The sequence below is a fragment of the Triticum aestivum genome, chromosome 7B, assembly GCF_018294505.1.
Source record: "Triticum aestivum cultivar Chinese Spring chromosome 7B, IWGSC CS RefSeq v2.1, whole genome shotgun sequence".
NCBI classification, from domain to species: Eukaryota; Viridiplantae; Streptophyta; class Magnoliopsida; order Poales; family Poaceae; genus Triticum; species Triticum aestivum.
Window position 1 is genome coordinate 41,562,369 of NC_057813.1, and position 72,089 is coordinate 41,634,457.

Below are 72,089 nucleotides of genomic sequence, written 5' to 3' on the forward strand. Positions count from 1 at the left end.
TTTTGTTGAGCTTTCATTAATTTATAGCTCTAGTGCATCCATTGCATGGCAATCCCTACTCCTCATGTTGACATCAATTGATGGGCATCTCCATAGCCCGTTGGTTATACTCGTCAATGTGAGACTTTCTCCTTTTTTTGTCTTCCCCACACAATCCCCATCATCATATTCTATTCCACCCATAGTGTTATATCCATGGCTCACGCTCATGTATTGCGTGAAAGTTGAACAAGTTTGAGATTATTTAAGTATGAAACAATTGCTTGGCTTGTCATCGGGGGTGTAGAATTTGGGACCATTTTTGTGTGACGAAAATGAAGCATAGCCTAACTATATGATTTTGTAGGGATGAACTTTCTTTAGCCATGTTATTTTGAGAAGACATGATTGCTTTGATTAGTATGCTTGAAGTATTACTATTTCTTATGTCAATATGAACTTTTATTTTGAATCATTTGGATCTGAACATTCATGCCACAGTAAAGAAAATTACATTGAGAAATATGCTAGGTAGCATTCCACATCAAAAATTCTATTTTTATCATTTACCTACTCGAGGACGAGCAGCAATTAAGCTTGGGGATGCTTGATACGTCTCCAACGTATCTATAATTTTTGATTGTTCCATGCTATTATATTACCCTTTTTGGATGTTTATGGGCTTTATTTTACACATTTATATCATTTTTGGGACTAACCTACTAACCGGAGGCCCAGCCCGTATTGCTGTTTTTTTGCCTATTTCAGTATTTCGAAGAAAAGGAATATCAAATGGATTCCAAATGGAATGAAACCTTCGGGAGCATGATTTTTGGAACGAACATGATCCATAGGACTTGAAGTGCAAGTCAAGAAGCGATCGAGGCGGCCACGAGGGTGGAGGGCGCGCCCACCCCTACAGGACGCACCCCCTACCTCGTGGGCCCCTCGGGTGGCCACCGACCTACTTCTTCCTCCTATATATACCCACGTACCCCAAAAACATCCAGGGAGCCAATTCCACCTCCGTAACCTTCTGTATCCGGGAGATCCCATCTTGGAGCCTTCGTCGGTGTTCTACCGGAGGGGGAATTGACCATGGAGGGCTTCTACATCAACACCATAGCCCTTCCGATGAGTTGTGAGTAGTTTACCACAGACCTTTGGGTCCATAGTTATTAGCTAGATGGATTCTTCTCTCTTTTTGGATCTCAATACCATGTTCTCCCCCTCTCTTGTGGAGATCTATTCGATGTAACTCTTTTTGCGGTGTGTTTGTCGAGATCCGATGAATTGTGGGTTTATGATCAAGTTTATCTATGAGAAATATTTGAATCTCCTCTGAATTCTTTTATGTATGATTGAGTTATCTTTGCAAGTCTCTTCGAATTATCAGTTTGGTTTGGCCTACTAGATTGATCTTTCTTGCAATGGGAGAAATGCTTAGCTTTGTGTTCAATCTTGCGGTGTCCTTACCAAGTGACAATAAGGGTTGCAAGGCACGTATTGTATTGTTGCCATCGAGGATAAAATGATGGGGTTTATATCATATTGCATGAGTTTATCCCTCTACATCATGTCATCTTTCTTAATGCGTTACTCTGTTCTTATGAACTTAATACTCTAGATGCATGCTGGATAGCGGTCGATGTGTGGAGTAATAGTAGTAGATGCAGGCAGGAGTCGGTATACTTGTCACGGCCGTGATGCCTATATACATGATCATGCCTAGATAATCTCATAATTATTCGCTTTTCTATCAATTGCTCGACAGTAATTTGTTCACCCACCGTAATAATTATGCTAGCTTGAGAGAAGCCACTAGTGAAACCTATGGCCCCCGGTGTCGGTGTCAAAACCGGCGGATCTCGGGTAAGGGGTCCCGAACTGTGCGTCTAAGACTAATGATAACAGGAGGCTGGGGACACGATGTTTACCCAGGTTCGGGCCCTCTCGATGGAGGTAATACCCTACTTCCTGCTTGATTGATCTTGATGATATGAGTATTACAAGAGTTGATCTACCACGAGATTAGAGAGGCTAAACCCTAGAAGCTAGCCTATGGTATGATTGTTGTTGTGTCCTATGGACTAAACCCTCCAGTTTATATAGACACCGGAGGGGGCTAGGGTTACACAGAGTCGGTTTACAGAGGAGGAGATATACATCCGAATCGCCAAGCTTGCCTCCCACGCCAAGGAGAGTCCCATCCGGACACGGGACGAAGTCTTTTGTCTTGTATCTTCATAGTCCAACAGTCCGGCCAAAGCATATAGTCCAGCTGTCCGGATACCCCCTTATCCAGGACTCCCTCGGTAGCCCCTGAACCAGGCTTCAATGACGATGAGTCCGGCGTGTAGATTGTCTTCGGCATTGCGAGGCGGGTTCCACCTCCGAATACTCCAAAATTAATTTCGAATACAAGGACCATGCCCGGTTCTGTAAGATAAATCCCATATACCACCGTAGAGAGAATAATAATCCATGAATCTAATCTGCTAACAATTCTTCGAAAAGTGACATCATGCCACGGTCCGGTTTTTATCCGAACCATTTTTTACAACCTGCTTCAATACGTATCGCGAGGCGGTTTCTTTGGCACGTCTTGTCAAAGCAGAGATCGTGTCCCCTTAATGCGGGATCCTCTTCAATACGGGCGTGGGTAACCCAACCGTACCATCAATTACGGTAAGTGGGGAGCGAGCAGGCTCCGTTAGGCAAGTGGGGACGCGTAAAGTTTCATCGCCTCAATAAAAAGGGGGAAGAGCCTCCTCCCTTCTACCCAGGCCTCCTTCTACTTCCGCTCACCCCTTTCCTTCCGCCCAAGCCCTAGCGCCCAAGCATTCATCCTTCCCACCAAAAAAGGTCTTCCGAAAATCTCCGGATCCGGCGTAGGAGGCAAGTGGATGGCCTCCTCCGTCCAGGAGAAGGATATCAAAAAGCTGCGGGCAGCCTGATATTTGGCCAAGAAAATCGGCCACCGTCTTTCAACGGCGGGACAGATCATCCCTACTTCGGAGCCCCATGAGAGAGTCGTTTTCCTCCCCCATTTCGTCCGCGGGCTCGGGTTTCCCCTCCACACTTTTGTTCGCGGCATCATGTATTACTACGGGATTGATTTTCATGATCTATCCCCCAATCCTTCCTCAACATCTCGACGTTTATCGTCGTGTGCGAGGCCTTTCTCCATGTCTCGGCGCACTTCGGGCTATGGCTCAAGATCTTCAACATGAAGCCCAAAGTGGTGAATGGCGAACATGCCGAGTGTGGAGGTGCCATGGTGAGCAGGATGCCCAAGGTTGTATGGCTGACGGGTACTTTCAATGACTCCGTCAAGGAGTGGCAGCAACAGTGGTTCTATATCACTGAGCCGCGCGGCAAAAAGTGGGCCGTTGCTCCCGAGTTTCGATCTGGAGCCCCTTTGTGACTCACATCCTGGCCCAAGAAGGGCGTGAACTGGTCGTCGTTCGATGAACTGTCAGTGATCCAGGCGCGCATCAAAGGTATGGAGGAGGCCGTCAGGCTTGTTGACGTGGTCCAGGTGATGCTGGTCCGCCTGATCCTTCCTTGTTAGCACAGAAGCTGTGACTTGTGGGAGTACGACCCGACCGAGCACCGGACCCTGCGGGAGGTTTTTGGCTCCTTGCACAAGGACGTCTGGAAGGTGCTCTTCAAGTCCGGCAAACCATGGTCGGACTCGGCCGCAGACCGCGGGCACCAATTGTCCCACCCCGCCAGCCCGGTAAGTCGCCATCATATCTTGGCTATTCGCATGTTTCATTGATATGTCCCGGATGAGATGTTTTTTTAACGTGTCTTTCCACGGTTGTCTTTAGGAATGGACGAAGGTGGCGGAGCGGATTCATTGTCCGCCCCCGCTGCCGAAAGAACCGGCGGGACCTCTTCTAACGAAGATGCTGGTCCCAGCACCTTACAAGGCGCCGAAGAAGGAGGCCACAAAAAAGGCCAAGGAGACCAGGAGCGGTCTCCGTCGTCATGGCACTTCGGACACGAAGTCCGAAGACTCCAGTGACCCTCCCTCCTCCAGAGAGAACGATGAGGAAGAGGACGAAGAGGAAGAGGATGAGGAGGAAGAAGAGCCCGAGTCTCCTACGAGGGGGGGGGGAAGGGCAGCCTCCTCATCCTTAGAGGCAGATTCACCTAAGAGGGGAAGAACATCCGTCCCCGAGGCGTCCGCCACGGCTACCGACAGCAGCCCAGAGGAGGATCCCAGGGCCCAGCCCCTGATACAATCGTGAGTGCACGAAATCCGAACATATTCATGCATCCATAATATACTAGAATGTAGTATTTTGATTCGCACCTTGCTTTTTACAGTCCGGCGAGGTCTTCAGCCCAACAGGCCTCATCAGAGGACTCATTGGGTTCCGATGCCCTGGGGAGTGAAACACCTCCCAGGGCCCCTTCCCAAGAGCCTGGCTGTGACACCGAGGTGTCGTCCAAAAGGGACCTAAGCCAGGGGGCGTACCTCGAAGGCCGGACGTGCGGGAGCGGCGGTTCCCAAGAATGTCGATGGTGGGGGCAATCGTGAATCCAGCCCATAGCCGGACAGAGTCTCGGAGGCCCTTAAGGCTCCGAGATCAGGCAGGCAGCCCCTCTTAACTCGAGGGTGTGATCCTTCTTTGCCCGCGGCCTTCGTCCAACCGAAGGCATCAGGTGGCCTATCGACAGCACTGGAGAGTGCGTCTATTATTGATGAACACCGCGCCCTTATGGGCGTGGTGATAGAAAAGATTCAGGCCGCCGAGAGCGGACTGAATGAATCCCGCGTCAGCCTTATAAAAGGCTTGGAGGTATGTATAGAAGACTGCCATAGTATAGATAGTAGCCCTTGATATACTATCCAGAGAGGACACGAACCGGACAGGGGATCAACTTCCCGTCCGTAGGAGACCTAGCTAATGACGTATATATTTTGTGAATCAGATGTCTGTGGCGACTACCTCCTCTCATGTTGCAGAAGTGTCCGGACTCAAGCAGAGTCTGGTGCGGGCCGAAGAGGAACTCGGCCGAGTGAAGAAGCGGCTGGAGGACCAACAAGGTATGTTCTGAAACTGTTAGTAAGTTTTAGCACAAGTAAGTAGTTGTGACTATCTTAGAGTATATATATTGCGCACTCCAGGGGCAAATGCCGAAATTGAGGCGCTCAAAAAGGCTGTTGCCTTGGCCAAAAAGAAAGCGGCCGCTGAGCAGGCTCTCCATGAGAAACACGAGGCGAGGGTCATGGAAGCTGAATGAGAGCTTCAGGAGGCCGTAGGGAGAAGCGAAAGTTTGGAGCAGAGTCTATCATTGAAAGAATCCGAACTCGCCCAAGCTGTCCAGACCGCGAATGAGGTTCGGGAGGAATCCCAGACGGCGCTGAAGGATATTCAGGAGACACGAAAGATTGCGGCCGGTAGGGGTTTTATGTTTTTGTTCAAAGCGCCTTACGCTTTCGCAGGGAAGATTCATGGTGACCCATTGAATCCTAATTTTTTCAGGGGCATTTGCGGATTTACCGCGCAGCATATCTGATGCTGCCCAATTCTTCCGAGCCGAGAAGAAGGAAACTGCGGAAAGGCTCTTCTGGTCGTAGTATTTGGCGCCAAATTATCCGGTGCCATTTGTCGACCAGCTCAAACAACTGATCGAACTGCATCAGGCGGTCGAACTAGCCATGAAGGATTTGGTTATCCGGCTGTGGCCCGCTGAGCCCATACCGAGCAGTTTCTTTGGGCTCATGAAGCGGATTGTGAGGGCTTGCCCTCGGCTAGACGTCATCAAGCGGTCGGTTTGCATAGAAGGGGCACGAATGGCCTTTGCTCGTGCGAAAGTGCACTAGGGGAAGCTTGATGTTGAGAAGCTAATGGCTGAGGGTCCGCCGGAAGGGAAGGAGCACCGCAAGCCCAAACTATATTATGATGGTGTCCTGAAAGGCGCCCGCCTCGTGTCCGAGGAATGTACGAAAGACAATATTTTTCCCTGAAAGCAGATGTGCTATCCTTTGTAAGGCAAAACAGAGTCACTTATATGTAGGTGTTTGCTATGTGTAAATTATATTCCTGTGCGGCCGTTTTGATATGTTAGTATTAAGAGTTGGCTAGTCGTCGGCTTCTGCCCCCACATAGGAACTACGGGGGTGTTCGGGATAAACCTAAACACTCTTTATCCCATTCTTGGGTCCATGAAGGAGGTGTTCAGCACAGCGAACTAGGAAATTGGACTATAGGGCTTTATTACTCTCACTTAGCCATAGGAATTCGAGTATGGGAGGCGCAGCCGCTGGTGTTCGGAAGACTGCACGGGGGCTCTAATAGCGCCTGATCGGTGGACCGATCCTTCGCACGCTGCATTTTATTATGGCATTTATGCGGAATAAATCCTTAAAGATTTGGCAACCTCTCGAACAGCTAACCAGCTCTCGCCTTATCATGACAGTCGGTTTTCGGCTTTCTCTACTGAGGTGTTCGTCCGGCAGAACCGGGACACAATTGCAATAGTTCTTCCAGCGCTACCTTAGCCGATATTGCGGAACATAAGGTACCAAAACATGGGAGCCGGGCAAACCCAACCAATGACCCAAGACATGATTCGGAGCTGATGCATATAATGCTATAAGTTCGGGGTGCCAAAAGACCGAGAAGGTGTTCGGACTTTAGTCGTCGTAGTACGGGTGCAAGGAAGCCCCTGACGTTCAAAGGCATAACTCGATGTTCGGATGCCGTTATGACAAAATGTCGTTGAGAAATAGCAGATAAGCGTCAAATTACTCTACATGATGTATTTAAGTAACACGTCTATGCGTATGAGTATGGTGCATGTTATAAAAGAGAGGCATGACGGCAGAACCTGTTAGGGTCGGGCGGTAGTTGGCTGTGCGCGAGTCCGGAGGAATATCCGGATTGTATTCAGGTGGGGTGGATATCCCCCCTGTGTGTGTCCGAGCTGCTTCCAAGTCGCCGGTCTAGTTGTGCGCGAGGGCGAACCTGCGAATAATGCTTAAAAGGCGCGTGTGAGTAGTGGCTGAGCCGTGGATGTGATCCGTCCGGCTTACGCTGAAGGGTCTGTATGAGCTATGGTTAGGTTGGGGTATCATGAAGTAGTTCAGACTCCTTTGTCGGTGCCCAGGAGTTCGGCTGTCGAATCTAAGTTCGATTGAAAAAAACCGTGACTCGCTGCTTCGGTGAATAAGGTAGCCGAATATTCTTCGGCGCCGAGGTGAAGCTCGGTCTTGACCGCATTTGTGATGGGTCTTGGGTGGTAACGCGTCGAGTCACAGTGTATCCTGGCGGTGCTGAGTAGCTACTGCCTAGAGGCGTTAGGCCGAAAGTTGGTATGACATTTTCGGCTATCCGGAGACCAGCTCCGGGGTGGCGGGGCCTAGATGGCCGTCACGCCTATTTATGATACTCTAGATTGAGTTATTTGGTGAGTCTGATCCTCGAGTCGTCGGTCCCTAGACTTGATAATATGGGCTTCTTCATGCTCCTTTCGGCGCCGACCTACCGATTTGTTTAAAGACCCAGCATTCTCTATGGGTATGACTGGCAGCCGCTCCTGGGGTGCCATGAATTTGACATGGGCTGTCAAGTATGCGGTTCAAGCTGGAGGGGCCCGAATTAAGATGTTGAAGTCTCTTCTCCCGCTCAACGGGTTGAGGATTACGGGCTCCTGTGTTCATCGTTGTTCCCAGGGCGCCATTTTTTGCCTTGGGACGCTTATATTTGTTGCACCAAGGTTTGTAGGCTCTGTTTTTGTCCGCTGATGCGTCTGGGGTGCTTGTCGTGTTGCTGTTTGGTATGTAATGTCGGTCTTGTGCGCTGCCCCTTGTCGCGCTGTGCTATCGGTGGGGTGTAGGCATGCGTTTGATTTTTAGTGTTGCCTCCTCAAATTGAGGTAGCAGCCTGCGTTTTGGGTAGTATTTTGTTCGGCGCTCGAGTCCGTATTCTTCGGCTGCCCGGGCCTTAGTCCATCTGTCTGTAAGCCGATCTTTGGTCAGCTTGGAGCTGCTGCTGCTTCTTTTTCAGGCTTCTTGCAGTGGCTATAAGCCTGCTCTTGAAGCGCTCCTGCTCTATGGGATCCTCTGGTATGCCGAATTCATCATCACCGAGGCTCACCTCGTCTTCGGAGGGAGGCATATAGTTATCGTCCTCCAAGTATCCGTCTGTCGCATGTTCGTCTGGGCTAGCCTGCCCGTGTTCCTGTTCGGCTTGCTTGAAGGTGGCTTGATCAGGTTCATATTCCTCTTCGGCACCATCTGGATTTTCTTCTCCAGTGCCGGTATTGTTGTGGCGAAGCTTGGAGCGGCGCCGATGACGCCCATGTTTTGCTTTCTTCCCCGAGGGGTTATCTCCCACTTCCTCATCGCCATTGGTTTCTTTGGGAGTATCCACCATATATATATATATATATATATATATATATATCATATGAAGAGGTGGCAGTCCAGCGCCCTGTGGGCGGTGGTTCCTGTTCGTCTCCCGCGTCATCGTCTATACCATCGATGTCTTCGGAGTCAAAGTTAAGCACGTCGGTTAAGTCACCGACCGTGGCTATTAAGTGGGTGGTGGGTGGGTAACGAATTTCTTCGTTGCCAGCTTCCCACTCGAGCCGGACATAGTTCGGCCAGGAGTCTCCTGACAAAGAGAGAGACCTTAATGAATTCAGCACGTCTCCAAAGGGTGAGTGCTGAAAGATATCCGCGGCGGCGAACTCCATGACTGGAGCCCAATTAGATTCGATGGGCACGGATGCGCGCGGTCCGGAACACACTACCGGAGATGAGTCCGGGGGTCCAGAGGTACAGATTTCTTGAGGAGAGGAGTCTGTGTTCGGCTTCAACACCGATGAGAATGCGGCCTTCGGGGCGGGGTCCATCCACCCGTCCTTGGGAGGCACGGCCTGCTCTGGAATGAAGTCCGGAGCCGAAGCAGGTGCAATGCTCCGAATACTGTCCGACTGCAGATCTAGGTCATGCTCGTCATGATTGTTCGGCGCTCCTGACACGGGCCCGAATCCATCGAAGATCAAGTCTCCGCAGATGTCGGCGGTGTAGTTTAGGTTCCAAACCTGACCTGATGGCCAGGGGCGTAGCTATCGATCTGCTTCAGATGGCCAAGCGAGTTGGCCCGCAGTGCGAAGCCGCCGAACACGAAGATCTGTCCGGGGAGAAAAGTCTCACCCAGGGCAGCGAGGTTGAAGGTTGGAGAAGCCATCTAGCCTTGCAGCGATGACACAGAGGAACTCTCAATGAAAGCACCAATGTCGGTGTCAAAACCGGCGGATCTCGGGTAGGGGGTCCCGAACTGTGCGTCTAAAACTAATGGTAATAGGAGGCTGGGGACACGATGTTTACCCAGGTTCGGGCCCTCTCGATGGAGGTAATACCCTACTTCCTGCTTGATTGATCTTGATGATATGAGTATTACAAGAGTTGATCTACCACGACAGCAGAGAGGCTAAACCCTAGAAGCTAGCCTATGGTATGATTGTTGTTGTGTCCTACGGACTAAACCCTCCGGTTTATATAGACACCGGAGGGGGCTAGGGTTACACAGAGTCGGTTTACAGAGGAGGAGATCTACATCCGAATCACCAAGCTTGCCTTCCACGCCAAGGAGATTCCCATCCGGACACGGGACGAAGTCTTTTTTCTTGTATCTTCATAGTCCAACAGTCCGGCCAAAGCATATAGTCCGGCTGTCCGGATACCCCATTATCCAGGACTCCCTCACCCGGGTCTATCTTTTATCATCTAAGCTTTCAATCTACTTTTATTTGCATCTTTACTTTTCCAATCTATATTATAAAATACCAAAAATATATTTATCTTATCATACTATCTCTATCAGATCTCACTTTCGCAAGTGGCCGTGAAGGGATTGACAACCCCTTTATTCCGTTTGTTGCAAGTTCTTTGTTTGTTTGTATAGGTGCATGGGACTTTTGAGGAGCCTCCTACTAGATTCATACCTTGGTTCTCAAAAACTGAGGGAAATACTTACGCTACTATTATTGGATCACCCTTTCCTCTTCAAGGAAAACCAACGCAAGCTCAAGACGTAGCAAGCCTCGTATTTCTTCTTCGAATCTTTGGTTTAGTTAGGCCGACTAGATCAATTTTTCTTGCCATGGGAAGACATGCTTTGTGATGGGTTTGATCGTACAATGTTCTTTCCAGTGACAGAAGGGGCAGTAGGACACGTATGAATCATTGCTATTAAAGATAACAAGATGGGGGTTATTCCTACATGAATAGATCTCGTCTACATCATGTCATCGTTCTTATTGTATTACTCCGTTTTTCCATGAACTTAATAACTAGATGCATGCTGGATAGCGGTCGATGTGTGGAGTACTAGTAGTAGATGCAGGCAGGAGTTGGTCTACTAATCTTGGATGTGATGCCTATATAATGATCATTGCCTGGATATTGTCATAATTATTTGAGGTTCTATCAATTGCCCAACAGTAATTTGTTTACCCATTGTATGTTATTTTCTCGAGAGAAGCCACTAGAGAAATCTACGGCCCCGGGGTCTATATTGCTATTTGCCTTTTCTTTATTTGCATCTTTTATTTTTCAGATCTATATTACCAAAAAAACGAAAATACATCACTGAATTTTATTTGTCTTGTTTTATTTGCATCTACCAAACTATATCTTTACCAATCTTTTACCCGAGAGGGATTGACAACCCCTCTTACACGTCAGGTTGCAAGTATTTGTTCTTTGTGTGCAGGTACCGTTTACATAGTGTTGCTTGGTTCACCTACTAGTTCAATAACCTTGGTTTCATAACTGAGGGAAATACCTACCGTAGCTGTGCTGCATCATGCCTTCCTCTCCGGGGAAAAACTGAAGCAGACACGAGCCATCAGAGTACAGGATCTAAAATCTCTAGCTTAGACAATTGGCAGACAAAATTAAGATGTGTGAGACCAAAACTGAAAGGGTGGAATAGAAACATGAATGCATGGTACAGAGAACTAAAGAGGGATATCTTGGAAAAACTTGACAATATAGATAAAAAGTGTGAGGTTTATGGCTTGACTGTTGCTGACAAAAAAGAACAAATGGAGCTCGGAGCACAACTAGATAGGTTACTAAGTCAATAGGAAGCTAAGTAGAACCAAAGGGCTAAAATTGATGAATTAGAAGATGAGGATTGCAACACAAAGTATTTTCATGCAAAAGCTAATGGTAGGCGTAGGAGAAACAAAATTATAGGATTAGATCAAGATGAAGGGAGGATTGAGGGGGATAAGAAATTGATTGATTATATTACTAATTTCTATAAAGGGATATTTGGTCATCCTGAAGTATGTCATATCTCTCTCTGTGTTTATAATCCTACAACCGTGTTACCTGCTCATAAAGAAGCTTTGTTCAGGGAATTCTCAATGGAGGAAATTAAGAAAGAGGTTTTCCAAATGGCACATAACAATTCTCCTGGCCCATATGGCTTTACTGCTGAATTTTATCAACACTTTTGGGAACTGATAAAAGATGATCTCAAACAAATGTTTGATGATTTTAATAATGGGGTTCTGGATATTAAAAGATTGAACTATGGGATTATTACCCTATTACCTAAAAGTAAAGATGTCAATCAGATTCAGAAGTATAGGCCCATTTGTTTGCTGAATGTGAGTTTCAAAATCTTTACTAAAGTTCTAATGAATAGATTGAATTTGGTGGCTGATAAAAAATAGTTTCTCCATTCCAAACTGCCTTTATTAAAGGTAGATACATTATGGAAGGGGTCTTGGTGTTGCATGAAGCCTGAAACAGTGTGCATACAAAGAAAAACATGATGATTTGCTGTTTAAGGTGGATTTAGAAAAAGCCTATGATAAAATAAAATGGCCTTTTGTATTTCAAATGCTAAAAATGAAAGGATTCCATGATAAATGGATAGACTGGGTCATGGGGAAAATTAAAGGGGGAAAGTTTGTATAAGAGTTAGTGAGAATTATGGTCTATATTTTCCTACTCGCAAAGGGATGAGACAGGGAGATTCCCTATCCCCCTTAATGTTCAATTTAGCAGTTGATGCTTTGGCTATTTTAATGGATAATGCTTCGAAAGCTGGCCCAATCAAAGGCTTGTTGTCTGAATCCTTGGAGGGTGGTGTTAATATGCTACAATATGCAGATGACACTATTTTTCTTTTGCAAGATGATTATGAAAGTGCCCACAATTTGAAATATGTATTGTGCTTGTTTGAACAAATGTACAGTTTGAAAATTAACTTTCATAAAAGTAAATTTTTTTTGCTTGGGAATGCTACTGAAAAAAGATAGGAATATTCTAGGATATTTACCTGTCCAGTGGGAGACATCCCACTGAAATATTTAGGGCTCCCTATTGAAAAAAAAGAATTAGAAATAAACATTGGAAACCCTTTGAGGAAAAAATGTTAAAGAAATGTGGGACCCGGTGAGGGAGTCCTGGATTAGGGGGTCCTCGGACAGACGGACTATGTACTTGTGCGGGACTGTTGGACTATGAAGATACAAGATTGAAGACTTTGTCCCGTGTCCGGGCGGGACTCTCCTTTGCGTGGAAGGAAAGCTTGGCAATTCGGATATGTAGATCTCCTTCTCTGTAACCGACTCTGTGTAACCCTAGCTCCCTCCGGTGTCTATATAAACCGGAGGGTTTAGTCCGTAGGACAAGAACAATCATAATCATGGGCTAGCTTCTAGGGTTTAGCCTCTACGATCTCGTGGTAGATCCACTCTTCTAATACTCATATCATCAAGATCAAACAAGCAGGAAGTAGGGTATTACCTCCATCGAGAGGGCCCGAACCTGGGTAAACATTGTGTCCCCCGCCTCCTGTTACCATTAGCCTTAGACGCACAGTTCGGGACCCCCTACCCGAGATCCGCCGATTTTGACACCGACATTGGTGCTTTCATTGAGAGTTCCACTGTGTCGTCACGGTAAGTCCTGGTGGCCCCTTCAATCATCTACAACGATGCAATCCAGGGCGAGGTTTTCCTCCCAGGACAGATCTTCGTATTCGGCGGCTTCGCACTGCGGGCCAACTCGCTTGGCCATCTGGAGCAGATCGATAGCTGCGCCCCTGGTCGTCAGGTCAGGTTTGGAAGCCTGAACTACACCGCCGACATCCGTGGAGACTTGATCTTCGGCGGATTCAAGCCCATGTCAGGTGCGCCGAACCATCACGACGAGCATGCCTTAGATATGCAATCAGACGGTGTTCGGGAAATCACACCTGCAGCTGCCCCGGCCCTTAATCTGGAGCAGATCGTGCCATCCGAGGACGGGTGGATGGACCCCGCCACGGAGGCCGCACACTTAGCGGTGATAGAGCCGAACACAGACTTCGCCTCCGATGAGGCCTATGTCATTGGACCCTCGGACTCGTCTCCGGCCATAGGCTCCGAACCGCGTGTGTCTATGCCTATAGAATCTGATTGGGCACCGATCATGGAGTTTACCTCCATGGATATCTTTCAGCACTCGCCCTTGGGCGATGTACTAAATTCATTGAAGTGTCTCTCCCTGTCAGGAGACTCTTGGCCAAACTATGTTCGACTTGAGTGGGAAGCGGACGACGAAGAAATTCGTTCCCCACCCACCACCCACTTAATAGCCACTGTCGATGACTTAACCGACATGCTTGATTTCGACTCCGAAGAAATAGACGGTATGGACGACGATGCAGGAGAAGAACAGGAACCACCACCTAAAGGGCGCTGGACAGCCACCTCATCATATGATATATACATGGTGGACACACCCAAAGAAAACAACGGCGGGGAACTGAAGGATGCAACAAAGGGTAATCCTCTTGAGAAGCAACCAAAGCGATAACGTCGGCGCCGCTCCAAATCCCGCCTCAGCAAAAATAGCGATAACGGCGCAAGAAAGAATAATACCCCGGTCGACTCCAAAGGAAACGACGACCCCATGGACCCAGCGATGGAGCAGGATGAGCCAGGGGACGACGAACATAGACTGGAGCCGCTATCCGATCACGGAGATGCCTAGGGTAAAACTCATCAACCTGTCTCCGGAGAGGAGAATAGTCCGGACGATGATGCATTCATCATCCCAAAAAAACATTTGGAACAAGAAAACCTCTGTAATAGGCTTATCGCCACCACGAGGAGCTTAAAGAAGCAGAAGCAAAGGCTTAAGGCCGCGCAGGATACACTCAACCGCAGATGGAACAAACTGCTCGACACTGACGAAAAATACGATGGCGATCGCCACACAAAGCGCTACCCAAAGCGCAAGCTTCTGCCCGAATTCGACGACGAGGCTATAGAGCCCATTCCGCCAAAAAATAATACGGTCGATCTGCCGGACCGACCACCCCGTGGCCGCGATAGGGCGGCTAATGACGCTGCACACAAGTCAGCACACGATTTACGTGAGCACCTGGACAAAAAAGCCGGTATGGTCAGGTCCATTTATGGATCTAGAAAGTGTGCTCTGGCGCAGGACCACGGCCACCAAAACAATTATACCGACCGAATACCAGCCCAGAATCAACACCGAACACTACAATTGTCGTACGCATGCCATGACACATCCAAATACAGGGGTGCCGCGCACCCCCTGTGCTTCACCGATGAGGTGTTGGATCATGAATTTCCAGAGGGATTTAAACCCGTAAACATAGAGGCATATGACAAAACTACAGACCCTGCGGTCTGGATTGAGGACTTTATCCTTCACATCCACATGGCTCGTGGAGATGATCTCCACGCCATCAAATACCTGCCCCTCAAGTTGAAAGGACCAGCTCGGCACTGGTTGAAGAGCCTCCCGGAAAACTCAATTGGAAGTTGGGAGGAACTTGAGGATGCTTTCAGGGCTAATTTTTAAGGGACCTATGTCCGACCTCCGGATGCAGACGATTTAAGTCACATAATTCAACAACCCGGAGAGTCAGCCCGTCAGCTTTGGAACCAATTTCTCACCAAGAAGAATCAAATCGTTGACTGCCCGGACGCCGAAGCCTGAGCGGCTTTCAAACACAGTGTCTAGGATGAATGGCTCACCAGATACCTCGGCCAGGAAAAACCGAGGACAATGGCAGTCCTAACAAGCCTTATGACCCGCTTTTGCGTGGGCGAGGACAGTTGGTTGGCCGGTAGCGGTACCAGCAACCCAGGCACATCCGAAGTCAGGGATGGCAACGGGAAGCCACGACGCAATAAAAACAAGCGTCGAAATAATGAAGACAACCTAGAGAACACGGCGGTAAACACCGGATTCAGGGGCTCTCGACCCGATCAACGGAAAAAGCCATTTAAAGGCGGCAGAGATGGACCGTCCAGCCTAAAAAGATCTAGACAGATTATGTCAGATCCATGGCACCCCCAAGAAACCTGCAAATCACACCAACAGAGAACGTTGGGTCTTCAAGCAGGCCGGCAAGCTACATGCCGAACACAAAGGGAGGGGGATGCCAAGTGAAGACGAGGACGAGCCTCGCCAGCCGAACACTGGGGGCAGAAAAATTTTACAGCAGAGGTCAAAACAGTGAACATGATTTATGCAACCCATATACCAAAGAGGATGTGCAAACGCGCATTCCAAAACGTATACGCTGTAGAACCAGTTGCCCCCAAAATCAACCCGTGGTCGGCCTGCCCGATCATTTTCGATCACAGGGATCATCCGACTAGTATCCGGCATGGAGGTTCGGCTGCCTTGGTGCTTGACCCAATAATTGGCGTATACCATCTCACCCGAGTCCTCATGGATGGCGGCGGTAGTCTTAATCTGATATATCAGGACACTATTCGCAAGATGGGGATAGACCCGTCAAGAATCAGCCAAAGCAACACTACCTTGAAAGGAGTAATACCAGGCGTAGAGGCCCGCTGCACGGGATCTCTAGTACTAGAGGTTGTATTCGGTTCGCCCGACAACTTCCGAAGCGAAGAACTAATCTTCGACATCGCTCCATTCCGAAGCGTCTACCATGCACTACTCGGAAGAACGGCCTTCGCTCATTTCGATGTCGTTCCGCATTACGCTTATCTTAAACTCAAGATGCCCGGTCCACATGGCGTTATCACAATTGGCGGAAATATAGAGTGTTCCTTACGTGTAGAAGAATATGTGGCGGCTCTAGCAGCCGAACACTGAACGGCTTCTCCAACCAGAATAAATGATCAATCGTCAAGACCGCGGACACGGTTAGATGAGTCCAGCGCACCACTAGTTGTAGCAGCCCAAATAAACCTGAGCTTGGGTCGATGGATATACCCCCATAGGTGGTGCTAGGGGCTGCCTGCATGTAAACAGGCCCATAGTTCGGCTTGGCCCTATTAATATAATAATAGATTACATTTTCATGGTTCATTAATAATAACCAACTTTTTGCACGAGTCTTTCACCTGGGTTTTTATTTTTTACAGATGATCATCGTGCTACACCCTTCCAGGACACGGCACAACAGAGACAAAGGCACAGACGTGCAGCCGGGCCCCGATGAAAGGTTTCTTTTTAGATTAAGACCCTGTGTAAACCTTTTTTATTGTCTCTTGTTGCTTCACACCCTCCGGGCACTTAAAACAACCGAGAGGGATATTGGCGTTATTGGCATTTTGTCATGCCAGATTAATACACGTACCTGGAAATTCAGGCCTCATTATCGAGGGCAGTACTCAGCCCAATATATGTTGTAAAGTTGAATACCTTTGGGAGTGTTCGGCGTCGCGAGTTTGGCCTTATATGCATCAGCTCCGAATCATGTCTTTGGTCAATAGTTAGGTTTGCCCGGCTCCCATGTTTTGCTACCTTACGTTCCGCTCCATCGGCTAAGGTGGCACCGGGAGAACTACTTGGATTGTGCCCTGGTTCACCTGGATGAGCACCTCAGTAGAGAAAGCCGAAAACTGACTGTCATGATAAAGCGAGAGACTGGTCAACCACTCGAGGACTCAGCGGAATCTTCACGATTCCTCCGCATTAACGAAGGACCGGTTTCCTAGTCACGTATGTACGCGCACCGTATTTGGATGAACGCGGACGTACCAGGGGCTATATAGTAGCCCCACCGTCAAACTCCTACGGTTAAGTGACAGTGTTAAAGCTATATAGTCCGATTGCCTCGTTCACCTTGCTATCACCTCCTTAATGGACCAAGACGTTGGATCAAGTGTGATTACGCACTTTACCGAATACCCCCGCATTATGTGCGTGGGGGCTGAAGCCGACGACTGCAAACTTTCAAGTTATATACAAACATACATAAACGGCCGCACAGGAGGCACCACAATACTTTACGGGCAAAAGTATAAATATAGCCTCTATTATCAAAAAGCATTGTTTTTACAATCAAGATATATGTCACTGAAACATGGTACTCTTTGAGCACTGACCTCTATTAAACGGTCACCTTCTAGGACTTCTTCAAAATAGTGCTCGGGCGAGTCATGGCCTCCCGGCGGACCCCTGGTTGCAACAGCGGTGGCCCCCATCTCCGCCCAATATGTCTTAACACGGGCAAGAGCCATCCGCACACCCTCTATGCACGCCGACCTCTTGACAACGTTGATATGCGGCACAACACGAAGAAATCGTTGCACCAAACTAAAATAACTACCCGGACTTGGTTCCTTCGGCCACAGAAGATCCACGACAGACTTCATGGCAAGCCCGGACAACCTATGGAGCTCGGCCCACTCGGCCATTTGCACATTCAACAGCAGCGGACACCTTGGATTACTGAACTGCAACCAGAACATTCTTTCCACCTCATGATCTTTCTGATCTTTGAAATACTCCGTCGCATCAGTAGCACTCTTTGCTAAATCCAAGTACGCGTCTGCCGAACTCCACAATTGATCAAGAGGGGCATACTTCGGATCGCCGAACTTCGTCCGCAATAAGAAGGGCTTCCCAGCCACGATATCTCCGGCTTGGTGAAGCTCCTCCCGCGCCGCTGTGATTTCAGAGCGCGTTTCCTTGGCTGCTTCCAAGGCCTTCTTCAGGTCAGCCGTTTTCACTTGGTTTTCCCTTTCGAGGAGCTCATATCGGCCGGTGGCATTTTGTAGCTCAAGAGCCATGTTGGCTATTTTATCTTCGCTCTGGTGATGAGCAGCCTGTTCGGCTTTTAACTCCCCGGCTGCCTTCAGGGTGGCCACATCGCTTCTCCTGGCTTGTTCCTTGGCTCGGGCAAGTTCTGCCCGAAGGATCTCCACAGCGGCAGCTCCATCTGTAGTCAAAGCATATTATAGATACTAGCATCATGCTCCTCTTAATATTTGCCGACTACCCAAATATACATACCCTGTGCCTCGTCAAGCCGCTTGTTCACAAGCGTGATGTCCGCATCCGCCACGTCAAGCTGCCGCCTTAATTCGGCAAAATCAACAGTCCGGTTAGTCGCCGGACTCTCAGCAGCCTGCGCATGAAAGAAGTGCTATCATTACCTGAGACTATGATCCTCCGTTTGCCGCCTTCGAGCAGCAACCAGTGTCTCAGGGGCTACTATCTATACAGAGCACACCTAGTGTGTGCGGTACAGTAAAAAATACATATATTACTTTGCGTACCTCAAAGCCACTTAGTAGGCTCGTAAAAGCTTCATTCAACCCGCTTTTCACGGATGAGATCCTCTCAACCACCGTACCCATTAAGGTATGATGTGCCTCTGAGATAGCCGCTTGCTCCAGAAGATCCATCAATGTGTTCGGTTGTACACCAGACAGTCCCGGGCTTCTTCTCCGGTCTCCTTAGGAGCCGAGAACTCCGAACTTTGGGCGGCCGAAGAGTTACCCTCTGGCCTTTGTGGATCAGGAGAAATCCTCCACGACGACACCTCAGAGTCGTCCGTCTCACGAGATGGGGAAGCAGGAGGAGGCGTTTCGCTCTCCATCATCTCCGGAAGAAGATCCCCGGAAGATGAACTTTGTGGAGAAGGGCTATGAGCCGGACTGCAAAACATGTGTCTCGGTTGTTAGTCTCAGAGAAAGAGTAGGATATATTTACCAAAGTGCCTTTGTTCACTTACGGCTCGGATGATGGCTGGCCCCCTTGTGGGCGTTGTGCGGTAAGGACGCCCTCCGGGGCAGGGCCCCCTGGCGAAGGTTTCTTCCCTCGTTTAGAAACCTCCGTTTCAAAGTCTTCAGAGGCGGTCCTTTTCTTCCCGTGGGGAGAGGGGATTCTAGATTCATCTCCCCGATCATCCTCCGTCACGGAGGCACTAATTCCCCCGGTTTGGATGTGCAATGTATGAAGGCCGCCTACTGCTTCTCTATTCCTCCCCTCACCTTCTCCCGATGGCACTTTATAGGGTGTGCGAGCCAACATCCTGGTCAGTACAGGATCTGGCGAGCCTTCGGGAAGAGGGGCCGAACACTTGATCCTCTCCGCCTTTCTTATCCAGTCCTGGCCGAGGGAAGTTTTTCAGAATGATGTTGTGACAGATATAAAGAAAGCATGTTCGGTCGTGGAATTACTTATTTGGGTATCTGGACGGTTGTAGTTGAGACCCGCATACTCGGTGGTATCCGGACACTTTGTTCGTGATCCGAAGAATAATCCGTACATCCCTTCAAGCGTCACGCCGATGAAGTGTTGAATAGTTCGCGGTCCTTCCGGGTTGAACTCCCACATACAGAGAGATCGACGTTGGCATGGTAGGACCCAACGAACTAGCATTACTTGTATTACTTTGACGAGACTGACATCCCTCTTGAGGAGATCTCGGATGCGGCTTTGCAATGTCAGCACGTCATTAACTGCCCCCCAGTCTAGCCCTTTGTTGACCCATGACGCCAGTTAGGGTGGAGGGCCTGGGCGAAAGGCTGGGGGGCGCCCGCTTTGTACCTCGGGGTGATGTGATGTAAAACCACTCTCGTTGCCATAAGTCGGACACCTCCGGGAAGGAACCCTTTGGCCATAGGGCATCGGCACCTTTGCTTATTATAGAGCCTCCGCACTCCGCATATCGCCCGTTGATCATCTTCGGCTTCACATTGAAGGTCTTGAGCCATAAGCTGAAGTGTGGGGTAATGCGGAGGAAGGCCTCACACACGACGATAACCGATGAGATGTGAAGGATGGAATCTGGAGCTAGATCGTGGAAATCTAGCCCGTAATAGAACATGAGCCCTCTTACGAAGGGATCAAGACTAAAGCCTAGCCCTCGGAGGAAGTGGGAAACAAATACAACACTCTCGTTGGGTTTGGGAGTGGGGATAACCTGCCCTTGAGCAGGTAGCCTGTGGGGGATTTCGGCGGTCAGATACCTAGCCTCCCTTAGCTTTTTGATGTCCTCCTCTGTGACAGAAGAGGCCATCCACCGGCCTTGAAGGTTGGATCCAGACATGGTTGAAGGTCCGAAGCGCATAGACTGAACCTTGGGTGTTGGAACTCGAGGTAAGGGAAGGGAAGGATCGAGCGTGGAAAGAAAAGGACAGGTCTTGGCCCCTTTGTAAAGAGGGTGAATATCAAGCGTCCTCCGCGTGGCCGTTTGGAACTTGCCTAAAATCAAGGAGTCATACTAACGAGCACGGTTGGGTTACCCACGCCCGTATTGATGAGAATCCCATGATAAGGGGAACACAATCTCTGCTTCGACAAGACGTGCCAATAAAACTGCCTCGCAATACGTGCGATAGCAGGCTGGGAAAATGGTTCGTGTAATGACCGGGCCCTAGTATGATGTCACGCTATGAAAAGTTGTCAGCAGATTAGATTTGTGGAATATTGTACTCTCTACGGTGGTACATGGAATTTGTTTTTGTAGAGCCGAACACGATTCATGTGTTCAAAATCTACCTTGGAGTATTCGGAGAAGGAACCCGCCTTGCAATGCCGAAGACAATCTGCGCGCCGGACTCATCGTCATTGAAGCCTGGTTCAGGGGCTACTGAGGGAGTCCTGGATTAGAGGGTCCTTGGACAACCGGACTATGTACTTGTGTCGGATTGTTGGACTATGAAGATACAAGATTGAAGACTTCGTCCCGTGTCCGGGTGGGACTCTCCTTAATTTGCGTGGAAGGCAAGCTTGGCAATTCGGATATGTAGATTTCCTTCTTTGTAACCAACTCTGTGTAACCCTAGCCCCCTCCATGTCTATATAAACCGGAGGGTTTAGTCCGTAGGACAAGAACAATCATAATCATAGGCTAGCTTCTAGGGTTTAGCCTCTACGATCTCGTGGTAGATCCACTCTTGTAATACTCATATCATCAAGATCAATCAAGCAGGAAGTAGGGTATTACCTCCATCGAGAGGGTCCGAATCTAGGTAAACATTGTGTCCCTCGCCTCCTGTTACCATTAGCCTTAGACGCACAGTACGGGACCCCCTACCCGAGATCCGCCGGTTTTGACACCGACACCCGGCAGGGCAGGTTGCTGGCCAGTGCTGGGAGACTGACATTGTACAATCTTCCCTGACAGCAATACTTCATGATGTCCTTTTATGGGTTGCCAGTTGGAGTGAATAAAAGAATGGACTTCTTTAGGGCTAGATTGTTGTGGCAGGATAATATTGATAAGAAAGAATGCCACTTAGTAAATGATCAGAGGTCTGTAAACCTAAGGATATGGGTGGTCTGGGTGTTCAAAATCTAGCTCTTATGAACAAAGCTTTGCTATGTAAATGGTGGTGGAAGATATAAAATACAGAAGGGATGTGGCAAAGTGTGCTAAAACACAAGTACATTAAGAAAACGTCTCACCAGTGTTAAAAGTAGAGGGGGGATTCGTGATTTTGGGGGGAATTGTTAAAACATAAAGAGTTCTTTTTCTCTTTGTGTAAATTCAATGTGGGAATGGTGAGAACACCGGATTATGGGAAGACTGGTGGATTGACCCAAAAATATTAGAAGACAGCTACCCCCATTTATATGACATATGCTTTGACAAGAATAAGTCAACGGCAATAATTTAGGGAAATGGGCGTAATAATGTGAGATTTAGAAGAACTTTATTGGGGAAATCATTCGAACAATGGGGGCACATCAAAGAGTCTTGTGATAGTATAGCTTTAGATGAACAAAATGATAAAATAAGATGGACTTTGGTGGATAATGGCAACTGTACGGTCAAGTCTTGTTATAGACACTTAGTCTAGACTGGACTCAAATATCCTTATAAATTCTTATGGAAAATGAAAATGCCACCTAGGGTCAAAGTTTTCTTATGGCTAATGCTGAGAGATAGCATTGTCACTAAAAACAATCTGAAGAAAAGGGGGTGGCAGGGTGATAGTAAATGTTCTTTTTGTGGTCGGGAAGAAGACATAGATCATCTCTTCATACATTGCTTTGTTGAAAAAATGTTATGGATGGTTATGAAATGCTCTTTTGGAATGCATGATATTCCCGATAGTGTCAATGATATTTTTGGTGTGTGGGTTGGCAAATTTGATAAAAATGACAAAAGTCTTCTGATAGTAGGCATTTCTGCAATGTTGTGGACTATGTGGAAGCTTAGAAACATATTGGTTTTTGATAATACCAGGGTAACTGGCCCTGTGTGCCTATGAATCTGATCATTAAGAACTTACATGATTGGTGTATGTTGCAGAAAAACCAAGAAAAATAAAGCGCATGACGGAGGGCGTAAGGCAAGTCGAGCGGGTGGCTCGGGAGATCTTCAAAGCTGCACATGGATGGAAGACGGTAGTGTCAAGACTGACTCCTCCTGCAAACCGAACATGATGAAGATCCTCCCCCCTGGAGTCATTAGTTGTTTCTCCTCTCCTTATGCTCTTCTTGTTGTTTGTCTTCTTGGACATGTAATGAAGTATGTTCCCAAAGATTGAGAGTCATGTTGGTTCCGCCCTGGTGCATATGCCGGGGGGTTAGCTTATTTTGATATGAGCTGTTGGGAGGCAGGGAGGGATCTCTCCTTTTCCATGTAACAGCGTTGTCAAATTGAGTGAGGCGTTTTGGCTCCCAGGAGCATCTGCACTTGTGATGAATAAAAAAATCAAAACAAATACTAGAAAAATTCAAGAAATTACATTTTTTTTGGCATGGTAGATAATTTGGTGCGTGATGTCCGATTCAAATTTCAAATCATTTGGACATCTGAGTAGCTCTCGGCAAAAAAGACAAATTTGAGGTATGTTAAATAGTGTACTGTTCACATGCTGTTCTGACCCAATTTGTCTTTTTTGCTGAGCGCTAACCAAACGCCCAAATGCTCTGAAATTTGAAGTGCACCTCGCGCACCAAATTATCTACCACGCACAAAGTTTTTGGATTTTTTTTAATTTTTTTATGAATTATCTATTGACTGGTGCAGATGAGCCCACGCTCAGAATTGGATATTCGTGTCAAATTACCCTATGCTTTCGAGTAGTTGGTAGGGTCTTGTAGTTCTGAAGACAATACGGTTTCTATTATATGAAATCGAAGAGGTAGCTCTCTTTATAAAAAAGAAGCGATGATGTAGTGCGATCTATGGTGATATCCGTGCTTTGTGCCACTACGTGTGGTACTAATCAGGGTCAAAAGAAAAAGACTCAGACAGGTTTCTTAGGAAACGAACCAAGCTGCCTCCATGTTCGCTGGGGTTTACTCTGATCGAACGTTCTGGGGGTATCCAGGTCCTAATTCAAACTTCAACATGGTGCTCATTTGAGAAAGAGTCTAATTCTGCTAAACTTTGCAGAATAAATTATTTTGTGCTAAAGTTTGATTCCAGGGCCAAATGTGTAATTTCGCCTCCGCCACTGATATCTGTGAAGTACTGAAGTCCAATCACGGGTGCGTTTGGTTGCAAGGGCGGTCATGAATGGGTTGGGATCGTTCAGAAAATAGACATGTTTGGTTATAAAGCACATGAATGGTTCGAGCCAAAAAAGAGAATATGCCATGAAGATGCTGAACCGTTCCACCCAACCAAATCGGTCGAATCAAATGGCCACCCTTTGCATGCATGACTATGTGAGCATGACTGGTGGTCCCGTCCTAAATAATTAGCTCACCACTTATATTCAGCCAAACACATGAATTGAATGGTTCAATTCCAAAAAAATTAAACGGTCCCAACCCATTCATACGACACCTTCAACCAAACGCATCCTAACTGCGCGAACTGAAAAAAGAATCATGCAGCGGTAGCAGACTGTGGTGTCGAGTCCAATCACACGACAAAAGATTTCTCCTCGACGCCTCGGGAACCCGGCCACCATTACTTGACTCTACCTCTCCAAACCGGCTCCCAATCCTGTGTTCTTTCCCATTCTCCTACCTCTGCCCGGTTCAGCGAGGCAACGAGCACGAGCGAATAGCGCAACAGGCGCCGACGCGATGCCTTCCACCAATCCCTCCTCCTCCTCATCCGCCGGCGACATCAGCGACGCCGCCGCCGCCGCCGCCCTCTCGAGGCCCGCCGCATATCGGGTCACCTCGTCCCTCCTTACCCAGGACGCGGTCGATGCCCTGTGCAGGAAGCACGGCGTGCCGACCGCCTACACCGCGCGCCCCGCTGGCGACCGGCGCGCCTTCACTCCGCCTCCAGAGCGGGCCGTGTGCCTGTACGCGCACGCTCTCGAGGCCGGGGTGCGCCTCCCGCTGCACAGCTTCTTCTCCAAGGTGCTCACCCACTTCAACCTCGCGCCAGGCCAGCTCGTGCATAGCGGGTGGCGCGTCCTTGTGGGGTTCGTGGTGTTCTGCCGCGATGCCGGCGTGAAGCCATCGACGACCGTATTCCGCTACTTTTTCTCGCTGGTCACATACAAGTCCGGGTGCTGGTACGGCTTCCGAGCTGACCACGACGACCGCAAGCTCTTCACTGGGTATTGTCTGGAATCCGAGGAGACGTGGAAGGGCAGGTTCTTCTTCCTGACATCGCCGGAGCCATGGCCCTGCCCCGTGCTTTGGGCCGAGCGGCCGTCGAAGTACAAGTACTCCAGCAGCGTCCCTGAGCGAGTGCTCACAAGCCGGCAAAAGAGAATGGCGGCAAAGCTACTGGGCGCACGCAGCACCGCGGTTGATCTCCGGACTTACCTCTCTGATACCAAACTTGCAGAGGTTTTCTCTTCCAGCATCGCCTCACCACCGCCCGGACCTGCCCTTCATTCCACTGGCGGCAAAGGTAAACTCGCTTCTGAAGCTCCCGATAACTGGTTTCTGTATCGACTATCGAGTGACCACATAATTTACCGACGTGTTTTGAGCTAGGCACGGATTCGTCCGCGGCGACTGTGAAACCTGAGCCGGACGGCGACGCGCCGACGGTGTCCCTGAAAAAGAGGAAACACGAGGAGGCAGCTATGGCAAAAGACGACCTTTGCCGTTCTGAGCAGAGCACGCCGCATGCTGCCCATGGCTGCTCGGCCTCCGCATCCGGCTTGGGTGCCCCGCCAGGTTTCGACCCGAAGGCACGGCACCTGCCCGTGCCCGACACACACGACGGCGACAGCGCCGACTGGGAGGCCGCGAAGAAGGTGCTAGAGTGCATCACCACGCCGTCGCGGGAGCGTGGGTTCGCCGCTGCAACGCCCTCCGACGTCGTCGCGTCGAGCTACTCCGCAATGCTCCAGGTATGCTGCGACCAAATCGTCCATCGGTAGATGCATGTGATTTATCCGGTGACATTGTGTTTTACATGTACCTCGTGCACGTGCAGGCCGCGAACTACGCGTCATTCTCCTTCGGCTATGCACTGGAGCTGGAGAAGAAGCTGGCTGCGCGGGACAAAGAGAATGCCGCTCTACGATTGCAGCTGGAGAGCGCCAAGGCCGAGTTGACCGCGGCGAAGCGCGCAGCGGAGGGGAGATGAAGGCCAAGACGACGGGGATGTAGAAGTGCGCCGCTCTCAGGATATGGCCGCGCCTCGACGCCGCCCGGCTCGTCGTCCACCTTGTTGATTTAGTTGTTCTTTTGTGCGTGCATGTCCTTAGAAGTACGACTCTCTCAACAAGTACTGCGCTATTTTGGTTATGTAATGGGAAGGACAAGGTAACCCAAGTTAAATTCACCGAAGAATTTGCAGCCATTATAGGCACCTCCAATGTCGGCTCGTAGAACAAACATTGGTGATGAATTGTTAGAAACAGGGCTGAGCTAGGACTTCCTATACAATGGAGCTTGATCGGTAGCTTTGGCCTCCCTGATCCAAATTAAGTTACCAAGATTAAATGACATTTTTAAACCCAAATTAAATTACCAACACGAAATGACATTTGAAACCTAACTTATGTTACCAACATGAAATGACATTTTAAGCCTCACTTCCTAAAATAAAAACGAAGAACACTCGTCGATATGAAGCTGGTCCATTTTACAAGTGATCCCCTACTTTGCATCTTGAAGATTACAAGGTCCAGAGCCAGAGCGGTCATTTCAGATATATAATCTCTGCCTGCAATACAAACAAAAGTTAAACTAGACGGACAAGTATCATGCAAACACCACGAAATCCATGCTAATGGACATAAATTCAATATAAGTTACATAAACCGAACGATATCCCGTCCACCGTGGGCCTCCACAAGCACCCGGGCTAGCGTGACGTCAGACTTTGCAAACTCCGACCGGCCGTGTTGCGTAGCTCCTTCCGTGCGGCCCTCCTAGCCGCACTCTCCTTCGCCGTCATAGTGCTCGGCGATAATGAGTCGCCACCGCTGTGACCAAGGTAATAGAGGAGGCGCACGGCGCGCCGAGTTACCTAATGCCTTCCACGCGGCCTTCTCACCAGAGGAGAGGATGATCTCCTTCCTCGAGGAGCCGACCGTTATGGAGGACGATATCTCTCGAGAGCGACGGCGGTGCCACAACGATCTGGATTCAGAAGGAGATCCAGAGCCACCCACCGACACGGAGAACCAGGATAGGAGATGTGACGTGGACGGAGCCGGAGCCGTGCTTAGGCTGGTTATAGTGGGGAGTAACTTAGACTAGTAACATGCATATGTTACTACTACCTCTATATAGTGCATAGTATCATAGATTAGTATCATAGATGGTCTCATTTATTGACATGCATGACATATAGTAGTATCATATTTATTATGTTAAGAAGAGAGAGAGGGTCACATCACTCTGACCGACATCAGTGCCGCCGAGTCATGTCCGCTCTGGAGCGGCTTCACCGGCATGAATGTGCGTCAATTGTTTCGCGCAAAAAGTGTTTTGGGTTGGACCGACCAACCAGTGTCTGGACTCCCGCAATCCCCTCCCTTGGTTTGCATCCAGTTTATGGGAATTCGGGCACCTGGGCGCGCCTGTCGACTCATGTGCACTGTGTTCGATGACATACATCGTCCAGACACCTCGGACCAAACATTTGCGTACTTCTCAGGGTCCATATTGTAGATGCCCTGACCTCATTTTATTTCCTCAAATTTTGGATTTGTTTGGCTCTGAATTCTTGGAACAATGAAATGAAAAAAAACAAGATCAATTGGATGTTTTATGGCATAGTGTTTCCTCGGAAAGTGCAATTCATCTGTACGAGGTCTTGCATCTATGGTTTTAGAAGAAATGGAAATTTTATCCCGGTGCATCTTTTTTGGGGAATAAGGAAGTTTTATTTCACAGTTGTAGGCGTACAATCTGGTCGTACAAGGTGATGAATGAAGCTGAGTTCCCCCGAAAGTGCTTTTGTGATCTCAAGCAGACATGCACCTCCATAGACGGTAAAAACTTAAAAAAAAACGAATCTTTTTTACAGCAAAAATTGTTGAATGTTCTGCATGCGTACACTTTTTCATGAATAAAAAAATTCCTACTTCTTTGGACCAAAAAATTCAGTGTTTCAAAATTCTTTTAACAAGTATTTTCGGAGCATTGATTTCTTTTAGATTATTTTTTATGCACAAAAATGTACATTGTACGTAGAACATTCAACAATATTTGTTTACAAAACAAACAGATAAATTTTCATTTTTTACCTTTTCTAAATTTTATTGTTCACAAGGGTGCCTGTGAGTTTGAGATTACAGACACCATGTTCAAGTTTTCTTTAGTGTGATGATGAGAATGGATAGCAGAAACACAAGTGGCTCTTTGTAGTACGAGATCATGCTTACATATCAGTCACATTAAGACCCTCTTTGATTTGCAGGATTTTCAAAACGGAGGAATAGGGAAAAAATAGAGGATTTGAGTTGCATGTCCACTTGAATATTCCCATAGAGTGTTTGGGGCCAGAAGAAATTTAAGGATTCGTAAAAATATGTTGAAGTGGATGTTAGATTTTCAATGAAATGTAAAACACTTCATTTCATAGAGAAAATTCCTATAGAATTTAATCTTGTGAATCAAATGACCAACGTAGAAAAAAATACTAAGGATTCTACGCGTCCAAAAATCCTATGAAATCCCTTTGAATCAAAGGAGCCCTAAGCATGTAAACTTCTCCTTCAAAGTGAAATGTCTAAATGCTCTCCTTTTTAGAGCATCTACAGTCGGGCATCTTAAACCCGCCTCATACGCCCGAGCGGGCCACCCGGTCACTGTCCAGTCACGATTTTTTGACCCGGACGAACCCCTCACATGGCCGGGCTAACCGACACCCCCATATCCAGCCCAAATATGGGGCGGATATGGGCCCCCACGTCGAACTCGGCCCACGCTAGCCCACCCGACTACACATAAATTTCTCCTCATCCGCTCGCCGGACCAAACCCTAGCATGGCCCAATCCCCTCCGCCACACAAGCTCATCTCTGGCTCCTTCCGACCGTCTCCGGCATGGCGGCCAATGGATCCGAGTCCTTCAGCTCCAGATCTGTCGACCCCGAGCTTATCCCACGCGGCCCTGAGGAGGAGGTGGGCGTCCGGCGTGCGCTCCGCCGCGCCCGGGAGGAGCCCTTTGCACGACTGTTCTCGGACTCCATCCATCGGGAATCCATTGTGTCCGCCCAAATGGCGCATGGATCCGGCACTAGGCCAACCGTCGCTGCCTCGCCGGAGGCCATACGGTCCGTCTAACGTCCGAACACGCTGGCCGACGTGCAACCCCTCCATTGGCGCCCCGATATTCGCAACGCACCATCATCCCACAAGGACATGGCACGGCATGCCCGTCGTGCAAGGCACCGGGCGCAGGAGGCGGCGGCAGCCCTCGCGGCGGCGGACGTCGGCGAGGCGGAGTCGCATTCTTCGGCACCCCATATGAGGCATCAGTCCGGGCGACGCAAACGCATCGTGGTGGACGTCGGCGGCTTGTCCCCGGACGGATCCGTCATAGATTTGACGTCTACAGGCACCGCTCGGGTTCCGGACTCCGACGAGGAAGAGTAGGGCATGGGAGATGGCGGCGCCTCGAGTCCCGTGAGCCGGCTCATGTCCCATGCCCTCCTCTACCTTGCCGGCGACCGGACCAACACTCTGAGGAGCGCAGCCGGCTGCCGGACATGGCCAGAGCGGAGCCGGGCGAGCGGGGAGCGTAGCCGGACGAGCTCCGCTTAGAGTAGGTTTCACGTTGCATGAAATAATATGGATTTGAGGTTTCTAATTTGAGATATCCAGATGTGGAATGGATTTTTTAAGGCGTGATCGGTTATTGCCCGCAGACGCGAGGGATCAGATTTGTCAACTCCGACTGTAGATGCTTGGCTTTGTCCCGTTATATCTCTTGTCATCACCCGATGAAACCAGTACTCTAACAAAAGTTTCTCGTGCTACTCCTTATCTTACTCACTTGAAGTTTTGTTGCACATTAATCTTATAAATCCGTGTTGTAACCAATAAGCCGTGCTATGCGTTGTATGTGCTTAATTTAAAAACGAGCTCCCTTAATCAGAACAAACTCCATAGTTTCCATGAGGGTCTTGATTTTCTGATGGGTATGGCCGTATGGGGATGACTAGTCCTCGCCATGGGCAGCCCGGCCCGAACGGCCTGGCCCGACCCAAACGGCCCGGGTCAAAAAGGCCCGACCCGGCCCGAAAAAGCATGACCCGGCTCGGCCCTACGCTGCTCCTGGGCCGGGGCCGGGCCCATCGTTTTCGCGTTTCCCTAAAGGGGCCCGGCCCGTGGCCCGAGGCCCGACGAGCTTTTAGGCGTGCGGGCTGGGCTTGGGCCCAAAAAATAGGCCTGATGGCCGGGCCGGACCTGGGCCTGGGTTTTTTGCGTCGGGCTTGGCTAGGACCGGCCCAAAGCCCGGCCCGGCCCGATATATGGCCAGGTATAGGGATGACAAAGAAGCATCAGACCAGAAGGGTACACCCTTTAACCTTTTCCAAGCTTTCCAAATAAAACATGCGTTTATTCATCTTCGCATGTAACAATTATGGAGGTGTTTGTTTCGGCGATATTTGCCCGTCACCTGTTTACACCGTAAAGGAAAAACGTTACTCCTGTTTGTTTAGTCCAGTACGTAAACGAATCCCTCTGTAAACAGGTCCGGCCCAATTATGGATCGATACCGCCCACCCCACACCGGTAAGGTTGCGGTATCCTGCCCCACGAGCCCCCTCCCCCCGCACGACCCCTTCCTCCTCTTCCGCCGCCTCCCCAATCTCCTTCGAGTTCGGCGCCGGCGCCTCCCCGATCCCCTTCGAGCCCCCCTTTGCCTCCCTCGCAGCAACTGACTTGCCCTACGTGACAGGTGAAACCGGCCATAGTCAACTCCTTCGCCATCAGCCATGGTTTCCTGACGAACAGGAAGAGTTCCAGATCGGAGCAGCCGGCGGTGCTTGAGATCAGATGCGGCCGGCGAGCGCTTGAAATCGGATGCGTACGGCATCGCATATGCTCGGGGACGGCCGGTGGCGCGACACACAAGATCCGAGCGGCTTGCAGGCTTGATTTTAGAGACGGTCGACGGCGTTTGAGATCTTGGAGGCTGGGGCCGAGCAAGGGCAGGCCATCTACGGGGACGATGGTGGCCCGCGGCGTTTGAGATCTTGGGCGGCTGGGGCCGAGCAAGAGCAGGCCATCCACAGGGACGATGGTGGCCGGCGAGGTTCCGCCGGCGAGCAGCAGGGCCGAGCAAGAACAGAGCGATGGTAAGCAATACCTTTACGCCAACGTGAACCAAACAAACTTCGAAAAATCTCATTACACCTATGTAAACAGTGTGATCTGATTATGTTAACGTTGCCGTTAACGTTTCTGTTGCCAAACACCTCCTATGTTCATTGTTGCTATCCGTGCGTCATGCGGAGGAACAACATGAGAAAAAAAGTAGTAATTCCAAAAAAGGTTAATTTTCACATGATCCCTCTCATTTTCTTTCTTTATATGAGATAAGAAGATAAAAATTACTCAGACCTACTTTTTTTTAAAAAAATCGATGCCTTAGATCTATTACATAGTCTTACCAATCATGTGAAAACAGAAAATGAGACGAACCATGTTAAAATTTGCTCTCAAAAAAATAGAAAGAGAGGAAGGAGTAGTAGAGGAGTAGCTTGCGCCGTGCTCTGTTGAGAGTCTTGCCATGTCGCTCGTAGACTTTGACACTCCAGTCAAAGAGAACTACATGATCGGGTCTCCACTCTCCAGTAATGTCGGGGGAAAGGAAAATCTCGTATCGTTTGACTACTGTGCTCAACTGGTCTTCCGTTTTTTTTTCCTCACATGACCCGCCACTAGATCAGCAGCAAATCTTTTGCTTATAGCTTATTCTCGCTCGTCCCTAGCGCGGCAGTATCGCCTCGGATGCGGGCATGCGGCCTTGCAAACACATGACTCATGAGTCATGACACAGACGGACAGAGATCCAGTGCCTTGCCCACAGCAAGGCACGATGGCGGGCGGGCAGCCGTTGGATGCGGGGCGGCTCAGATTGAGTGATGTAGTGCGAAATACTGTAGCTGACACTATAGAGGTTTGCAGCAAATCCTTTTGCTTCTATAGCTTGTTCTCCCTAGACGGCTAGACCCTAGTCCCGAGCTGGTCTGCACGAATCTTACGTGCATACATACACACATCACATCGGCACAGCCGGGCTACGGGTCTCGACCAGTCACCGGTTTACCACGATAATTTACTTACGGTTGCTCTGTACTACTGTATCTAGTAACGCGCCAACGCCTCCGCATGCCGCTGCAGCGTGGCTTGACAGACGTGACAAGACAGAGGTGCCTTCGAGACGAAGCTGGCTAGCATAGCATTGCCGTCGTCTAGCCCGCCACTTGCAACGCTGCCAGAGGATCATGTGCCGTGGCCAGTCTTTCGGCCACAGCTCTGTCCCACGAACTACTCCAGCATAGTCAAACCGGCAAACATGCACGAGCGAGAGTGGACTTTTGGAGTAGGGATGCATTGGAAGACCTCATTTTAAATTCGAAAACATGGATGCATGTTTTTAACCGGCAAAATCACATTTAACATTAAAAAAATCAAAAAGAATTCTTCATGATCATATGGATGTATGTTTTGTTTGCGGGCTAGTATGGGAGTAAGGCCAACTCCAACGTATGACCCTTAATGGTCCGTCCGTGTCCGTTTTGGAGGTAAATATACACAAAACACGGCACAACGCGTGCGAGCAAACCGACAAATGTTCGTTTCCTATCTGCTTTTGACTCATTCTCAACCCAAATTTGGGTCGTGTTTGTGTTGAAATGGGCAGCAAGCGGATAGGCAGGTAGCGGGACCTTGTCCTTCCCTGGCCTGCCCGTCACAACAACGCCTAGTTTCCCTCCATTCCAAAAAAACCCTTGTGTGCTCCCCTTTTCCTCCCTCCGCCATGGCCGGCGACCTGGCCGCCACCTCGCGCCCCACGGTGAAGAAGAAGGGCCCGAAGAAGACCGGTGGCAGCTCAGGCCGGCGGAGCTCGCGTGGCTCGACGTGGAATCGGCAAAGAGAAGAGACCGCCGGACAAGGGAGGCGGAGAAGAAAACCGCGGCCAAATACGTTGTCGAGACTGCGGCCTTGCAGCAGGCCACACCGCACAAGGCCATCCTCAACTTGGGAGCTAGACCATTTTGTTGACCGACATATGTTTGCCGGCCGTTGTCTTTTGTTGCCGGCATGAGCTATGTCTTTGTTGCTTTGTTTATGTGCAAAAGTTTGCATGCAGCAGGACAAGATGCGCACGCATGTTAAGAGCACGGCCGCCCCAACCAGAAAAATGGCCAGATGCCGTCCCATTGCCCTACTCAAACGGACAAAATCCGAATAAACGTCTATTTGGGGTTGTGCGTTGGAGTTGGTCTAAGTTACACATGGGCATTGTTTGGTTGTGAAATAAGTACACACATGAACTATATAAAGATGCAAAATGATGATTTTCAAAATGATGAATAATATGTGCACTGTTTATTTTTCAAAATCATGAATGTTCTTTTTCATTTCTGTGTAACTCAGATGGTTATTTATTTCAGCATCAAAATTTACACATGTGTAATATACATCCATATAACATTTTGCAACTATTTAAAAGCTCGTCCTTTAAAATGACCTTTTGCGCACGAACTAGCTATCAGACTGCCACAATGCATAGTAACATAGATTAGTAACATGCCTATGTTACTAGTCTATGTTACTACCTCTATAGTGGGGAGTAAAATATGTGTGGTAACCAGCAATACTTCATTTATTAGGTTATATAGACACATCTTGCCTTCATATGTGTGATATTACTCATATTAATAGTAACTAGCTATATTATCACTTTCCTCTCTTTCTTCATTTATTACTTGCCACACCAACTAGTTTATCTAGATACTAGATTGGAAACGCGCCTTGACGCAAGGGTGCCGGTCCCGACGTTATAATACATCTACAGTACACTAACTTGCGCTGCAGGTATAATTTCATATAAAAAAACTTGAAAATTGAGACAAATCAGTCACTAAACATGTTTTGCAGGTTCACTTGTACACAAATCGGGTCCGCAATTGCCACGTTGGACGCCACATTGGTCATAGTCCCATCCACACCCCACCAATATTTGCAGAAAAGTCCCCTTTTATATATTGAACTAACTGAAACTAAAAGCACTCTATCTGACAGTAGCCTAATTGAACTAAAAGCACGTAACTGAAGCCAAAAAGAGAGCTCAACACTTCACGAGCACGAACAAAGCAGAGCATAGCACGTCGACGTCCCATGCCTCCGTGTCATGCGCCCTCGATGGCCTTGTGTCCTCTGCTGCCGCAACCTATGCAGCGTATGGCCGGCGGTAACATGCACTCCTCTGCTGCCGCAGCCAGTCGCCGATGCAGCATAGGGCCGGCGGTGAAGACGCCGCAAAAAAAATTAACAACAAGACATCCTATGTTTTAGCATTATCTATTTTTTACATCACAGAATACAACAAAACTTTCCAAAAAACAACATTCCCACGAGCACAGAATTCAGGCATAAGTCATAGGAAAATTATGACATAATTCATAGCTAAATTCAGGAGCTGCAGGAAGTGGTTCAGGCAAGATTCAGACCAAACAAAGAATTAAGGTTCGGGCTAAATCTAGAGCAAGCCAAAAGACATGTTTAGATTAGAAACAAACCAACACGGTGCAGGATTTAGAGGATTACAAAACATAAAGTTTATTCAGCATGTGTTGGCATCACAATAGTATTACTCCTCTTGAGTGCTTCAACAAAATGTCCTTCTATCATCCAGCCCACGGAATATGCCATTTTTTTCAAACACCGCTGTAAAGAAATTAGAATTTTCCCCTGCAAGTAGAAGTGCACAATTGTTACTTGTCACTAAAAACGCTAACTACTGTTAATGAAAATGCATATTATTTACTGTACAATATTTTACAACAGAACTTCTAAATCTGCACCTAACCATATATCAAGTATTGTTCCTAAACAACTACATTACAGTAAATTCCGTCACTCCATTCTGAACCTATATCAAACTACAGTACACTAATTTCTAAACCTATATCAAACTACAGTACAATATTTTCTGAACCTATATCAAACTAAAATACAGTATTTTCTGAACGACTGAACGTATATCAAACTACAGGACACATTGATCATAACAGCATAATGCACAGGAGAGCGCACAACGACATCACACATTGATCATAGGCCCAAGCAGGCATATTTACATGGATGAGGTTCATGAGAACATCATACGATAGACTACAGAGCATGAACGACCTCGGCCGTACTTAATGGGAATCGTGTAACTAAGAAACCTATGTCCAGCTCAAGTACTACTTTCAACTACCTTTATGGCCAATAGTTGTTAAATCTGACGACCTAATCTACAACAAAAATGTGTACAATCTGGAAGTTCAACCACTTTCAATACAATTTTTTTAGGTTTTCTTGTTTTTCTTAGGAGACAACAAGTAACACAAGTGAACAAATCAAATCAAAGGGGATTAAGGGCTGCTGTAGTACAAGGAAAGACCGAAAGAGAAGAGAGGAGGAGAGGGGGGGGGGGAGGGGGGGCAGACCTCCATGGACATGCACATCGCCCCATCTCCCTTTCCCTTCTTCTTCTGGTCCTTCTGGTCCTTGCTCATCCATCCCCTTCCTCTCCTTTTCTCTGCACATGGAATTGACATACTAATTCAGGAATTTTTCAAAGAGGAGAGCAATGAACTTTTTTTGGAACCAAGTTGATCTTTACAGAAAAGAGTAAACGTATATTACTTTTTTGTTAGTGAGAGAACCCATAGAAAGTGCTAATGGTAGGGTAATGCATATTCAGTTCTAAATAAAATGTATTTGCCTTGTCAAAACTACATACATAAGTTAGAATCACAAGGCTGGAGCATTATTCATGAAATTAAAGAAATCACATGATTTGTCCATGGGCACATGTCCTTTTAACTCCATATATATACACATAGCCAGGGGTGGTAAAAAATTAGCAGACCTGGATGAACGGTGATCAGGCGGAGTATAGGCAAAGTGGCAGAACGAATCTCCCAGCATCACCTTGGAAGTCCAGGAGCAGTCAGAGCGTTCCAGTATTTTACTCTGCTAGCACAGTACAATCACACTCCTTCCCGAGCTGCCGCGATAAGCAGATTGTTAGGTGTGCACGCATATACAAATCATTTACTTTCTATTAAAGATAATTTCATACAAAATAATTTGTTTCCTTCCTACACATATCCACATCTTAGATAGGTTCAAATTGGGGCGAGGACAAATTAGAGAACAAAGGATAGAGGAACCTAGGTGTTGATTCACCTTTGTTGCGACAGGCGCTGAGGATTGACTGTCGAAGCCGCTGGTGTAGGCGGTGCCGAGCAGAGAGAGGAGCCAGGGTTCCGGTTTGGGGATCTAGGTCAAATATTAGCATCCTGATTATATACTTTACTGAACTGAATATATATGATGGATTTACTTCGGTTTTTCAGCTGTCATGGTCAAAAGTTCGAAACTTGACTGATATTCTACAAAAATATTTACCGGATGTGATCCAGTGTGTTGTTGTAAATACAAATAAATATACTTTTAATCAATATTTGCACATCCCTAACCTCTAGGCTGCAACCATGATTTACTATGTAATTACGAAGTTCTTAGCTTTCTCATCTTTTAGAATTAGAACATGACACTACTTAGATATATCTCCTTGACACAGAGATCCTAAAAAACATCAGGCACATAAGCCTAAACAAAATAGTGGTGGTTACCTTGGAAAAAAACACTTTGACCCTTGTCTTTCTCCATCAATCAATGATCCAAATTCTACTATAGATGGCCACAGATTGCCCATTCATTATAAAATTAGATACTGCAACCATGAATCTCCTCTAGTGAATACTCTCGTTCCAAAGTTAAACTGAAGATGAGAGCTAATTATATATGCACAAACACAAGGCATCCAGAGAATTGATCTGGTTGTTCATAAAGTCAAAACCACTATATATTGATTTGACCAAGCATGATTCAAATCATACTACCCTTCAACCTCCGTCGTAGGACCTATTGAGATATAATGATATAATGGTAGAACAAAAGGAAAAGAAAACCAAAAAAGTAAAAATCCTTTGGAATCTCAGATACTATTATCATAGAGATTAGCTAGCTACCATGCAATAATTTTAGAAAACGACAGGTATAAGCAATGTGACACAGAAAAGCAAGACAATCATTGACCATGAAAGAAATATATCGGTAACATCTTCCTTATAACATGTCTATTTCTAATGATAAGATATGAACAATAATAACATGTAATGGCGCAATCGTCAACACGATCTACTTTCACACCTCCTCCACACCACAGAAGGAACACTGGAAGATCAGAATATGATGGCAGCCTGACAAAGCTGTAGCCCACCCAAATAGGAGCAAGATTGGTGCCCAACATCAATTGACCTGTCAGAGAAAGGCAAAAAAGACTAAAGTGATAGCCTGACTATAGATGCTAGAATTATGGATCGAGGAATAACCTGAGTTTTATTGACCCTTGACCCCGACAAAGAGGTAGCAGCAGCAACCACATGACCCTGACAAAGCTCGTCCAGATAGGAGCAACTGACCCTGTCCATAGATCTAGATGTAAGAACACTGCAACCACATGAAGCATAGACCGATAACATCTAATAATCTGTAAATCACACTTGCTATTGTATAATTTTTAAGAGATGCATGTGATCTGATTGAGAAAAACACCTTGTGTGGCCATTCTACTTGTGTGGCCACCCCGGCTCCTCACTAATGCAAATATTGATTAAACCATAATTGCTCTTCAAGATTTGGAAACTCAGATAATGGCACCCTTGCCTAAGTTATTGTTGAAAGCATAGGAGCACAGTAAAAACAAAAAATAAATAAAACCAGCAAATGAACAAAACCACCAACATTCCATGCACAAAGGTGAAAGGACCAACAATCATAGGCCCTACCAGGATGCAGACAAGGAACAAAAGACATATATTTAGACTCCACTAAAAACAAGCTGTGAAGACAGGAAACACCAACATCCAATGCACAAAGACATAAATACTTTTGGGTTTTACCAGAAAAGACATGACCGACAATTACAACAGAGGCGAGGCCAAAAATGCATACTGCCATACAATCCTACACCTAGGTATGGAAAGAAGAGGGGAAAGGAGGAGAAGAGGGGTTGACCTGAAGATCCGTGGAAGAAGACGCGCAAGGCTGCTAATAGATGACGTGCACGCACACATCGAAGGAGGCGCCTACCAGGGGTTTGACCAGAAGGACGAGAATCAGGTAATTGTGGACCAATCTGCATGAAAAAGAAAGCAAAAATTGGCAACCCTCTCTGAACAAATCATGCAGCAGCAATAGTGACAACAAAGCTATTAACTATATGAAGGTCATATAAAAAACAGAGTTTAAATCATCACTGTCTAGATCAAAATATTACTACTTATTTACTACTATATGTAAGCATCTACAAACCCTATATCAGTGTTTACATCTGTGACTACTTCCTTTGATTATAAAAATTGTAGAGTCACACTGATCATATTTTTGCAGCAGTCCAGTAAAACCAGAGAGGGGGCGTGACGTATATCAGCTGACCAGTGCAAGTGCTCGGAGACAACTGCTAGTGGAACCAGCTGAACCTAGCAAGCCATTTAACTAAGCAAACATGATTAATCATACAACAAGGAGACAGTCAAAGGCAACAGCAAGTATAAAAGACTGTCATTATTTAAATTGGATATGCTTAAAGCCTCTATCTGATTCAGCAAAAGCAGGATAACATCTAATATAACAAAATAGCAGAGCAATGTGCTTTTATAATCATTATAGAACTTAAAAGCATCACTTCCATATGGCCCAGAACATAAAATTAGATGGCAAAAACATGCATGGACTGAACTCTTCAGCAAAATAATATATGTCTATTATGATTCCAGATTGTTTAGAATTATTTTAACTGCTAGCAAAACATTATGTTAAATAATAAGAAAAAGGAGATGACATATCAATGTATAGATATATGTCTAAGAAGAAAAGAAAGCTTCTCAGTTCATATGGATCAAGTATGATCCATAAACGTGTATCTCATATACATGTAGATAAATCAATATGTACATAGAAAACTCCCTTTGCATCGGGTAAATAATTCCTTCAGTTCTCAAGTAAAAGAAACCTTCTCAGTTTATAAATAGAAAACTATCCAATGGGTGCTACTGCTACTAAAGGCATGTCAACCGATGCTCGATCACAGAATATTTCAAGAAAATATGCCATTTGTCCCCTTGACCCTGAGCTTGGACGGGAAGGGCGAGGGGGGCGCGGGAGGGGAGAGGAGGCGGTGGCCAGGTGGGAGAAGGGGGGCGCGGGGGAGGAGAGGAGGCCGCGGTGAGCGGGACGACCGGGCGAGGCGGCGGGGCGTGGGGAAGGAGAGGTGGCGGCGGCGAGCGGGACGGCCGGGTAGGGCGGGCGAGCCAGCGGGGCGAGTGGCTTGGAAGGAGGGAGGAGAGGAGGCGGCTAGGTCTCTGGAGCGCCCCCCTTTTATACCCCCGGCGAGTGAAATGACCAAAATGCCCCGGTGGGGGCATGCTATTTACATTTTGCTGCCATTACTATTCATTCCAGCAGTGCCAGCTCCAGATCCGACGGCCTAGGCTTCTCTAGATCTCGATCGGACGGCCAAAAACGCATCAAGCGGCCCGATCCAACGGCCAGGACGCCCAAACCGCTGAGGAGCCGGAAGGAGAGCCTCTATTCTTATTTCTGGATGTATGGTGTTACTATCTATGTTGCTCCCACCATGGATAGTCTCAGTAGCAGCAATCGTACTGCTCATAGCCCGGATTCCGAGGATATAAGCGTGCCCATAAGAGTCTCAAGTACACTCGGCCACGGCCCACGGTTGAGGCCTGCTGATATTGCTCAAGCATGTGGTCTTTTGTTTTACATCTGCTCAAGCATGTGGAGTATATTGATAGCCAATGTTCAAAACACATGACCAACACAAAAGGTAAAACTGTTTATATCACGGATCTAAGTGAGGTTAAAAATTAAATGAAGCGAGACTAAAAAAGTTTGTCATTGCGCTGCTTGTTTGGCCTCCAATTTTTGCGTGTAAGAGACCACCTGTATCGGTTCGTCGAACGATTTGGATATACTTTCTTCCACGAACAGAAGACAAACATTAGGTCAACTTCAATGCACGACCCCAAATGCTCCAGCCGCGTCCGTTTGGGACAAACGGACAAAAATCATGGCCCAACGCACGGGACCAAACGGACAAACGTGTATTTTCTGTACGCTTTCAACCCATTTCCGGTCAAAATTTGAGCCGCATTTATGGCCAAATGGAGAGCACCTCGCTTTCCAGCCCGCCAGCCTAAACCACGACCACGACCACCCCTAGCTCGCCATTGCTGCCCCACGCCCGTGTTTCAGATGAGTTTTTGCCGGTGTTTGTGGCTCTTTGTCATCGCATCCGGTACCAGGGAAGCTATGGCCGCCGACAACCCCAACACCTTCCGGCAGGCGCTGCATAGTCGTCGGCCGCCAACGCCTACCTTGCGTGCTGCCTGTGAGGTGAGCCCAAGGTCCTCTCCCCGGTCGCGTCTCCACCATGACCGCAAGGTGTTCGACACTTTGCTCACATGGTACCATGGATAGTGGGGACGACTATTTTTTTCATAACTTCATTTGTTTATCGGATGATTTGTCCTCGGACGACGAAGAGCTTGTGTGGCTGTATTGGTTCTCAATAACCACATTGGTAGACAATGTCCTCGGTTCAAGGGACCAATCCTAGGTCATATGCTTCGGCCTTGAAGTGCAATAGGGAGAGTGGCCACGCCCTGCTCTATGCCTATTACTTTGAGAATATTGTGCTCTTCAAACCACATCAATTACGCCACTGCTTCTGTATGAGGAGATATGTGTTAATCCTATTCGGGAGGGAGTGGTATCATATGACCCATACTTTGAGCGCAAAGAGGATGCCCTTGGCAAGCTTGGCTTCTCCTCTTACCAGAAATGCACTGCGACTATTTGCATGCTTGCATATGGAATTCCGGGCAATCTTGAGGACGAGCACATGCATATGAGTGAGTCAACATGTGTCCTATCAATTTACAGTTTCTGCAAGGCAAAGATGGCAGTGTTTGGCCCTGAATACCTGAGAGAGCCAACTGCCGTTGATATAGAAAGGTTGTTGTCAATCAACGTCAATAGGGACTTTTCGAGAATGCTTGGCAACATAGACTGTATGCACTGGAAGTGGAAGAACTATCCATTTGCTTGGGAGGGGCAGTACAAGGGGCATGTGAAGGTGCCACTGTCATACTAGAAGCGGCGGCTTCACAAGATCTTTGGATATGAAATTCTCCCTTCGGCATGGCTGGTTCTCACAATGATATAACGTGCTTCAGCATTCTCCTAGTGTTCGCAAGGCTTGCAGAAGGCCACTCCCTAGAGGTCAAGTTTGAGATCAATAGCCACCATTGCAACAAGGGATACTACCTAGCTGAGGGTATCTATCCTCAGTGGTCAACTCTTGTGAAGACAATGCAAGGACAGAAGAGATAGAGATTTTTCTAAATGCAAGAGCGCTAGGAAGGATGTGGAGCGTGATTTTGCTGTTCTTCAATCTCGATGGGGTATCGCTCGAAACCCTGCACGGACAGGGTAACATGGAGCACCGAGAGGATTTGAGAGGTGATGACTGCTTGTGTTATCATGAATAACATGATTGGGGTGGATGAGCATGACGACATCATCTACGACAAAGGATTGGATTTTCAGGGTGAAAATTTTGAGCCTGAGCACCAAGAGCCACCATGAACTGGCAACGTTTGAACCGTTTGCCCAATTCCATCGTGTAATGTGTGATTGGCATACTCTCATGCAACTCCAAACTGAGTTGGTGAGCACATGTGAAATCACATTGGCAACCAGTAGATGCATCAGTTCATTTTCTTTTCATCAATTGAAGGCACTTTCGATTGGGTTGTAAAACTATTTGATTGTGTTTTTTTGGACGTGAGACTATTTGCAATGTTTGATTTATTTGGCAATAAGACTATTTTAACAATGCGCATAGTTAAAAGGTGCACATAGGGACTCCAGCCCGCCGTCTCGGACCAAGTGTGGGCGCGCGTTGGGAGCGCATCAAGGAAAACGGTCGGCCGCCGCTGCATTTTCCTACCCTAAACAAAATGAATGTCATTTGGGGGGGGGTGCGATGGAGTTGACCTTAGAGCAACTCCAATGGGCCGACCCAAACGGACGACGTATTTGTTCGCTTATTGTCCGTTTGGGTCGGCCGCCCGCCCGGCGTCGGCCCAGTTTTGCATTTGGGTTGGCAGTGCGCCCAACACACCGATCCATTTCATGTCCGCATTCAACTTTTAAGAAAAAGGCCCGCGGCCGATCATGCCAGCAGCCATGTCTCATGTCGGCACCATGCCAGCGCCGGCATATAATGCCGTCTTCAGAAAATATCACCACAGTTCATGCTGGCGCACTCACCAGCCGGCCGTCTGATACGTCCATTTTGCATCATGCTTTTATATCAATATGTATTGCATTATGGGCTGTTATTACACATTATATCTCAATACTTATGGCTATTCTCCCTTATTTTACAAGGTTTACCATGAAGAGGGGGGATGCCGACAGCTGGAATTCTGGCTGGAAAAGGAGCAAACATTGGAAACATATTCTGCACAACTCCAAAAGACCTGAGACTACGCGAAACAACTTTTTAGATTTAATAAGAATTTTTGGGCAAAAGAAATAGGCCAGGGGGCCCACACCCTGTCTCCTAGGCTCCCTGGTGGGCCTCCGTCGTCCATCTTCTGCTATGTGAAGGGTTTTCCCATGGAAAAAATCATGGGCAAGCTTACGGGACGAAACTCCGCCGCCACGAGGCGGAACCTTGGCGGAATCAATCTAGGGCTCTGGCGGAGCTGTTCTGCCGGGGACACTTCCCTCCGAGAGGGGGAAATCATCACCAACGATCCTCTCATCAAGAGGGGGTTAATCTCCATCAACATCTTCACCAGCACCATCTCATCTCAAAATGCTAGTTCATCTCTTGTATCCAATCTTGTATCAAAACCTCAAATTGGTACCTGTGGGTTGCTAGTAGTGTTGATTACTCCTTGTAGTTGATGCTATTTGGTTTAATTGGTGGAAGATCATATGTTCAGATCCTTTATGCATATTATTACCCCTCTGATTATGAACATGAATATGCTTTGTGAGTAGTTACGTTTGTTCCTGAGGACATGGGTGAAGTCTTGCTATTAGTAGTCATGTGAATTTGGTATTCGTTCGATATTTTGATGAGATGTATGTTGTCTTTCCTCTAGTGGTGTTATGTGAACGTCGACTACATGACACTTCACCATTATTTGGGCCTAGAGGAAGGCATAGGGAAGTAATAAGTAGATGATGGGTTGCTAGAGTGGCAGAAGCTTAAACCCTAGTTTATGCGTTGCTTCGTTAGGGGTTGATATGGACCCATATGTTTAATGTTGTGGTTAGGTTTACCTTAATAGTCCTTTTTGTAGTTGCGGATGCTTGCAATAGGGGTTAATCATAAGTGGGATGATTGTCCATGTTAGGGCAGTACCCAAGTGCCGGTCCACCCACATATCAAATTATCAAAGTACCGAACGCGTATCTTATGAACGTGATGAAAACTAGCTTGACGATAATTCCCAATGTGTCCTCGGGAGATCCTTCTTCATTATTAGAATTTGTCCAGGCTTATCCTTTGCTACATAAAGGATTGTGTCACCTTGCTGCACTTTATTTACTTTATTTACTTTTTGCTCGTTACTATTTATCTTATCACAAAACTATCTATCACCTACTATTTCAGTGCTTGCAGAGAAAACCTTACCGAAAACCGCTTATCATTTCCTTCTTCTCCTCGTTGGGTTCGACACTCTTACTTATCGAAAGGACTACGATAGATCCCCTATACTTGTGGGTCATCAAGACTCTTTTCTGGCGCCGTTGCCGGGGAGCGTAGCGCTCTTGGTGAGTGGAACTTGGTAAGGAAACATTTATATAGTGTGCTGAAATTTTCTGTTACTTGTCACTATGGAAACTAATCCTTTGAGGACCTTGTTTGGGTATCTTCACCCCAACCATAAGAGCAAATAGATTCTCCTCAACCTACTGAACCTTATGAAAATATTCACTTTGAGATTCCTTCAGGTATGATAGAAAAACTGCTCTCTAATCCTTTTGCAGGAGACGGAACATTGCATCCCGACTTACACCTTATCTTTGTGGATGAAGTTTGTGGATTATTTAAGCTTGCAGGTATTCCCGATGATGTTATCAAAAGGAAGATCTTCCCTTTATCTTTGAAGGGAGATGCAATAACATGGTATAGGCTATGTGATGATACGAGATACTGGAATTATAAGCGATTGAAGTTGGAATTTCACTAGAAGTTCTATCCTATGCATCTTGTTCATCGTGATCGTAATTACATATATAATTTCTGGCCTCGCGAAGGATAAAGCATCGCTCAAGATTGGGGGAGGCTTAATTCAATGTTATATTCATGCCCCAATCATGAGCTCTCTCGGGAAATGATTATTCAGAATTTTTATGCTCGGCTTTCTCTTGATAATCGCAACCTGCTTGATACTTCCTATGTTGGTTCCTATATGCTGAAGACTATTGATTTCAAATGGGACTTATTGGAAAGAATTAAATGCAACTCTGAAGATTGGGGTGCCGACGATGGTAAGGAGTCAGGTATGACACCTAAGTTTGATTGTGTTAAATCTTTTATGGATACCGATGCTTTCCGTGGATTTAGCTCTAAGTATGGGCTTGACTCTAAGATAGTAGCTACTTTTTGTGAAACTTTTGCTACTCACGTTGATCTCCCTAAAGAGAAGTGGTTTAAATATAATCCTCCTGTTGAAGTGAAAGTAGTTGCACCTATTACAGTCGAAGAGAAGACTATTACATATAGTGATCCTATTATTCCTACTACTTATGTTGAAAAACCTCCTTTTCCTGTTAGGATAAAAGATCATGCTAAATCTTCGACTGTTGTTCGTAAGAGCAATGTTAGAACTTATACACCTCCTGAGCAAATCAAAGTTGAACCTAATGTTGCTATTGTTAAAGATCTCTTGTCTGATAATATTGATGGGCATGTTATTTTTTTCTGTGATGAAACTGCTAGAATTGCCAAACCTTGTGATAAAGATAAACATAGACCTGTGGTAGGCATGCCTGTTATTTCTATTAAAATATGAGATCATTGTTATCATGGCTTATGTGATATGGGTGCTAGTGCTAGTACAATACCTATTGACTTATACAACGAAATTAAGCACGATATTGCACCTGCTGAGTTAGAGGATATTGATGTCACAATTAAACTTGCCAATAGAGATACTATTTCACCAATGGGAATTGTTAGAGATGTTGAAGTCTTGTGTGGGAAAACTAAATATCCTGCTGATTTTCTTGTTCTTGGCTCCCCACAAGATAGCTTTTGTCCCATTATATTTGGTAGACCCTTCTTGAACACCATTAATGCTAGGATAGATTGCGAAAAGGATGTAGTTACTATTGGTCTAGGTGATATGTCTCATGAGTTCAACTTTTCTAAATTTCGTAGACAACACTGTGAAGAGGAACCATCTAGTAAGGATGAAATTTTTGGTATTGCTCCCATTGCTGTTCCTCCAACTGATCCGTTAGAACAATATTTGCTAGACCATGAAAACGATATGTTTATGAAGGAAAGGGAAGAAATAGATGAAGTGTTCCTTAAACAAGAACCTATGCTGAAACATAACCTTCCCGTTGAAATTCTTGGGGATCCCCCTCCACCCAAGGGTGATCCCGTGTTTGAACTCAAACCATTACCTGATAATCTTAAGTATGCTTATCTTGATGAAAAAGAAATATATCCTGTTATTATTAGTGCTAACCTTTCAGAGAAAGAAGAAGAAAGATTATTGAAAACTCTGAAGAAGCACCGAGCAGCTATTGGATATACTCTGGATGATCTTAAGGGCATTAGTCCCACATTAAGCCAACACAAAATTATAGTGGAAAAAGATGCCAAACCAGTTAGAGATTCTCAAAGATGATTAAATCCCAAGATGAAAGAAGTGGTAAGGACTTTTCTAAAATCTCTAGGCCTCTGACTAATTTATTGCAAAAAGATATTCCTTTTGTCTCTAATGATGATTGTGTAGAAGCATTTGAAACACTTAAGAAGGCTTTGCTCACTGCACCTATTGTCCAGCCACCTGATTGGAATTTACCTTTTGAAATTATGTGCGATGCTAGTGATTATGCTGTAGGTGCTGTTTTAAGGCAAAGAGTCAATAAGAAATTGAATGTTATCCATTATGCTAGCAAGACTCTTGATACTTCCCAGAGAAATTATGCTACCACTGAAAAAGAATTCTTAGCAGTTGTGTTTGCATGTGATAAGTTTAGACCCTATATTGTTGATTCCAAAGTTACTATTCACACTGATCATGCTGCTATTAAATATCTTATGGAAAAGAAAGATGCTAAGCCTAGACTCATTAGATGGGTTCTCTTGCTCCAAGAATTTGACTTGCATATTATTGATAGAAAGGGAGCTGAGAACCCCATTGCAGACAACTTGTCTAGGCTAGAGAATGTTCTTGATGACCCACTGCCTATTAATGATAGTTTTCCTAATGAACAATTAGCGGTTGTCAATGCTTCTCGTACTGCTCCTTGGTATGCTGATTATGCTAATTACATTGTTGCTAAATATATACCGCCTAGTTTCACATACAAGCAAAAGAAAAAAATCTTTTACGATTTAAGACATTACTTCTAGGATGATCCACACCTTGATAAAGAAGGAGTAGATGGTATTATTAGACGTTGTGTGCCTGAGCATGAACAGGAACAAATCCTACGCAAGTGTCACTTCGAATCCTATGGAGGACACCACGCTGGAGATAGAACTGCACACAAGGTACTATATTGGCCTACTCTCTTCAAAGATGCTCGTAAGTTTGTCTTATCTTGTGATGAATGTCAAAGAATAGGTAACATTAGTAGACGTCAAGAAATGCCTATGAATTATATTCTTGTTATTGAACCGTTTGATGTTTGGGGCTTTGATTATATGGGACCTTTTCCTGCCTCTAATGGTTATACACATATTTTAGTTGCTGTTGATTATGTTACTAAGTGGGTAGAAGCTATTCCAACTAGTAGTGCTGATCATAACACTTCTATTAAAATGCTTAAAGAAGTTATTTTTCCGAGATTTGGAGTCCCTAGATATCTTATGACGGATGGGGGTTCACACTTTATTCATGGTGCTTTTCGTAAGATGCTTGCTAAGTATGATGTCAATCATAGAATCGCATCTCCTTATCACTGACAGTCTAGTGGTCAAGTAGAGTTGAGCAATAGAGAGCTCAAATTAAATTTTCAAAAGATTGTGAATAGATCTAGAAAGAATTGGTCCAAAAAACTTGATGATGCATTATGGGCCTATAGAACTACATACAAAAACCCTATGGGTATGTCTCCATATAAGATGGTTTATGGAAAAGCATGTCATTTACCTCTTGAACTTGAACATAAAGCATATTGGGCTGTTAAAGAGCTCAATTATGACTTCAAACTTGCCGGTGAGAAAAGGTTATTTGATATTAGCTCACTTGATGAATGGAGAACCCAAGCATATGAGAATGCTAAGCTTTTCAAAGAGAAAGTCAAATGCTGGCATGATAAGAGGATACCGAAGCGTGAGTTTAACGTAGGAGATTATGTGTTATTGTTCAACTCTCGTTTAAGATTTTTTGCAGGAAAACTTCTCTCAAAATGGGAAGGTCCCTATGTTATCGAGGAGGTCTATCATTCTGGTGCTATAAAAATCAACAACTTCGAAGGCACAAACCCAAGGGTGGTAAATGGTCAAAGAATTAAACATTATATTTCAGGTAATCCTATCAATGTTGAAACTAATATTATTGAAACCATAACCCCTGAGGAATACATAAGAGACACTTTCCAGAATGTTCCAGACTCCGAAAAGGCATAGGTATGTGGTACGGTAAGTAAACCGACTCCAAAACAACTCTAATGGTAATTTTTATCAGTTTTGGTTTATTTAAGGATTTTAGGAAGAAAGAAGTAGTCCGAAAGGGACACGAGGCTCCCACGAGAGAGGAGGGCGCCCCCCTGTAGGGCGCGCCCCCCTGTCTCATGGGCATCTCGTGTGCCTCCCGGACTCCGTTTTCTTGTATGTTACGTATTTTGGTCGGTAAAAATTCATTATATATACTCCCGAAGGTTTTGACCACCGTATCACGCAAATATCCTCTGTTTTCGTTCCGAGCTGTTTTAGTTGCAGATTTAGAGCACCATGACTTCACCCTCCTCCAACAATGAAGACAAGGATGCTTGGCCTTTGAAGATAGAGCTGAAAAGAGAAGAACCAGAAGAGATCAACAAGGATGAAGGGATCAAGAAAGCCATGGAGGTTCAAGCTCCGGCGGTGAAAGAAGAAGATATCCCTCAACCTTTACCTAACCTCTTTACTCCAACAGAGATAGAAGCTTTCAAGATGATTGAGTTAGCTCGCATACAGAACAAGTATCTCACATAGGAAAATATTCTGTTGAAGGATCATATTGCTGGGCTTAAGGACATTATCCGCAAGTTGGAGGAACTTTTACGCTCAATGTGCGATTATCCACCGTCATCATCACCACCTCCATCACCTCCGAGGACATAATCACATGGGTATGGGCACTCCCCTTGGCAACTGCCAAGCTTGGGGGAGGTGCCCCGGTATCGTATCACCATCACACTCATATCTTTAGCACTTTATTTAGTTTGATCCTTTTAGTAGTATCTTGATCTATTAGTAGTTGAAGTAGTTTTGATATCAAGTAGTTTTGAGTTTTCTTTCTGATCTCTTTTTGTAATCGAGTCCGTGTGCTATCTATAATAAAGATTAGTGTTGAGTCAAGGGCTTTGCTATGTTGCTATGATCTTGAAAAAGTAGAAAGAACAAAAGAGTTCATATTGATCTTATGGATAGTGATAACTTCACACATAGAAAGTATGAGGCATAAAAATTGTTGAGAGTTGATGAACGAAGCCTTGGTCATCGTTGCAATTAATAGGAAGTGATAAGGAAATAGGGGTCCACATATAAATATATTATCTTGGACATCTTTTATGATTGTGAAGCACTCATTAAGTATGACATGCTAAAAGAGTTGACATTGGACAAGGAAGACAACGTAATGGTTTATGTCTTCCTACATCTCAGTTAAAGTATATTGTCATTGACCTTCCAAACATGTTGAGCTTGCCTTTCCCCCTCATGCTAGCCAAATTCCTTGCAACAAGTAGAGATACCACTTGTGCTTCCAAATATCCTTAAACCCAGTTTTGCCATGAGAGTCCACCATACCTACCTATGGATTGAGTACGCCTTCAAGTAAGTTGTCATCGGTGCAAGCAATAAAAATTGCTCTCTAAATATGTATGACTTATTAGTGCAGAGAAAATAAGCTTTGTACGAACTTGTTGTGGAAGTAATAAAAGTGACGGACTGCATAATAAAGGTCCACATACAAGGGGCAATATAAAGTGACATTCTTTTGCATTAATATTTTGTGCATCAACCCTAAACGCACATGACAACCTCTACTCCCCTCTGCGAAGGGCCTATCTTTTACTTTATGTTTCACTTTACGCTTGAGTCAAGGTGATCCTCGCCTTTCCCTTTTTCATTTTATCCTTTGGCAAGCTCCTCGTGTTTGAAAGATCATGATGCATATATCCAATTGGATGTAAGTTGGCATATGCTATTATTGTTGACATCACCTAAAGGTGAATATGTTGGGATGCAACACAATAAGCCCCTATCTTTCTCAGTGTTCGGCTGAAATTCTATGACCACAAGTATTGTGTGAGTGTTAACAATTATAGGGGACTACGAGATAGTTGAGTATGTGAGCCTGCTGAAAAGCTCTACTATTGACTCTTTCTGATATTACGATAAATTGCAATTGCTTCAATGACTGAGATTATAGTTTGTTAGTTCCCAATGAAGTTTTTGAACCATACTTGACATTGTGAATTGCTTATTACTTGAACATAGGAAATCATATGACAAAATCCATATATGTTGCTGTTATTAGAATGATCATGATGCCCTCATGTCCGTATTTTATTTTTATCGACACCTCTATCTCTAAACATGTGGACATATTTTTAGATTTTGGCTTCCGCTTGAGGACAAGCGAGGTTTAAGCTTGGGGGAGTTGATACGTCCATTTTGCATCATGCTTTTATATCAATATTTATTGCATTATGGGCTGTTATTACACATTATATCTCAATACTTATGGCTATTCTCCCTTATTTTACAAGGTTTACCATGAAGAGGGGGGATGCTGGCAGCTGGAATTCTCGCTGGAAAAGGAGCAAATGTTGGAAACCTATTCTGCACAACTCCAAAACACGTGAGACTCCACAAAACAACTTTTTAGATTTAATAAGAATTTTTGGGCAAAAGAAATAGGCCATGGGGCCCACACCCTGTCTAGGAGACAGACCCCCCCACGGCGCGCCCCTATCTCCTGGGCTCCTTGGTGGGCCTCCGGCGTCCATCTTCTGCTATATGAAGGGTTTTCCCTTGGAATAAATCGTGGGCAAGCTTACGGGACGAAACTCCGCCGCCATGAGGCGGAACCTTGGCGGAATCACCGTCACACATGCCTTCACACAAAAAAGGGCGGGTCTTGAGTTCGACCACGCCATCGCGGCTCCCGTGGTCATGCCGGCACACCTGCCGGCATACAAAAAGATGGCGCTCGCCGCCATAGATCACTCGTCGTCGAACTTGAGCATGTCGGTCTGCATCTTCTCGAACCACGACCTCTTCCTTAGCGACACGGTGTTGAGATCCACCTTCATGATCTCCACCCCGGTTATCATGCTCGCAAGATCCACTTCTTTGGCCTTGGTCTTGGCGTTGGCGGCCTCGATCTCGAGCATCTTCACTTGCTTCTCCGCCTCTAACTCGAACATCTTGGCTTGCTTCTCGGCGTCCAGCTCAAGCCTCCTCCTTTGGATCTCCATGAAAGTGTCCATTTGCTCCGCCTTGAAACACCGGCGCTCCTCCTCCCTTGAGTCCTTCTTATTCATCATGCCGTCCACGCTTGCGATCAAGGCATTGGTGGCCGCATCGCGCTTGTCCTCCTTCTTGGAGTTGGTCTTCCCCCGTGGCCATGCTGGCTCGCCCTCCCCAACATTCTCGACGGCCTTCTTCCCCCCACGCGACTTGAGTGCGGCATATTGCGCCTTGAACTTCTCCTCGTCCTTGATGACCCAATAGGAATGGGAGAGGTTGAAGCACTTGCCATTGTGTTGAACCTTGAATGCCTCCAAAGCTTGAAATGCCTACAAAATGTTTCCATGCAAGCATATGGGCAAGTGATATGCAAATGAACATGCAAAGGATGAACTTGATGACACAAAAGAGGGCAGCTTGCTAGCATACCATGTCTTGCATGACGATGCCACTCACGGGGCGGGACTTGACGCTCTCAAGAGTGGCGCAAAACTTGTTGCACTCTTGTTGGATCACCCTACACCGCTTGGAAATGGAGACCCACCCACGCGTCCTCACAAATTGGTAAGGCGGAAACTTCTTGCACTCATGAAACTCTCGGTCGACACGAATCCAAAAGGTTGAATGCTTTTGCTCGGCGCCCGTCTTGGGGTGTTGTCCAATGTCACGCCAACACTCGCAAAGAAGATTGTCCTCGGCCGCCGTGTACGCCTTCGTGCGCCTGATCTTGCGCTTCGGCTTAGGACTGGCGGCTTGGTTGGCGAGCTCGTCCTTGAACAAAGGCTCCACTTCAATGTCGCACTCATCCTCTTCCTCTAGCCCATAGTCATCCGGGAACTCGTGGTCGAGGGGGAAGCCGTCCAGGTCGATGCCGACCTGATCACGCATGAAGGCCGCCTGGTCGAGATCATAGCCGGCGGCCGACGTGAACGCCCCGCGGCCGTCCTGGCTTTGTGTCTTGTCGGGATCATAGCCAGCGGCCTGCGCACCGCCCTCAAAGATGAGGTTCTGCATGTAGTCCTCGTCGATAGCGGACGACATTTCCTCGAATAGGTTGCGGGCGTCCGGGAGCACGCCGGCCGGCGTCTACCGTGCGTGTTTCCTTGCGCCGCCGGATGACGAGCCACCGGCCACCAGGGTGGCGTTGAGGTCGATGGGCGGGGCGCGGGCGTGGAAGGCGTGACCACGCTCACGTCGGCCGAGCACTCGCCGGAGAGGCGGGAGGCCTGCGGGTAGACGTGGAAGCCGGGGATAGGGTTGCAAGCCGACGCGCGGGGCGAGTCGGGCAGTACCATCCGAGAAAACACCGACAAGTTGGTGCTGGCCACGGCGATGGTGGCTTGGACGAGGCCGTGCTGGCTAGGGTTTAACCCTAGTATGTAGATCGCCTCGCTCGTTGCCATTGCGACGCGGGTGTTGGTGACCTCCTGCTGCGCGGCGGCCTCATCCCTCGCGTCCGCGGTGTGCCTCCGATCCTTCCTCTTGGCCGACTCGCGTGCCCGCTGTTCGCGCGTCAGCGCCTTCTTTGGCTTGGTCATGGCGGCCGTCTTGCACGTGGCACGAGGCTTGCCTTTCCCGGAGGGGGCGGTGGCGCTGGACGAGGCGAGGGAGCCGAGGCCGGCAGCGGCATTGAGGTTGATGGCATCGTCCACGGCTGGTTGGGGCGGGAGCGCGCGTGGGCGGGAGTGTTTTTGGGAAAAATGGGGGGAAATGGTGGTGGCTGTTGTCGGTGTCAAAACCGATAGATCTCGGGTAGGGGGTCCCAAACTGTGTGTCTAAGGCTAATGGTAACATGAGGTGGGGGACACAATGTTTACCCAGGTTCGGGCCCTCTCGATGGAGGTAATACCCTACTTCCTGCTTGATTGATCTTGATGATATGAGTATTACAAGAGTTGATCAACCACGAGATCGTAGAGGCTAAACCCTAGAAGCTAGCCTATGATTATGATTGTTGTTGTCCTACGGACTAAACCCTTCGGTTTATATAGACATCGTAGGGGGCTAGGGTTACACAGAGTTGGTTACTGAGAAAGGAATCTTCATATCTTAACCGCCAAGCTTGCCTTCCACGCAAAGGAGAGTCTCATCCGAACACGGGACGAAGTCTTCTATCTTGTACCTTCATAGTCCGGCAGTCCGACATATGCATATTGTCCGGCTGTCCGAGGACCCCTCAATCCGGGACTCCCTCAGTAGCCCCTGAACCAGGCTTCAATGACGATAAGTCCAGCGCGCAGATTGTCTTCGGCATTGCAAGGCGGGTTCCTTCTCCGAATTCTTCAAAGTACCTGTTGTAAATAGCAGTGTCCAGCTTCTCGTTTAATATTACTCTCATCGGCTTCTGCACCTTAATAGTCTTAGCCTCCACGTGTCGAACGAATGCGAGAAGTCGGGGCATTTTTACATTTGCCACCCTAACCATGTAAGTAAATTGTCTATTAAAGAGACGGGGATCTTCAGATCAAATCCACACCATCTTCCCCAAGCGAGGAATCATCCGAGCATGCTCGAAAAAACCACTCCAACATGGCCGACACTTGCAGCTCTTCCTCCCGCTCTCGCAATACCAAGCCAGGCGATTGGGAGGAGCATACCGTATCCCACAGCCGATTAATGAAGTTGCAGACCCAAGGGTTTCTACCTCCTGCATATCTAGTCCCCGTTCGAGCCGGATTGGCTTCCTTCGATGGTGGGGAGCAAGGGGAGAACTTTCCCAACCCTTCCAGGGGGAGCGAGTATGCCTTGTTTCCAATCCATCCATTGCTCCGCGGGCTTCTAGAGTTCTATGGCCTCCAGCTGCACAACTTCACACCTGCCTCCATCCTGCACATCGCATGTTACATCGCTCTTTGCGAGCTATTTCTGGGTTATGAAGCCCATTTTGAGCTATGGAAGAAGATGTTCTGCCTCATCCCCCGTAATCAAGGGGGATCAATATTCCAAGTGGGCGGAGCCAAGATAAGGCGCATCGCCGGGACCAGATACCTATCTGGCACAGCGAAGAAGGCATCCGAAGAATGGCCTTACGGGTGGTTTTATATCGAGGACGTCTCCCTTCCCGACCCAATCCGAATGGGTCTTCCTGAGTTTACAAACGCTCCGCTGAGAAAATGCCTCAACTGGCGTCCCCAGAGCCTCAGAGAGGAAGATAGCAGGGAGGTCCTTCAATTGATGAGCAAGGTAAGAATGCTCGCTCAGTCCGGATTATCAACAGTCGAGGTTATGGCGATATCCATGATGCGCGGGGTTCAGCCACTCCAATACCAAGGGCGTCCCATGTGGCACTTCAATGGAGAAGATGACGCCACCCGCTGCGGTCGGAAGGGTCCGGACTCCACCACCGATCTGGTGGAAATACTGTTCGATTTGTACAAGGGGAAAGAGAGGAGTTCATCCGCATTAAGCCACAGGATGGATTTTCCATGTACAACCCTCCCAGTGGGTGAGCTGCCATCCATCACTCTACTCTATTCATTCCCCGAGTCTTTTCTTTTTATAAGTACTTACTCCGTCCATTTAAAACAGGAATGGCGGAAAATAACCAGGGAGCTCCGTAGCCCGGCACCACAGCCAGAGGACCATAACCGGGCCCTTGACCCCTGATTCGAAGAGGATCCGAATATAGTCGTGGAGCTCGTGGAAGGGGTATTTCACCAGGCGAGCTGTGACGGCACAGAAGTGGCCATCATTGCTGACTATCCCGACCTCCTCCCTCCATCGCATGTAAGTAAACAAGGGACTTATCTTTCGGAAAGGATTTACTCCCTCCGTCTTACCCACCGTACAATTCTTATGCTCTAAAGGGAAAACGATCGGCGAGCCAAGCCGAACCCGAGGTGACTCGCCAACAAGGGGCGCCCATGTTTGGTAGGCCTTCAAAAAGAAAGGCGAACAAAAACATGGCGGAGCCGTCATCAAGGAAGTATGGTTTTAAACATGCTTCGTGGGTGTCATCTTAAAGTATGACACTGTCCGTTGTGTTTTAGCAGAAAGAACATCCACCGGACTATGTCCGGGGATCCTGCCAACCGTGCCTCTACTAGCCGGATTCCGGACCCGGTCTCGAGGATGAAGGCCAACATGGAAGTGACATCGAACTGTCCTCATATGGAGGATTTAGATAGAATGTCCGTTACAAATTCTGAAGTGGACAATGCCATGAATCATCGGCGCCGGCGGGCCGCACTCCACGACCCTGGTTTTTCAGAAGAGGCTTTTAATGCCTTCACCTCGGGTGATGCATACATCTGAGCCGCTTAGGATGGGCTTGCTAGAGCCACGGACTAGTATTTGAAAGATATACGGGTAAGTATAAAAATCTGATAATATGTATATCAGTAGCCCCTGAGACTTGAAGCAGTTGGTACAACTAATTTAAGGATCATTGTATTAATAGGTTCTCTCGAAGAAGAACAACCTGTTGTCTCAAGAGTTGGAAGAATGTCGAACCCAACTAACGGCCGCTATGGCCGAGCTGTCAAGATCCGAAAAGGCATCAACTGGTATGTATTCCCGAATTGAGAAAAAAACGATATTATATGTATAAACCAGTAATGCTAACAATATCTAATGACCAAAATCCTCAAATAATCCATAACAGAATCTGGGAATCCCACAAGAGGGTGAACAAGGAGCGCAGCAAGCAGCCGCTGGCGAGGGCGTACTTACACAGATCATACAGGAGAAAAAAAAACTCCGAGATGCCAATACCCACCTGGGTGAAGGATTGAAAGATGTTCGAGCCCAGCTGGCTGACTCCGTGAAGGAAAATAAGAGGCTTCAACACGACATTTTTAGTATGTGCGCAAACGAACATTTATATAGTTCGGCAAAGATAGGAACTAACAGAGTTATGTCTGTAGGTATGCTGACTGGCCGCCCCGAAGAGGAGATGCCCGGATCCTCAGGCGATCTGCTACAAGAGCTTTCGCAACTGCACGAGCAAGTTCGGCAGGTCATGCGGAGTGTCGCCAAGGCCTTGTGGCCATCCGCCTCCCTACCAGGAAGTATGGAGGAGCTTGTACAACTTTTCAAGGGAGCACGGCGGCGTTTCCGACTATGGAAGATATCTGCCTATCGAGAAGGTGCGAGGGAGACTTGGGCCATAATGAAAACACGGTATACCAAGCTCGATCCGAATCATATGGCCCAGGTCGGACCTGTAGGGTCAGATGGGAAAGAAATCCCGTTAGTCTGGTATATGACTAGGTAGAATTAGCCGCAAAATATTCCCAACAGAATTGTAGGCTAGACAGCCTGTTGGATGGCATAGAGGAAGAAGCATTTGAGTCTAAATGACTATGTACTTAAATTGACATATTTGTCCCTAGCAGGATTGTAAAACATTTGTCATGGCGGACTGACGGTGTCCTGGACTAGGGGGTACTCAACGCGTCGTCTCCCGATCAGTTGGATTGGGCCGAGGACCCCCATGGCCGTATACTCATGGGCCAGTCCGGACAGCTGCCGCATACAAGGAAGAATCCACAAGACTTGGCGATCAAGACAAGGGCTCCTCCCCCACCGGTGTATTCGGCTAGGACTCTTGTTATCCTAGGCCTCTGGTGCATTATATAAACCAGGGCCAGGCTAGTCGATAGACATATACAACAACAATCATACCATAGGCTAGCTTCTAGGGTTTAGCCTCTCTGATCTCGTGGTAGATCAACTCTTATACTACCCATATCATCAATATTAATCAAGCAGGAATAGGGTTTTACCTCCATCGAGAGGGCCCGAACCTGGATAAAAACATCGTGTCCCTTATCTCCTGTTACCATTGATCCTAAGACGCACTGCTTGGGACCCCCTACCCGAGATCCGCCGGTTTTGACACCGACATTGGTGCTTTCATTGAGAGTTCCACTATGTGATCAGCGAAAGGATCAATGGCTCGACTGCGGGTCAACTGCGATGTCGGCTTCTTCGTCACCAGCTCGACTGGTCACCTTGGATTGACCGAGGACTCCGCCCCACCTCCGATCGTCATGTTCGGATGAAGGCCTTCATCAACACCAACTCCGATCTCTGTCAAGATCATGGAGGAGTCATCCATGGAGCTCGGGGGCTCAACGTCAACATTGCCCTCAGGCGACCGTGCTGTTTTTCTGGACAACAAACTTGTATCCGCCGCCACCGCCTCCTTGAGTGTCGCTTAAACGATTACTTCGGTGGAATTATGCGGAATTAAGTCTACAACAACCCTGCAAAAAATTCATCGAGTTCCGATGGAGGAATCTCCGGCAATCTCCGATATACCGGAGCCCTGTTGAATCTGGACGAGTATCCAGACGAGTTTAGGGCATGGTATCCAGCATCTAGCTCTTATGTCCTTTGGAGGATCCAACCGTTGATTTGCTGCAGAATTCCCATATCTACCACCTGCCAAACATTCAGCTTGATCCGACCGTCCAAACTCCGGGAAACTTCCGATTAGTGCATCACTTTTTGGATTTGTTTTCTGCGCGAGAACGAATCCGACCCGAATTCATCTTCTTTATGAACGGGATCTCGGACATCCTTTTTGAAGGAAGTTTTCGTGTGGGGTGTTGTGTTTTATTCTCAAACACATCCCAGTAGTATTAAAAGTATTCTTGCAATACGAACTTCACCGTCGCGCCGGTGTCAAACCAGCCCGACAACATCACTCCACGGCGGCCGACCTGCGTTAGACACGTCGTCGCTTTGTTGAGCCGAGCTCAATTTCTTCGGATCATCATCTCGGCCAGCCGAACAATAGTTCAGCATCGCTAAGGATAAATCGTCACCAACATCGCCGCCCCACGGATTACACAGAGCGGGCACACCTGCATCGCCACACAGTCACTTCATCAAGCCAGCATCGACCACATCACGACCTACATCGCTGGACCGGGGGCTTCATCATCTCTTCATCAACCTACTCCGGAGACTTCGACGTCGCTGACCGACCAGCTCCGTCACGTTAGCTGGACCGAGGGCTTTGCCTCGGCGATCCAACCTTTGCCAGCATCGCCATGCCGTTGCTTTATCGCCCATCAGGCGATAGGTGTGCGGATCGAGCCCAAATTTCTGGAATCACCTTTCTTCGGATTGCTACAACAAATAAGCCAGGTGCTATTAATCCTAGTTTTTTTTGCTTGTTAGGGTTCATTTTTCCCAATGAATTATTACTCTGGTTTGTCCGTCGTATGTACGCAGGCCTATCAAATGGTGGCCGCATTAACGACCGTCGCATGGTGGTTCGGTCAGTTTCCGCACATAGTCCGGCGGATGCTGCATCCGGAACTTGAACCGACCTGTGAATTCAGGCCTTGCCATGCCTTTACCGCATCACGCCGCCGCCCTGCATCGACATCGACTTCGGCGCCAGGCCATATTTCTTTTATTACTCACTTTGCATAAATTATTTGTTATGCAACGAATTTTTTATTTTTATTATTATTACTATTATCTCTGGTTTGCACTATTTTTTGTGCAAAGGAAAATGATCCAGCCGGACTATATCCTTTGGCGTCACCTCGGCTGGACGGGGGGCTTCGTCAACACTTCATTACCCCATGTCGGGGACTTCGGCATCACCCTGCCGTCCTACATTGACCGTGCTATGTCACCACTTCGGAGTGCCGAGCTCTTTGCTCTGCCACCTCGGGACCGGCTTGGGGATGGAACCTTGTCCCGCATCAAGCTCGGACTGCGTCATCAATACCGAACACATTAACCAGCTAAGTTGTCTTCATGCTCAAAGTTTTAAATTTTTAACTTGTGTTCGGCTCAGCCAAGCATTATACCTTTTTTGGAAAAAAAGTTGCTTGTAAAAATTTCTTGTCCAAACTTTGTTTGTGACGCGCAAATTCAAATACCCCGTTTACTTGGGGGCTTCCTTCATGAAGCTTTTTCCTCTTGCATATGGTTATACTTGTACGGCTTCGTTCCTTGTTCGTGTATTATGCCACAATATGCACCATATTGACTTAACCTCAGACTGGGTGAAGCCGAAAGCTAGCGCTCTTATTGTTTTCAATCATGGTCGGCACACAACGGAACTCATGAGTACAAAAAATCTATTGCACAAGTCTCATAATAACAATGAGCACCGAAGAAAGGTATCGGTGGGGGTACTATTTTCTTCGAAGATGCTTCTTACTCTTCGCAGTAATATAGCATAAGTTCCCTGAGCGTGCTTTGTCTGTTACAGCCTTATGGCTTGATTTCCTGGTTATTGGAAACACCATCGATATTCACAGATGGAGTACATAACACTTTTTGGTCCTTGACCGAAGAGGGAGAAGCCGACGGTCAGTTAAGACGCGTTTAAAGTTCGGTTGAACATAGATATGATATAAGTACTTCGGTACATGCAATCATTCTTTTACCCAAGTCACTTGGGGGCTCTTAAATTTATATGAGCCGTTTTATGATAAGTGTTTTTCTTCTTAGTCTTTGCAAAGTTTTTATTATTATTTATCACTCCTTTTTTCGACACAAGTGTGCAGTCACTAGCCGGGGAGCCTAATTTCTCTCTCAAAGCCGCTAGAGTTTAGTTTGCTAAACTGGCCTAGTAAGAAGTACTACGCCTTCGGGATAGGAGGTTGAAACCGTAGGCTGAGCCGCTTGAAGTTTTGAGATAGGATGTGTCATGTTAAAGCACGGCAGAAGCACCTTTTTTTTTCTAAAGTCCAATTTTCGGATTGGCACCAAACACTCGATCTAGTTCGGACATTAACCTTTTGAATAAGTTTTTTGGCTTTTCGAGCCCATGGCACTTTTAAACTATTTGTGTGTTTTCAGCACAAGTCTCGCAGTGCAACGCCGGACACCTTTAAAGATTCGGCAAAAACATTCTCGGATATTGCTATATATGCATCGGTTTCGAATTGTGTCTTCGGTCAATAGTTGGGTTGCCCGGCTCCTGTGCTTGCCTCCTATGTTCTACTTTGTTCGGCTAGGTGTGCAAAGGGAGAACCACTGCGATTGTGCTTCCAGCTCACATGGTTAAGCACCTCAGTGGAGAAAGCCGAAAACTGACTGTCACAATAAGCGTAAACTGGTCGGCGATCCGATGACGGCGTTAAACGACGGGCCATTCATAACAATGGCCGAAGTGTTTACGGCTTGACCTCGACTGTCGCCGAACACTACCGGGGGCTATTAACTGGCCTCCCAAACTAAATCCTCGATATTTTGCTCTTACATGGGAGCTGAGGTTTCATGATCATGCTTAGCATGACAACCCAAAGAAAGGAACCGATAGCGGGACTATTTTCTTTGGAAGACATTTCTTCTGTTAAACAGTAATATAACATGTCTCTCCGTGTACCTTTGTTTATAAAACCGTATGGCCAGATTGCCTTGTTTGTCGTAAATCTATGCCCTCATAAAGGCTTTATAAAGTAGGACAAACACTCCTCGGCTATTGGCCGAGGAGGTGGAAGCTGATGGTCGGTCAACAAAGTTTTGTACAATGCGGATTCGAGCATTAATGACGTAAAGTACTTGGATACATAGAGTCATTACACATAATTTGTGATTTTACTATGGATATTGATCCTTAATTCGGCCTCCCGTGCCTGCATTAAGGCTCGAGGGCTACTAGGATTCGGGCTTATTATTTACAAATATTAAAGGGGCACATCGATCCCCTGATCTGGTGTTGCCACCCGACCAGTGTCTCGGGGGCTACTGCATTGCTTGTCCAATGCAGAAAATTTTAAGTGTAATACAGTCTCCGAGGAGATTTTGATCCTCAGGCTGGTCGGCCGCACCCAACCTGAGTCTTGAGGACTGAGCACGCCGCTTGTTGTGTCCCGAAGTATTCTGCCAAGCTAGGACTTGATCCTCAGACCGATTTTGCAAATCAACCCGAGTCTCAGCGGCTACCGGGATCAGCGGTCTTATGTCATCCTTCATGTGCATCTCGGGTTTTAGACCGATACCCACCTTGAGGGCTACTGGCTATGTATCTCGGCAGAGAATAAATTGCATCAATCAAAAATATTAACAAAAATCGGCCCACATTCGGGAAGGTGCACCACCTCGAAAGCAGTCCGGCATAAAGCTCGGGCACTAGTGGCTGGCTCCATAGAGGGCATTTCCGGCATTAAGCTCGGCTAAACTCCTTCAAACTTCTTTGAACCAAGGTGATTTACAACACCTCGGATACAGTCCGGCGTTGGAGCTGGGATACATAGTCCGGCGTTGGAGCTCGGATACAGTCCGGTGTTGGAGCTCGGATACATAGTCTGGTGTTAGAGCTCGGATACATTCCGGCGTCAGAGCCGGGAAGCAGTCCGGCATTGGTGCTCGGCTGCAAGAGATACCTTGAATGCAGTCTGGCGTTAGAGCTCGGATGCAAGAGGACACTGCCTCCCGGGAACAACTCCGAACCCGGGGTGTGGCATAAAAATAACAAGGCATTGATAAAGGCCGGAAACTTAAAGGGGCTCCTCAGATACCCGACGTGTAAACTCGTCGAATGCATTTCGGCGATCCTCAAGATAGAAGATGAGAAGATATGTTGAACAAGTTTTCAAGACCGGCAACCGAAGATGAAGAACAGTTCGGAAGAATCGAGGAGCGTCCCTAACTTGAAGACTGGTTCAGGGGGCTACTGACGGTGTCCTGGACTAGGGGGTACTCAACGCGTCGTCTCCCGATCAGTTGGATTGGGCCGAGGACCCCCATGGTCGTATACTCATGAGCCAGTCCGGACAGCTGCCGCATACAAGGAAGAATCCACAAGACTTAGCGATCAAGACAAGGACTCCTCCCCCGCTGGCGTATTCGGCTAGGACTCTTGTTATCCTAGGCCTCTAGTGCATTATATAAACCAGGGCCAGGCTAGTCGATAGACATATACAACAACAATCATACCATAGGCTAGCTTCCAGGGTATAGCCTCTCTGATCTCGTGGTAGATCAACTCTTGTACTACCCATATCATCAATATTAATCAAGTAGGAGTAGGGTTTTACCTCCATCGGGAGGGCCCAAACCTGGGTAAAAACATCGTGTCCCTTGTCTCCTGTTACCATTGATCCTAAGACGCACTGCTTGGGATCCCTACCCGAGATCCGCCGGTTTTGACACCGACACGGACCTTTTCACTTCAGCCTCTGGACCTGACAGTCCGGAGTGTTTCTGAATACCCGCTCGGTAATATAAATCGGGGTATGCATGGAAACCAGGCGTAGGGGTCATAATTGCTTGAACAGACAAGTACCCAACTAGCTATGCTATATTACATGGTTAGTAAGAAACATCTTCCAGAGAGAATAGTTCCGTTAAGGTTCCTTTCCCTGGGTACGCATGCATTAACGTGCATGTCTGAACTGCGATCAAAAAGCGCAGCATATGCAACATCTGAGGGTTTATATTGTGATAGGTAAAAAATATCTTTAGTCCATCGACCGAATATTCTCTTAAGAAGGCTAGCTTTTGGCTTCACCCAGTCTGAGGTACACGTCCGGAGTACCTGGCAGTAACAATCGCAGAGGTGCTCCCTTTATGCCCTAGCCAAACTAACGGGAACGTAGGGCATAAGCACAGGAGCCAGGCAACCCAGCTTGGCCAAAACTTAAGTCATATCGATGCATATAATGGCGAAGAAAAGGTACATATGGAAAAAGGACGCATATGCAGTGGGCTTGATGCCCGGAAGATAATTATATTAAGCTTCTGTATAAGAAGCCCCTAGGTATAATGAGCGCACATACTTGAAAATTAGTGTGTCATAAGTGTGTAATCTAGCCACACTAAAGCTTTAGAGCTTTTCAAAAGAAAAGGCGAGAAGAGAGCTGAAAAGTAAATAAAAAGGAACAGAGGGAAGGAGACGAACATGGAGTTCGGTGCTAGGCATAGAATCTTTGGAGTCTGGCCGCATTCCATGGGTTCGGCTCGAGGCGATTATCGGATGCATCACGCAGTCGGTACGCTCCTTCGGTGAGAACTTTGTCAATAATGAAGGGACCCTCCCATTTGGGCTTAAATTTCTCCTTTTTCTTCTCCGGTAGACGTAGAACGAGTTCACCAATATTATAAGTCTTGGCCCGTACTTCTTTGCTTTGATACCTGCGAGCCTATTGTTGATAGAATACGGAACGGGATTTTGCAACGTCGCGCTCCTCTTCCAGGGCATCTAAACTGTCCTGCCGATCAAGCTCGGCCTCTCTCTCTTTGTACATGCGCACTCGAGGTGAGTCATGAATAATGTCGCAGAGTAGCACAGCCTCTAAGCCATACACCATGAAGAAGGGTGTGTATCCGGTAGTGCGATTTGGCTTGGTCCGCAGCCCTCGGAGTACAAAGTCAAGCTCCTCAACCCAGTGTGTGTCTGATTCTTTTAAGAATCGCACTAGTCTAGGTTTGATGCCGCTCATAATAAGACCATTGGCTCGTTCGACTTGACCATTTGTTTGAGGGTGATAGACGGAGGTGTAATCGAGCTTAATGCCCATGTTGCCGCACCAAGTTTTTACCTCATCGGCTGTGAATTGGAGCCGTTGTAAATGATGATGCTCTGGGGGACACCATAATGGTGCACAACACCCGATATGAAGTCTATCACGGGTCTGGATTCGGCCGTTTTAACTGGTTTGGCTTCTATCCATTTGGTGAATTTATCCACCATGACCAACAAGTATTTTTTCTTATGGATTCCTCCTTTAAGGGGTCCAACCATATCAAGCCCCCAGACCACAAAAGGCCAAGTTATGGGGATTGTTTGTAGGGCGGTAGGTGGCATACTGCTTTGGATGGCAAAAAGCTGGCATCCGACGCAATGTTGGACAAGGTCTTGTGCGTCTGCTCGGGCCGTCGGCGAGTACAAACCTATATGGAAGGCCTTGCTTACAAGGGCCCGAGCTGCAGCGTGGTGACCGCCGAGGCCGACATGAATTTCAGCCAAGAGCTGCCGCCCTTCCTCCTTGGAGATACATCTTTGAAGTACCCCGGTAGCGCTTTTATTATAAAGCTCTCCCTCATGGACTTTGTAGGCTTTAGGGCACCGCGCAATGCAGTGTGCCTCAGTTTGATCCTCGGGGAGTTCGTGCCTGTTAAGGAGGGCCAAGAAGGGTTCGGTCCATGGGGCAATAACAGCCATGATGAGATGGGCCGAAGGTGTTATTTCAGTGGCAGAGCCCCCGATTATGTCAGTGTGTTCAGAATCTGGGATTGTGGTCAGATCTAGACTGATGTTGCCGGTCTCCCCTTGCCACACCACAGATGGCTTGAAAAGCCTTTCCAGAAAGATGTTAGGTGGGACGGGGTCGCGCTTAGCGCCGATGCGGGCGAGGACATCCGCCGCTTGATTGTTTTATCGAGCCACATGATGAAATTCGAGCCCCTCGAACCGAGCTGACATCTTCAGGACGGCATTACGATAGGCCGCCATTTTCGGATCTTTGGCTTCGAAATCTCCATTTATTTGAGATATTGCAAGGTTTGAATCCCCACGCACTTCTAGGCGCTGAATGCCCATGGAGACGACCATCCGAAGATCATGCAACAGAGCCTCATATTCGGCTGCATTGTTGGAGTCTGTGTATAATATTTGGAGTATGTATTGGACTGTATCTGTAGTGGGGGATGTGAGGACAACGCCTGCTCCCAGACCTGCCAGCATTTTAGAGCCGTCGAAGTGCATGATCCAGTGGGAGTATGTGCCGTACTCTTTAGGGAGTTTGGCCTCTGTCCATTCGGCGACGAAGTCTGCCAATACTTGGGATTTAATGGCTTGCCATGGTTTGTATGTGATGTCGAATGGGAGGATCTCGATGGCCCACTTGGCAATCCGGCCCGTGGCATCATGGTTGTTTATTATGTCATTGAGTGGTACTTCAGAGGCCACCGTGATTGAACACTCTTGAAAGTAGTGTCGTAGTTTCCGGGATGCCATGAAGACCGTGTATGCTATTTTTTTGATAATGTGGGTACCAGGATTTGCATGGTGTGAGGACAGTAGAGACGTAGTATACCGGCTTCTGAACCAGAAATTTGTGTCTGTCCTCCTCTCGTTCGACGACGAGCACCGCACTCACAACTTGGTGTGTTGCAGCTATGTATAACAACATGGGTTCGCCAACATTTGGCACGACTAGGATTGGGTTGCTTGCTAAAAGAGCCCTTATTTCCTCTAGTCCGGTCGTCGCCGCGTCCGTCCACTCGAAGTGTTCGGTTCGTCGAAGAAGGCAATAAAGTGGCAATGCCTTTTCTCCCAATTTGGAGATAAAGCGGCTTAAAGCTGTCACGCATCCAGTTAGTTTCTGGATTTGCTTGAGATCTGTTGGGGTAGCCAACTGTGACAAAGCTTGGATTTTAGCTGGGTTTGCTTCAATTCCTCTATTGGGAATGATGAAGCCCAGCAGCTACGCCGAAAACACATTTTTTCGGATTGAGCTTAATGTCATATGTTCGGAGGTTGTCGAACATGAGCCTTAGATCGTCTATTAAAGATTCGGCATGTCTAGTCTTGATGACTACGTCATCGACATATGCTTCAACTATTTTGCCGATTTGTTTCTCTAGGCATGTTTGAATCATGCGTTGGTAGGTGGCACCGGTGTTTTTGAGCCCGAAAGGCATAGTGTTGAAGCAGAAAGGCCCGTGTGGGGTGATAAATGCTGTTGCAGCTTGATCGGACTCCGTCATCTTGATTTGATGGTATCCGGAGTATGCGTCGAGGAAACACAATGGTCCGTGTCCCGCGGTAGCATCGATAATCTGATCGATGCGTGGGAGAGGGAAGGGATCCTTAGGGCAAGCCTTGTTGAGGTCTTTAAAATCAACACATAGGCGCCATGATTTATCCTTTTTTGGTACCATCACCAGGTTTGCTAGCCAATCCGGGTGTTTTATTTCTCTGATGAATCCGGCCTCGAGTAACTTGGCTAGTTCCTCTCCCATAGCTTGTCGTTTGGGTTATGAAAAGCGCCGTAGTGTTTGCTTGACCGGCTTGTATCCCTTAAGTATGTTGAGACTGTGTTCGGCCAGCCTGCGTGGGATCCCCAGCATATTAGAAGGGTGCCAGGCGAATATATCCCAGTTCTCGCGTAGGAACGCCCGCAGTGCGACATCAATTGTGGGGTCCAGCTGCGCCCCGATGGATGCTGTCTTTGTGGAGTCCATTGGGTGGACTTGGAATTTGACTATTTCGTCCGCTGGTTTAAAGGAGGTGGACTTGGATCGCTTATCGAGTATCACGTCGTCCTTATCCACTTTGGAGCGTAATGCAGTTAATTCTTCGGGCGCGAGGGATTCGGACAATGCTTCGAGAGCCAAGGCGGCAGTTTTGTTTTCGGTGCAGAGTGTTGTGTCCAGATCACTGGCAAGAGTGATAATTCCATTGTGCCCGGGCATCTTGAGCTTCATGTACCCGTAATGGTGTATAGCTTGAAAGCTCACAAACACATCCGCCCCAACAAGGCGGGATATCCACTAGTGAAAGGGGCCACCTGAAAGGTTATCTCTTTAGACCGATAATTCTCCGGCGTGCCGAATACCACATCGAGTGTGATTTTTCCCGCACATTATGCCTCCCGGCTGGGAATAATTCCTCGAAAGGTTGTGCTGCTTTACTCAATGTGGCTCCTGTCTATTTCCATTTTGTTGAGAGTTTCCTCGTAAATGAGGTTTAGTCCGCTACCGCCGTCCATGAGAACTTTGGTAAGCCGTAAGCCGTCCATGATTGGACTGAGGACCAAGGCGGCTGGTGCCCGGACTATTCTGAACTGCGGTTCGTAACTGGCACTTAATGTTATGGCCGTGTTGTTCCAGGGGTTTATTGCTACGACTTGGCAGACTTCAGCGAGGACGCGGAGTGCTCTCTTGCGCCTGTTACCTAAGGCGAAAGTCTCGAAGACTGTCAATACTGTAGTGTTGTGTTCTGTGGGATGTTGCTCTGTGGTGTTTTTTATGAGGAGATCCTCGCCGCTGTTGGCCACCTGCCGAAGTATCCAACATGCTCTAAGACTGTGTGTTGGCACGATATCCGGTGTGGTGTGTATTTTGCATGGCCTATCGAGCCGCCCCTCCAAAACGGTTGCGCGCCCTATGAGGGAGTCCTGGATTAAGGGGTCCTCAGACAGCCGGACTATATGCATATGCCGGACTGTTCGACTATGAAGATACAAGATAGAAGACTTCGTCCCGTGTCCGGATAAGACCCTCCTTTGCATGGAAGGCAAGCTTGGCAGTTAGGATATGAAGATTCCTTTCTCTGTAACCGACTCTATGTAACCCTAGCCCCCTTCGATGTCTATATAAACTGGAGGGTTTAGTCCGTAGGAAAACAACAATCATAATCATAGGCTAGCTTCTAGGGTTTAGCCTCTACGATCTCATGGTAGATCAACTCTTGTAATACTCATATCATCAAGATCAATCAAGCAGGAAGTAGGGTATTACCTCCATCGAGAGGGCCCGAACCTGGGTAAACATTGTGTCCCCCGCCTCCTGTTATGATTAGCCATAGACGCATAGTTCGGGACCCCCTACCCGAGATCCGCTGGTTTTGACACCAACATTGGTGCTTTCATTGAGAGTTCCACTATGTCGTCACCATAAGGCTTGATGGCTTCTTCAATCATCTACAACAGCGCTGTCCAGGGTGAGGTTTTTCTCCCCAGACAGATTTTCGTATTTGGCGGCTTCGCACTGCGGGCCAACTCGCTTGGCCATCTGGAGCAGATCGACAGCTACGCCCGTGGCCATCAGGTCAGGTTTGGAAGCTTGAACTACACCGCCGACATCTGCGGAGATTTGATCTTCGACGGATTCAAACCCACGACAGCCGCACCGTATCACCGATGAACATGACCTAAATCTGTCATCAGGCTGTGCTCAGGAGATAGCGCCTGTAACCGCTCCGGCCCTAAATCCAGAGCAGAGCACACCATCCAAGGACGAGAAGCTCAACCTCGCCATGGAGGCCGCAGACTCAGCGGCGCTTGAGCCGAACACAGATCTAACCTCCAACGAGGCCTGTGTCATCAGAACCTCGGACTCGTCTCCGACTATAGGCTCCGAACCGCGTGTATCCACACCCATCGACGGGGCGCCAATCTTAGAGTTCAGCTCCGCGGACATCTTCCAACACTCACCCCTAGGCGGCGTGTTAAACTCATTAAAGTCTCTCTCCTTGTCAGGAGATTCTTGGCTGAACTATGTCCGGCTTGAGTGGGAAGTGGACGACGAAGAACTTCGCTACCCACCCACCACCCACTTGATAGCCACTGTCGACGATTTGACCGACATGCTTGATTTTGACTACAAAGACATCGACGGTATGGACGACGATGTCGGAGAAGAACAGGAACCACCGCCCACAGGGTGCTGGACAGCCACCTCTTCATACGACATATACATGGTGGATACACCCAAAGAAGACAATGGCGATGACAAAAAGGATCCGGTTGAGGATAAGCTTCCTGAGAAGCAGCCAAAACACCGACGTCAGCGGCGCCGCTCTAAATCACGCCATGGTAAACATAGTGATACCGACAGAAGAGAAAATAACACTCCGGACGGTGCCAAAGACAACGAAGACCCCGCCAAGCCAAGTTTCAAACAGGCTGAACGGGAAGACGGGTGAGTCAGCCCTGATGAACAGGCCATGAACGACGACTCGAAGGACAACAATGACATGCCTCCCTCCGAGGATGAGGTGAGCCTCGACGACGAGTGCCAGAGGATCCCGTCGAGTAGGAGCATTTTAAGCGCCGGCTTATAACCACGGCAAAGAGCCTGAAGAAGAAGCAACAGTAGCTTCAAGCTGATCAAGATCTGCTCACTGATAGATGGACTGAGGTCCTGGCGGCCGAGGAATATGGACTCGAACGCCCAACCAAAAGTTACCCGAAGCGCAAATTGCTACCTCAATTCGATGACGAGGCGCTGGAGCAAGCACTACCGGCGCATAATGCGGCTGACCGACCGTCACGTGGCCGAGATAAAACGGCAATTCAGCCCGAACGCCAGCCGGCGCTTCCTCGCCGAACAAACACAACAACTCGGGGATACACACATGACCTGTGGTATGACTTGGAAAATAGAGCAGGACAAACCAGATTGATCTATGGGCCGCGGGGGTGCGCCCCAACGCGCAGCGACGGCCATCAAGCCGGATATAACAAATACAAACCTGTCTGGGCCGATTATCACAGACCGGCTCCATCCAAGTTGTGTCCCGACATAGCCCGACACAGAGGCGCCGCACACCCCCTATGCTTCACTGATGAAGTAATGGAGCATGAATTCCCAGAAGGGTTTAAACCCATAAACATTGAATCATATATGGAACAACAGATCCCGCGGTATGGATTGAGAACTTCCTTGTCCATATACATATGGCCTGCAGTGATGATCTCCCTGCCATCAAGTATCTCCCGCTAAAACTCAAGGGACCAGCTCGGCACTGGTTGAACAGTCTGCCCGAAAACTCCATTGGCAGTTGGGAGAACCTGGAAGATGCATTCCTTGATAACTTCCAAGGTACTTATGTCCGACCTCCGGATGCCGATGACTTAAGTCATATAATCCAACAGCCCGGTGAGTCAGCCAGGAAATTCTGGACTCGGTACTTAACTAAAAAGAACCAGATCGTCGACTGTCTGGATGCCGAAGCCCTAGCGGCTTTTAAGCATAACATCCGTGACGAGTGGCTCGCCCGACACCTCGGCCAAGAGAAGCCGAAATCCATGGCAGCCCTTACGATACTCATGACCCGCTTTTGTGCGGGCGAGGATACCTGACTATCTCATAGCAACAGCACCTCAAGTAAACCAGGCACTCCTGAAGCCAGAGATAGCAACGGCAAGCCCCGACGCAACAGACACAAGCATCGAAATAATGGCGATAACGCCGAAGACACGGTCGTCAATGTCGGATTCAGTGGATCCAAGTCCGGTCAGCGGAAAAAGCCATTTAAGAGAAACAATCCGGGCATGTCCACTCTGAACCGCATACTCGATCATCCATGACAAATCCACGGCACCGCCGATAAACCAACCAATCATACCAACAGAGAATGTTGCGTCTTTAAACAGGCGGCAAGTTAAATGACGAAAACAAGGAAAAGGGGTCGCAAAGCAACGACGACAAGGAACCCCAGCCACCGAACACAGGGGGACAGAAGAAGTTTCCTCCCCAAGTTAAAATGGTAAATATGATATATGCTACCCATATCCCCAAAAGGGAGCGGAAGCGCGCACTAAGGGGCGTTTACGCGATGGAGCCAGTCGCCCCAAAATACAACTCGTGGTCCTCCTGTCCGATCACTTTCGATCGAAGAGACCATCCGACCAATATCCGCCACGGCGTTTCAGCCGCATTGGTGCTCGACCCTATCATTGACGGATTCCACCTCACACGCGTCCTCATGGATGGTGGTAGTAGCCTGAACCTGCTCTATCAGCATACAGTGTGCAAAATGGGTATTGATCCCTCGAGGATCAAGCCCACCATAACCACCTTTAAAGGTGTCATACCAGGTGTAGAGGCCTGTTGTATGGGCTCAATCACACTGGAAGTGGTCTTCGGATCCCTGGATAATTTCCGAAGCGAAGAATTAATCTTCGACATCGTCCCCTTTCGCAGTGGTTATCATGCACTGCTCCGACGAACCGCATTTGCTTGTTTCAACGCGGTGCCACACTATGCTTACCTTAAGCTCAAGATGCCCGGACCTCGCGGTGTTATAGCAGTCAATGGAAGTACGGAGCACTCCCTCCGTACTGAAGAGCACACCGCGGCCCTTGCAGCAGAAGTACAGAGTAGCCTCCTTAGGCAAAACTTCAATTCGGCAATTATGCCCCCGGACACCGTCAAGCGAGTCCGAGCTACTCCGTAGTAGGACCGTCCGGCTCGTCCAGAGCTCAGCTAACAACCCGGCCTTCGTCCTAGCCCCAATCAAGCAGTGAAATTCGTGCCGCGCGTACACAACTACGCACTTAAAATACCATGGGCACTGGCGGAGGCACGGCTAGACCACGGTCCACAAGGCGGCTCAACCGCTCCTGGATCCGCATGTCTTCACTTTTTCTCTTTCTTTCAGGTTTTTTCTCCTGTCGAGGCTTCTTCTGATAAACCTGATCATCGGACCCATCGTGGGACGGATACACCAAGAAGGCTAGGGGCTTGGACATACAAGGGAATACCCAGGTGGTCTCTACTATCGATCGTCATACATGTTTTAAATACCCGCACGCAGCTCGCTCTTGGTCGTGGCATGTTAAATAGCCTTATTCGCTTATTGCACTACTTGTACACATACGCCTTGACGTATTAATCAAAAATAATTTGCAGCGTCAGCTTATTCCTTAATTTCTCCCTTGTTTATTTATTTATTATCAATTGCACCCACACATTCTGGTATGCCTTCATTTGCCAGGGGCTTCATTGTACCCCATAACACGGCAAGAAAGTCCGAACACTTTTACAGTACAGTTCGGCACCCCGAACTTATAGCATTATATGCATTGGCTCCGAATCATGTCTTTGGTCAACAGTTGGGTTGCCCGGCTCCTGTGCTTGCTACCCTATGTTCTGCTATATCGGCTAGGGTAGTAAAGGGAGAACTACTGTGATTGTGTCCCGGTTTTTTCGGACGAGCACCTCAGTAGAGAAAGCTAAAAACTGACTGTCATGATGCGGCGAGAGCTGGTCAGCTGTTCAAGAGGTCACAAAATCTTTAGCGATTTCTTCCGCATTATGCGATAACTAATGCATCATGCGACGGATCGGTTTTTATCCGATCAGGTGTCTTATAATACCCCAAGTTCGGTCTTCCGAACACTAGGGGCTGAGCCTACCTTTCTTTTGTCAAACTCCTATGGCTAAGTGAGGTTGATAAAGCCTTATAGTCTGATTGCCTGGTTCGTCGCGCTAAACACCTCTTTTAAGGACCAAAAATGTGGAGTAAAGAGTGTTTAGATTTATCCCGAACACCCATGTACTTCCTACGTGGGGGTAGAAGCCGACGACTGGCCAACTCTCAGAATTAATTTAAAAATGGCCGCACAGGAGGTAATAATTCAAATAACAAGCATTATTTTACATAACAACCTTGTTTCATATTACATCATAGGATAACATGCATACATTCACGGGAATATAATATCCTTGGCACATTGCTTCGCCACAAGGCGGGATCCCTCTAGGACACTATCATAATACAGCTCGGACTTGCGGTGCTCTTTCCCTTCGGGCGGTCCTTCGGTCATCAGTGTCACAGCATCCATCT

At 47.5% G+C, this 72,089-nt stretch overlaps 1 protein-coding gene and 1 long non-coding RNA gene across 3 annotated transcripts; one reads left to right on the forward strand and one right to left on the reverse strand.

The window, feature by feature from the left end:
• The first annotated feature begins 24,112 nt into the window (after positions 1 to 24,112).
• On the forward strand, positions 24,113 to 25,928 carry LOC123158124 (uncharacterized). Its single transcript, XM_044576238.1, has 3 exons — positions 24,113 to 25,043; positions 25,130 to 25,491; positions 25,578 to 25,928. The coding sequence occupies exons 1-3, from the start codon at positions 24,257 to 24,259 to the stop codon at positions 25,728 to 25,730; spliced, it is 1,302 nt and encodes a 433-aa protein (XP_044432173.1). The 5' UTR covers positions 24,113 to 24,256; the 3' UTR covers positions 25,731 to 25,928.
• An 8,284-nt stretch (positions 25,929 to 34,212) lies between these two features.
• On the reverse strand, positions 34,213 to 39,012 carry LOC123160292 (uncharacterized). 2 transcript variants are annotated; one of them, XR_006480118.1, is made up of 7 exons: positions 37,915 to 39,012; positions 37,230 to 37,320; positions 37,048 to 37,155; positions 36,019 to 36,111; positions 35,699 to 35,836; positions 35,274 to 35,365; positions 34,213 to 34,530 (listed from the first exon to the last, which is right to left on the reverse strand). It is a non-coding gene; the product is annotated as an uncharacterized lncRNA (long non-coding RNA). The 2 variants fall into 2 exon arrangements; XR_006480119.1 differs by having other exon boundaries at positions 37,048 to 37,178.
• Between the last annotated feature and the right edge of the window lie 33,077 nt (positions 39,013 to 72,089).

Coding starts and splice junctions, on each gene's coding strand:
- LOC123158124 (XM_044576238.1), top strand. CDS start 24,257: ATGCCTTCCACCAATCCCTCCTCCTCCTCATCCGCCGGCGACATCAGC. Junction 25,044..25,129: donor TCATTCCACTGGCGGCAAAG/GTAAACTCGCTT, acceptor GTTTTGAGCTAG/GCACGGATTCGTCCGCGGCG. Junction 25,492..25,577: donor GCTACTCCGCAATGCTCCAG/GTATGCTGCGAC, acceptor GTGCACGTGCAG/GCCGCGAACTACGCGTCATT.